The sequence below is a fragment of the Neoarius graeffei genome, chromosome 16 (assembly GCF_027579695.1).
Source record: "Neoarius graeffei isolate fNeoGra1 chromosome 16, fNeoGra1.pri, whole genome shotgun sequence".
In the NCBI taxonomy this organism is placed as follows: Eukaryota; Metazoa; Chordata; class Actinopteri; order Siluriformes; family Ariidae; genus Neoarius; species Neoarius graeffei.
The window spans coordinates 22,130,046-22,194,339 of record NC_083584.1 but is presented as its reverse complement, the minus strand read 5'-3'; the positions used below and the strand labels follow the sequence as shown (position 1 = coordinate 22,194,339).

The window sequence follows — 64,294 nt, the reverse complement described above, 5'->3', positions numbered from 1 at the left end:
CCAATGGGAATGCGTTCCTGGACAGCCCGCCCACACGTGAAGTTTGTGCCAAAACTGCAAGCAAAAAGTCAGGGAGCGCAAACGAGAAAGCTGGAATCGCAACCAAAATAAATTACGTCAAACAAAACTGAGAAAGACGCGGAACAAAAAAAGGTTTCTGAAGAGTAACAGATTGATATTTTGCACGATTACACGAATAATTTGTTTGCCAGTCTAAAAAAATTGACGGTTTTTTGTATTTTGATTTGTCGTTTTTGTTTGATATTTCAAAAGTATTTTATGAACATTTTGGCACAAAATTGATTCCATACAAAATAAACATTAAAAAAAAGAAATAAACATAATAAAGTAAGTCAGCCCAAAGGGGAGAACGCGAACGGGCGACCCATGCAAGGCGTTTCCCCGAAGGTATAAAAGAGAAAAATCATACAATTATGACAGGGCCTTTCTGTGCGGAGTTTGCATGTTCTCCCCGTGTCCGTGTGGGTTTCCTCCGGGTGCTCCGGTTTCCCCCACAGTCCAAAGACATGCAGGTTAGATTAACTGGTGACTCTAAATTGCCCGTAGGTGTGAATGTGAGTGTGAATGGTTGTCTGTGTCTATGTGTCAGCCCTGTGATGACCTGGCGACTTGTCCAGGGTGTACCCCGCCTTTCGCCCGTAGTCAGCTGGGATAGGCTCCAGCTTGCCTGCGACCCTGTAGAACAGGATAAAGCGGCTAGAGATAATGAGATGAGATGAGATGAGATGAGATGAGATGATCTGTGGCAACCACAGTCACAGTACACAGACCAAGTACATGAAAAGTCTGTATTATAGGTGGAGGTCAGTAATTCAAAGTACAGCTCTAACAGGGATGATTTGAAAACAGGGAGGCTACGGAATTTATCTAGGGAAAAATATTTACATACAACCCTGATTACAAAAAAGTTGGGACAAAGTACAAATTGTAAATAAAAACAGAATGCAATGACGTGGAAGTTTCAAAATTCCATATTTTATTCAGAATAGAACATAGATGACATATCAAATGTTTAAACTGAGAAAATGTATCATTTAAAGAGAAAAATTAGGTGATTTTAAATTTCATGACAACAACACATCTCAAAAAAGTTGGGACAAGGCCATGTTTACCACTGTGAGACATCCCCTTTTCTCTTTACAACAGTCTGTAAACGTCTGGGGACTGAGGAGACAAGTTGCTCAAGTTTAGGGATAGGAATGTTAACCCATTCTTGTCTAATGGAGGATTCTAGTTGCTCAACTGTCTTAGGTCTTGTTTGTCGTATCTTCCGTTTTATGATGCGCCAAATGTTTTCTGTGGGTGAAAGATCTGGACTGCAGGCTGGCCAGTTCAGTACCCGGACCCTTCTTCTACGCAGCCATGATGCTGTAATTGGTGCAGTATGTGGTTTGGCATTGTCATGTTGGAAAATGCAAGGTCTTCCCTGAAAGAGACTTCGTCTGGTTGGGAGCATATGTTGCTCTAGAACCTGGATATACCTTTCAGCATTGATGGCGTCTTTCCAGATGTGTAAGCTGCCCATGCCACACGCACTAATGCAACCCCATACCATCAGAGATGCAGGCTTCTGAACTGAGCGCTGATAACAACTTGGGTCGTCCTTCTCCTCTTTAGTCCGGATGACACGGCGTTCCTGATTTCCATAAAGAACTTCAAATTTTGATTCGTCTGACCACAGAACAGTTTTCCACTTTGCCACAGTCCATTTTAAATGAGCCTTGGCCCAGAGAAGATGTCTGCGCTTCTGGATCGTGTTTAGATACGGCTTCTTCTTTGAACTATAGAGTTTTAGCTGGCAACGGCGGATGGCACGGTGAATTGTGTTCACAGATAATGTTCTCTGGAAATATTCCTGAGCCCATTTTGTGATTTCCAATACAGAAGCATGCCTGTATGTGATGCAGTGCCGTCTAAGGGCCCGAAGATCACGGGCACCCAGTATGGTTTTCCGGCCTTGACCCCTTACGCACAGAGATTCTTCCAGATTCTCTGAATCTTTTGATGATATTATGCACTGTAGATGATGATATGTTCAAACTCTTTGCAATTTTACACTGTCGAACTCCTTTCTGATATTGCTCCACTATTTGTCGGTGCAGAATTAGGGGGATTGGTGATCCTCTTCCCATCTTTACTTCTGAGAGCCGCTGCCACTCCAAGATACTCTTTTTATACCCAGTCATGTTAATGACCTATTGCCAATTGACCTAATGAGTTGCAATTTGGTCCTCCAGCTGTTCCTTTTTTGTACCTTTAACTTTTCCAGCCTCTTATTGCCCCTGTCCCAACTTTTTTGAGATGTGTTGCTGCCATGAAATTTCAAATGAGCCAATATTTGGCATGAAATTTCAAAATGTCTCACTTTCGACATTTGATATGTTGTCTGTGTTCTACTGTGAATACAATATCAGTTTTTGAGATTTGTAAATTATTGCATTCCGTTTTTACAATTTGTACTTTGTCCCAACTTTTGTGGAATCGGGGTTGTACATAGTTCCATGGTTTAACTATTGAAGAATGAGGCCTGATAAGTTGAAGTTCTGCAGTGTGCAGGTTTTAAAATTAATTTCGGATTTTGGGCCCTAGACCGGTCATGAGTTACAGAAGACACGTAGTGGTATGTGTTCAAATCTGTTTGGCCATTAATGCATTTATATACAAAGACTAAGTCTCTAATCTCCCTATCATAAGTCAGAGGAAGCAAGTGCAGGCTTCTGTCTGTGTAAGTAGCATCCCCAATACGCTGTTGTAGTATCCAGTGCGTTGCATATATAAGATTACTGAAAGCTACACACAATTGGACAAGTTATTTATGTAGTTGGTGAGAAAAATGCCTACATGTGCAGCTCTGAACTGTACAAATTGTCAGGTTAAATGATACCTGTGAGTATCAATCTTCTTTTTCTTTGTCAACATCTTATTATTCCCCTGGTTGGGGGTCGGTGGCCATGATCCCCCTCCTCCATTTCTGCCTGTCCTCGGCGTCCTGTTCATTCAACCCTAGTTCTTTCACTCAGTCCATCTCTTCAACTGGTGCCCTCTGCTCCTTTTTCCCCTCACTGGCTCTTCCCATGCCTGTTTCACCACCTCGTCCTCCTATTTCCTTAAAATATGACCGTACCAGCGGGGTTTATTTTGTTCTATTACTGTTACTACTCTTGCCATCACTGTTGTTCTTCTCACTTCCTCGTTTCTTATCCTGTCATGCAGTGTCACTCCCAGCATCTTTCGGAGCATGCTCATCTCTGTTGTTAGTCGTTGATACCTGTAAGTATCGATAGACAACCTTTGTCATTCAGTATGCAGCAAGAAAGAAAGAAAGAAAGCGCAACTTTATTTATCACACACTTGTGAAATTTCCTCTCTGCATTTAACCCATCTGAAGCAGTGAACACACACATGAGCAATGAGCACACACACATACCCAGAGCAGTGGGCAGCCATGCTAACAGCGCCCGGGGAGCAGTTAGAAGTTAGGTGCCTCGCTCAAGGCCACCTCAGCCCAAGGCTGTCCCATACTAATCTAACCTGCATGTCTTTGGACTGTGGGGGAAACCGGAGCACCCGGAGGAAACCCACGCAGACACGGGGAGAACATGCAAACTCCACACAGAAAGGCCCTCGCCAACCGCTGGGCTCAAACCCAGGACCTTCTTGCTGTGAGGCGACAGTGCTAACCACTACACCACCGTGCCACCCTAAGTTCAAGATTCAAAGATATTTTTATTGTCAATTCACTATATATCCAGGACATATAGGAGAATCGAAATGCTGTTTCTCTCTCACCTTACTTGTAAAAACAGATAAAGATTACCCAAAAAAATTTATATTAAGAAAAACAATATATATAAATCAGAATCACTTTATTAATCCATCCATCATCTGTAGCCGCTTATCCTGTCCTACAGGGTCGCAGGCAAGCTGGAGCCTATCCCAGCTGACTATGGGCGAGAGGCGGGGTACACCCTGGACAAGTCGCCAGGTCATCACAGGGCTAACATATACGGTAGAGACAAACAAACAATCACACCTCGGAGCTGGCGAGGGCCTTTCTGTGTGGAGTTTGCATGTTCTCCCCGTGTCTGCGTGGGTTTCCTCCGGGACCTTCTTGCTGTGAGGTGACAGTGCTAACTACTACACCACCATGCCGCCTACTTTATTAATCCCCAGAGAGAAATTCAAATTTGCTACAAAGCTCAATATAAATATAAAAGTAGTCATAGTCAGCTGGGATAGGCTCCAGCTTGCCTGCAACCCTGTAGAAGGATAAAGCGGCTAGAGATGATGAGATGAGATGATGAACACAACATTAGAAACAAAGAACCTTTACTTTGTATAACGTCTAAAAGGGTTAAAGTTTTTAGGAAATAAGCTTTACAGAAGCAAAGATTTAAAAAGATATCTTCAATTTCTAGCTTAAAACAAAACATCTGCTTAACAGAATTGGAATAAAAAGTATACGAATACATTTATATTGCTACAAAGAATTTATAAATTTAATCAATTAATTATCAAACCTGTTTTTCTTTGGACCTGACCGTCGCCTACGATGAGGAAATTAGACACGATTCTAAATTAAAACCTTAGTTTATTAAAAGAACCCTTTTTTAAAATGGACTTATGATTTTCATCAGGGCGGCACGGTGGTGTAGTGGTTAGCGCTGTCGCCTCACAGCAAGAAGGTCCTGGGTTCGAGCCCCGGGGCCGGCAAGGGCCTTTCTGTGTGGAGTTTGCATGTTCTCCCCGTGTCCGCGTGGGTTTCCTCCGGGTGCTCCGGTTTCCCCCACAGTCCAAAGACATGCAGGTTAGGTTAACTGGTGACTCTAAATTGACCGTAGGTGTGAATGTGAGTGTGAATGGTTGTCTGTGTCTATGTGTCAGCCCTGTGATGACCTGGCGACTTGTCCAGGGTGTACCCCGCCTTTCGCCCGTAGTCAGCTGGGATAGGCTCCAGCTTGCCTGCGACCCTGTAGAAGGATAAAGCGGCTACAGATAATGAGATGAGATGTTCATCAGAAATCACACAGATGCAAGAATTTGGTGGAGGATTTCATTTATTTTGCCGAAGAAGCATAAGAACATTAATTAATAACATTTAAAAAAATCAATATTAAAAACATACATTGCATATGCGTATTTTCCTCATGCGTCACCGTCGTTGCGATAGCCATAACATCAGGAATGTAAGTACCAGATTTGTTGATGATTAGGGGAAAAACAATCCCGTTGATTTACTGCCTTTCAGAATCAGCTTTCAAATTTAAACAAACGTGTGCCACAAATTGCTAATTGTTGCAATTCTAACTAAGCAGGTAGAAACCTCCTCCTCCTCCTCCTCATAAACCAATGCATGGACTTCATGAATAAATGACTAATCGAGGCTCTTTAAACACTTTAGTGGAATATAGTACACAGACTCACACACAGATCATTCTCACCCGGGACACAGAAACATCACGATCTCCATCAGGACTTTCAACTAACTATCAAACCTTCTGTTCGTTTGGCACGGAAGTGACTTTTTTTTTTTTTTATATATAAACACTTTCATGAAATATCATACTTCTGCCTTCAGTGGAGCTTATTTTCCTCTCATTATCATTAGAGAAACGGTCCAATTTCATTAGTGACACTGGGGTCACAAGCAGGTCCAGTACGCATTAATAACAAGCTCCGATTTGATGAAGTGTGTGTTAATGAGCTAACTCTGCTCGATCCTGAGCAAAACCACAGATATTTTAGGCTCAACACCAAACCTGACGCAGTTAGCTCAATAACATCAATTCAGCTCATTCAGTAATCACTGAATGATCCAGTGGAATAGTCCATTTTCATGTGAGGAGAACAGGATACAAACACCAAGCTCCAAAGGGGACAGCAGATCCATTTACCCATTGTGTTAACCGAACCCTGTGTCCATGTCCTCGTCACGGTTTCCGAGTGGACGTCTCCTGCAGGTTGATTCGATCCCGTGGTCAGTTTAATTGCGTTTTTGCTTTGATTCCTCATCATAAGACACGCCGTACTCGTTCACCCTGGTCTTGTCCACGGGATACAGCCTGCGAGAGACAAAAGGAGGAGGAGTCTTTTTACCACGTGAATCTAAACTTCATTTACACTTCATTTGAAGCGGAAACATGGCTCACCATCTCTGATACAGGTAAATAATAAACACAGCGTCGTCCCTGAAGCAGGCCAGCCGATGAGACGTTGGCATGGTGATTATGAACGCAAAGACGTCGTCAATAAACGTGTTGAACGCCTGAGGATCAAAAACATGCATCAGGATGAATCAGAAAACACTCTAGAGACCTTTTAGTAGTCGAAGAAATCATTTAGAGGACAATTTTATAGCAGCTCACACATTAATGCTAGCTATAACTCAATCAGAGCTTTACTGGATAATAAATGTGTTTGTTCTAATATGGTATGTTTTCTAAGCCCTCCACAAAATATTATATTACAGGTATTTAGCAGACGCTCTTATCCAGAGCAACATAAAACATACCCAGAGCAGCCTGGGGAGCAGCTGGGGGTTAGGTGACTTGTAGAGCCCTGCACTCCCGCGGGAGTCCCGCGGGATCCGACGCAAAGCAGTGCGGCGCGGGACAAATTTTGAAAGCTCATTGAGGGCGGGAGTGGGAGTGCACAATTCGGGCGCGGACGGGAGAGGTGATAAGCTGCAGTCCCGCTAACTAAAAATGTGTTTAAAATAAAATTTATAAATTATTAATTTATGTCTATTGTATATAATTTGTGCTGGATATTTTATTTGGCATTAATAACAACATTTTAAGATGCCTAAATTTGCGGATGTGGTCTAATCTCGCGTACGTTTCCGATTCCTTTCCGCTCTTCCGTGTTTGAGATCTCTGATCATGGCAGAAGAGCAGAGCTCCTCTAGTGAAGCTCACAGTGCTTCAGAAGTAAGTGCTGCTTTAAAAAGAGGTACATTTACTGTTAAAAAGTCAAGTATTAGTCCTAAGTATTAAAAAGTATTAACTAGTATTAAAAAGGACTGTGTATCACACAGATTGTTCAATTTAAAGCGAGAAACAGACAGTGTATAATCTGAGGAGCTGGTTGTGGTTGCGCAGCACTTCATATGAGAGGAGAATGAAATCGCGGTTGGAATCATAACGCCACAGACTTGGGAGTGCGAGTGCGCAAAGCGAGAGCTGTCAATCATGAGCACATGCAGCGCTCAACTTGGAATGTGTCAGCAGAATGTCAGAGTCTAAACAATAAACTTACAATAAATGAAGGATCGGTCAGTGGAGAGCTCAGCTAAGCTCAGCATGTTTAATTCCCCAAGCCAATGACAAGAACTTTCGTGAGAAATAACGCGAACGTCTGCATCATGCGGGATTTGCGGGCGGGAGCGGGACAAAATATGGCAGGCACGGGTGGGAGCGGGACTGAAAATCATAATTCTTTGCGGGAGCGGGCGGGACTGCACAATGCAGGAGCGGGACTGAAAATTCTGTCCCGCGCAGACCTCTAGTGCCTTGTTCAAGGGCACTTCAGCCATTCCTGCTGGTCCAGGGAATTAAACCAGCAACCTTTTGGTCCCAAAGCTGCTTCTCTAACTATTAGGCCATGGCTTCCCATATATAAGGTGAATAAATTAAAATTTAACAAAAGGCAGATGTCTAATCATTAACATGCTGAAGCTTTTATTTGCACTTTCAGCTTTCTTAGGGACATGAAAAGCTGCCTTTTTTGTCTTATTACCTTTACATCGAGACAAAAACAGAGGCAGGTGAAGGAAAGACTGTTTGGAGTCGTTATAATGTAAGCGATACCACAAACTAGTTTCTCAGACGTTCTGCAACATTAAATGCAACTAAAAAAAAAAGGGCTAAAAGTACGATATGCTGTTCTTTAATAAATAAAAAATGTAAGTAGTGTTACGTTGCTATGACATAAGAGGAATAAAATACTGTTACGAGAAAACCTGAGGGTGGTGATACAGTAGTGAGTTTGCTTTATATCAGGCCACATCACAGCCTCTAGTTAATTATTTTCCTAGAACTGCATGCCCCGCATGAGCTTTATTCCATACTAGAGACATCATGGTCAACACCACTGGTGTGAAACTCTATTTACACATTCTTTCAAATAATTCTGTACCATCTTTCAGTCAGTCCTCGTATTCTTATATGTTGAGTGCAAAAGTTTGTATCCCACTTGATTTCTTGGTTAAAAGTTTTACAAATTCATCACTCGTCATAGTTTGCAAAGAACCAAAAGCAATAAGTTTTTCTGTGACGGATATAAAACAGGCAGTGTGTGTGTGTGTGTGTGTGTGTGTGTGACATCTGACTCATTTATAACAGCTACGCCAAGTACAAGGGGCAAAGATTGTATGAGGGTACAAATGCTGTTCAGAGGCTGTGAAGGAAAGTGAAAGCAGTTAGAAATGCCTTTATAGCATGCTAATATTAACCAGACACTATTTTGGCTCGGCCTTTGGCTGAAGTCTATAGAGGCGCCTGTCTGGATGTGTAAATTTAACCGGAGTTCGAGCATGTTTAAGAATGCAAGATGGTCATTGGCGTGCCAGCCTCAGATAATAATAAAAAAAAAAAACTCAATTTATATAGCGCCTTTCTCAAAACCCAAGGTTGCTTTACAATTATAGGGGGAAAAAGAAAAAAAAAAAAGTCCACCAAATAGAGATCAGGATGTCATTCCAATGGTGTAGCAGCCACAGTCCCACCAAAAGGTGCACGGAAACAAGTCCCACACCGCCAGCACAGCCGCCGCACTGCTGCCGGGCAACATCATTCAGAACACCGTGCCATGGAGCCACAAAGCGAGCACAGACGCACCGCCACGCAGAGTGCTGGAATGTCCCAAACCGCTTGCACAGCCGCCACAACGCCACCGAGCAACATCGCTCGGAACATCACGCCAAGTACTAAAGCACTGCTGCACAGAGCGCTGGACAACCACGATGTTAAAAGAGCAACGAGCTCACTGCAGTCCATAGCGAGGAGCACAGGCATCATCCACAGCGAACACAGCGCCCAAAACTGGGTCTGGAGCTACACCACAACCGGCAGACAAAACACTCAAACAAAAAATCAAACTACAAAAAAAAAAAGAGAGAAAATAAAAAGCTCCAGTGAGAAGCGGCAGCCAGAATGCACATGACGTACTCTCAACCGGAAACGTAGCGATTCCACAGTCGCGGTGTGGCACCACTGCGTACGGACTCTAAGCACCATGTTACATAACCTCAGTTCGCAATGTAATCCTCCATGGCCGAGTAGTCTAGAGCTTTGTCCAGGAAAGGAAGAGACTTTGTAATGTCGGTTCAAATCCTGGTGTCATCGTATTTCTGAGCAGGCAGGGTTTTTTTCTATTTATGTACCGTAGCTTCGATCTCAGGGTGGCATGGTGGCGTAATGGTTAGCACTGTTGCCTCACAGCAAGAAGGTTCTGGGTTCAAGCCCAGTAGCTGGCGAGGGCCTTTCTGTGTGGAGTTTGCATGTTCTCCCCGTGTCCGCGTGGGTTTCCTCCGGGTGCTCCGGTTTCCCCCACAGTCCAAAGACATGCAGGTTAGGTTAACTGGTGACTCTAAATTGACCGTAGGTGTGAATATGAATGGTTGAGAGGAGAAAAGCTCTATAATAATCCAGTAGAAGGCAACGGGAAACCACTACTGTAACGTTCCCGAGACACTTTGATGGCTGAAGCTGTCAAAGCGGCCACGTCACTATAGTGATTTGCCAAAATGGATGGATGGAGCTTCTATCTCCCAGTCAGACAAAGGCTGAGCTCAGACCTGCACAGGACTCTAGTTATTAATATATTTAATATGTTTTAGATATAATATTTGTTAGTTGTGATACTGAAGCAGCATCTTCGAAATGTACGCAGTAAATGTCTTGTTAGTTTAAATTACAGTACCAGTCAAAGTTTGTACACCCCTACTCTACTCATTCATAAATTCTGTATTTTGACTATTTTCTACATTGTAGAACAATAATGAAGGCATCAAAACTATGAAATAACATCCGGAACATATACAGAATCAAACATATGTGGTTTAAAAAAAAAAAAAAAACATGCTTGCTGTTTTAGATTCTTCAAAAGTATCCAGCGTTTTCCTTGATGACGCTTTGAACGCTACTGGCGTCATCTTAACCAGCTTCATGACGTAGTCACCTGAAATGCGTTCCAATTAACAGGTGTGACTCGTCAAAAGTTACTTAGTGGACAAGTTTCTTGCCGCCTTAATGTGTTTGAGATCAAACAGTAAATAGCCCTATTCCACAACTGTAGTAAAAAAAAAAAAGGCAAAGTCCTTCCCGCACCATACATGGCACAATCTCCGTTTTGTTGCCCTCGGCCTCTCGCCTATATTACATAGCTAGGGTTACAGTGGGGGGCTGGTCCTCTGGTAACCACGAGTTTGACTCCCCACTCACATCTGTATTGCAGCGTGCCTTGATGGCAGTAGGTACCATTTTTATGATGGTCTTTGGTATGACCTGACCGTAAGTAGAACTCGCAATCTCCCGATCGAGAGGCGGACACGCTAACCACACTAGGCGGACACTAGGCCACACGCCGGTCACAACTGTAGTAATCCATATTATATCAAAAACCGCTCAACTAAGTAAAGAGAAACGACATCCATCATTACTTTAAGACATGAAGTGATTTAATTAACAAGAGAGTGCTCTGAAAGCACAATATTCCCTGCTATAATACTGTATACTGCAAATGAATTTGGAAAATCCTCCAAAAATTGTAAGAGGAGTTGATTTCAGAAGGTGAGAACCCTTTCCAGGACGGACGGACAGACAGGACAGACTTCATCACGACATAATCCCCCTTTGGGCCTTTCAGCCAGTGGGAGATAATAAAAATAAAGAAAAATACCCCACTGAATTAGAAGGCATGTCCAAACTTTTAACTGGTACCGTTTATCCTTGCCTTAAGAGGATACAAACTTTTGCACTCAAGTGTAGGTGATGTGTTCACATACAAAGAACCAAGTGGTCCATTGTTATGGTAAACACTTTTCTCCTTTTTCACAAAAACGTGCTCTGTTTTAAACCCACGCTATTGAAATTTTTACTCAAAATTCAGTGGCGTGGGTTTAATGTATTCAGTGGTGTAGTAAAGGCTGGAGGCGTCGTTGCTCAATAGGAATGTGTTTCCTCCTTCATCCTGGACAGCATACGAACGTTAATGGCTGAGAAACCATTATAAATATTCCTTCACACAGTCCCACTGTCTCGACCATTCAGTACTTCTTAAACCTAAGGTGGTGTTTACATTAGACCGTATCCGTCTCGTTTTCGTCGTGGATGCACTGTCCGTTCACATTAAAACGCCGGGAAACGACTCCACAGGCGGAACAACTTGAATCCGCCAGGGCCCACGTATTCAACCCATTACGTATCTGATCCGGTGCTGTGTAAACATTGAGGAACGAGGATACGCTGTGCTGAGCTCTAGCTGACGTCATCATTGGACCACGTCACTGTGACATCCACCTTCCTGATTCGCTGGCGTTGGTCATGCCACGTTGGTCATGTGACGCGACTGCTGAAAAACGGCGCGGACTTTCACTTCCTGCTATTTGTCCCGAATTACTGCTCGTGCGCTTCATTCGCGCGCTCTGTGAGCTGCGCAGGGCCGGAGTGCGCACCCTCCAGAGGGCACTCGCTGTTCAGGGCGGAGTGATTTGGAGCGCAGGATGCCTGCGGAGCCGAGCGTATCCGTGTATTGGCGTTGCTGTGTGCACGCGAATCGTTTTAAAAACGTTAATCTGATGATCCGCTGATACGGTCTAATGTAAACCCCACCTAAATCTCTCACCTTGTACATAAAGGCCTTCCAGGGCAGATGAGCCACCGATTTTAACTGTGAAATAAAATGAAGAAAGACCATGAGATCAGATGAGTGACCGAGGTATAAAACACAGGTGCTACTGGAAAAAAAAACAAAAAAAAAACAAAACACTGATGCATCACTCAAACTCAGAATAGTATGCATGGGTTCAGTCGATGTTAACCTTGTAGTTCACGAAGAGCTGAGGTAGCATGAAGAGGAATCCAAACGCATATACTCCTGTTAGAAGAAAGAGAAATGTGTTCATTAGAACAGGGCTTCTTAAAAGTTTTGCAGACAGGAAACCTAAATACTGGAATAATCTGGCTATTTCTGGACGCCGTTGAGCTTTTTATTTCTGAACTTTCAACTCTCAGAAGAATTTTATCATTAGATTCAACTCTATTTAACAATTACTCACAGAAGGTAAAGTGAATATCGGTTAATAATAACGGAGACGAAGTCGAGGTTATTATTCACTGAGCCTGAAGCGGATAACCGTTTTAGTATAAACACACGTGATTATTTTAAAAAAAAAAAATTTATTTAAAACTTCAAAAGGGGCATGCAAATGTAACCTGCGTGGCGGAGACTTGTCACTCATCTACACCGTGTCAGATAAAATACTTTAAGAAATCGATAAAATAAATGACAATCCCACCTTACCCTTCAACAGTTTTAGACCAAACTCTGTAGCATCTTTAGTGCTTTTAGGAACAGCATTTTCTTTCACCATTTCTAATTCTTCCTCACTTGTGGTGACAAAGCGATCGGCCGCCACATAGTCCGAATTTCTCGACCAATCGGCATGCGCGGTTTTCTATAAATCACCTCAGTATTTATACTAAGCTGTATTATCTATAAACCTACTTGCTTTTTGTTATTTTTGGATTTAAACCCAGTCAATTCAAGTGATCAAACAGGATAATAACTATAAAGGTATTTAATAATAAATAATAACTTTATTAAAGATGGGTTGTGATTTCCCCTGCTGTAACAAAATTATGTTGTGCTTCACAGATCCCATTTAAGCCATGAAATATGCCTTCAAAATCTTTAAAAGTTGAAATGTTATGATTTACACCTGAAATGATAACTAATGAGACGCAGGACAATCATTAAAAACAAACAAACAAAAAAAAAACGTACCATTGACTAAACTGTTGATCAGCCAGGAGTACCAACTGTTAACAGAACAAAACATTCAGAATTAAACCCCAAGTGAAAGGAGAAACTGTTCAACATACTGAGGTGCCAATATCACTAACAAGCACACAGAGAGACCGACACGAGAGAGAGAGAGACACACACACAGAGGGAGAAAGACAAACACACACACAGACACAGAGAGAGAGAGAAAGAGACACACACACACACACACACACACACACACACACACACACACACACACACACACACACACACACACAGAGAGAAAGAGACACACAGAGAGAGAGAGAGAGAGAGAGAGAGAGAGAGAGAGACACACACACACACACAGAGAGGGAGAGAGAGACACACACACACACACACAAAGAGACACGCACACAGAGAGAGAGAGAGAGAGAGAGAGAGAGAAAGACACACACACACACACAGAGAAAGAGACACAGAGAGAGAGAGGGAGAGAGACAAAGACACACACACACAGACACAGAGAGAGAGAGAGACACACACACACACACACACACAGAGAGAAAGAGACACACAGAGAGAGAGAGAGAGAGACACACACACACACACACACACACACACAGAGAGAGGGAGAGAGAGACACACACACACACACACACACACACACACAAAGAGACACGCACACAGAGAGAGAGAGAGAGAGAGAGAGAGAGAGAGACAAAGACACACACACACACACACAGAGAGACAAAGACACACACACACACAGAGAAAGAGACACAGAGAGAGAGAGGGAGAGAGACAAAGACACACACAGAAAGAGACAAAGAGACACACAGAGAGAGAGAGAGAGAGAGAGAGAGAGAGACACAGAGAGAGAGAGACAAAGAGACAGAGAGAGAGACACACACACACACACAGACACACACAAAGAGAGAGACACACACACACAGAGACAAAGAGACACACACACAGAGAGGGACAAAGAGACACACAGAGAGAGAGAGACACACAAAGACACACACACACACACAGAGAGAGAGAGAGAGAGAGAGACACAGACAAAGAGAGACACACAGAGACAAAGACACATACAGAGACAGACAGACAGACAGAAACACACACACACACACAGAGACTTTTACGAGGGAAAAACCACACATTTTTCAACAAGCAAGGGAAAGAAGACATCAAGACAAAAGTCTGGTCTGGTCCAGGATCAAAAAAACACATGCGTTATCATATATATTGGCACCCCCAAGCATAATCAGCAGCAATGCTAAAGAAAGCACTGTACCTTTTATACTTCACAAATACAAGTGCATAAATGGCTCCGCCCACACACAGTGGATACAGGAGGTAGGACAGATATTTCATCGCCTGTGAAAAACAATCAGCACGCGCACACAGACACACCATGAGCTCAAAAAAAAACATTTAACGTCACGTCCAACACACCACCGCCTCACTTCAAGTAAAAATCACGTCTCACCAAACTGTCATATTCCTCCGTCCTCCTCTCGGATTCGTCCGATTTGCCGAACTGAAAGACAAATTGTGATAATTAAAATTTATTAAAAAAAACCAGATGATCAAATCTGAAAAGAAGCAGTGTGGATAAATATCATGCACGTGTACACGTCTCACCATGAAAGTTGGAGTAAGCCCCTTCCAGAAAATGTAGATTTTGAAGGCTTTCTTCACTTTCCACACCTGTAAAAGAAAACCAAAATACTTGAGATGAAACATTTACTGTATTAGAATCACTTCATGCTTGATCACACACATTTTAGTGTATTTAGTGCACATTATTAGCCTTTCTTCAGTAATAAAACATCAAAATGTATTCCAGTACATCATTAACACTCAGATGTAGGATTTAAGGGAAAATGTGTGGACATTTATTTATTTTTAACTTCATTTTTTTTCTTGTTATTAGTGTTCGCGTGCTGTTTCGACGTACCTCGATCAGAGATCCTATTCCAGCAGGGATGAGCACCAGCAGGCTCGTCTGTTCATCGAGCAGGTAGAGGAAAATCACTAGCGTGCTGAAACACCTCCACAGCACTGCGAAAGCACGCGATCATATTAACATCAGTGCTAATAAAGCTGCTAACGTGTGCTCGACACGACAGGAAAACTTCACTTCACAGGGATGGCAATTTTCTGCCGAACGGCGGAAATCCGCCATTTTGAATTTCAATTTTATCATTTTTGTGGAACGTCTAAATCCGTAGAGAAAAGTTTTAGGGGGGGTTAGGTACCTAACTTTTATTGCTGCTACCGAGATTAGTGTCAAATCGTATCGAAACCACATGTCTCACGAACAACGGAAGCTTCTATATCGAGTGTAACAATGAAAATAAGCAAACGAGTCTGTGATTGGTTGCGAAGTGAAGGATTCAACCAATGCGAAAGCATGTTTCATTTCACTGGCCGCCATTTTGCCTTTAGCTAAATGTCCTGCACGAGGTTTTGAGAGCATTGTTTTCCGCAGAAATATGAAGTTTTTATCACGAGATCAAGAAGCATCGGTGGCTGAAATTGACAAAAATGTCAAGAACAAATTTCGTTGGGATTGGCTACAGCGGACAGTTACTACGAAAGTGAAACTTGGAAAAAAGATCGAGGAGATCAGCGAGACGCTTGAACAGTTTATCAAGAAGTGCGATTTGCCTGGCAAAGCATTTTGCATTTATTGTAACGATGTGATCAACTACAGATCCTGTGGCTGTGTGGCATTAATTGACCATGCTTCTAAGGTCAAATATGCCTGGGGCAGTCAGAGTAAGTTGTCTTTTTTCTGTTAAACTTTAGATACTTACTTATTTTTATCATGTATTTTTCACACAATATACATGTAAAATGGCTAGAAAATAGGTAGAAGAGGCTAAAAAGGCTAAAGCTTCAGGGGGGCTCTGCCCCCCTGAACCCCCCGTTCAGAGTTTCAGCTGAAATAAAATTTTCCTGTTGCCATCCCTGACTTCAGAAATGGTTTATGACTCTTACCTGCTTTGCTGGACATTCCCACCATGCTCTTCTTCTGCTTCCAAAAGCTGATATCGTTTTTAAACGCCAGGAAGTCAAATAAGAGCTGAGAAGAACATCGATGTTTAAATGCGTTGCAGTAAAACAACTGCTCTCTACTTAAAACATAAGGCACGTTATAAACGTACTTACATGAAAGGCAGCAACAAAGAAGGTCAAGGCGAGGAAGTAGAGATTGGTGTCCACAAATATGCCCTTGATTTCATCTGCATCCTTTTCAGTGAAGCCTACAACAGCAAGAATGCTGAAATGAAATCACTGCAGCTGGGATTGTAACATTTGTTCTAACAGGACGATGGCGCAAATGAAGATCTCTAGCAAGTACCATGGGTGTACTTTTTTATACTCATTCATCTTCAGTAACCACTTTATCCTGATCAGGGTGGCGATGGATCTGGAGTCTATCCCGGGAACACTGAGTTTGAGGCAGGAAAACACCCTGGACATCACATCCCAGGGTACCGTGCACACACACATTCATACCGAGGGGCAGTTAGTGTAGCCAACCTGACTAACAGCATGGGTTCATTTCTGGGAAGAAATCAGAGAACCTGGAGGAAACCCATGGGAACACGACGACGGTATGCACAAGACCGTAAACTGAGCCGAGGCTCGAGCTGGAGACCCTGGAGCTGTGAGTTATAGAGGGCTTTCGCGTGACGTCACCGCGCCGCGAGATTTTGTTAGGGCGCCATATTGGAAGACCAAGTACACATCTATGCAAGTACATACATACATAAAACAAACTACACCTGAAATGTAGCAGCAAATTTTCTTTTATTAACATGTTAACAGTGTTTTCTTTACTACATTAACAGTTGTTCCGTTCTATGAAAGACCTGTTCAGAATTTGTTCATTTATACATTTCATATAATAATCAGTGCAGATTAAATGAAATTCTCCACTATCATGTTAAAAAAATTATAGCACTTGACCACTATTGCAATCTGTATTCATGCTGTTATGGATTTTTTTTATTTCATAATTTATTTTTAATTTACTACTTCTCTCTTTATTTATATATATTTGAATTATTTGGACATGGGGAAAAACTATATTTAAAATCCAAAGAGGGATGGAGGGAGGAAAATTAAAACAAAAGAAAGAAATGAAATACATAACATAAATGTGATAAAATTAAGGATGTTTTTATTCAGTAAACATTTAAAAAAAAATGTTCTACAACACTCTAGCCTAGTGACTTACCAGTAACAAAATGGTCTGAACATATTCTGTACTGTTGTAGACGAGAAGTATTCCGATCCGCTCTGCATAAAGCAGCTAAATGCTCTCTCTGTCTCCTGGCAGAAAGCTCCTTGGTTTGCTCCCCTTGTGTCTCAATCACAGCTGGTATTCTGTAGAAAGACTTCTTTTCACCTTTCCCATCAGCTTTGTTAGAGCACCCTAACACAGCACAAAAGTTTACCATTGTAGGTTTTTGATGATCCAAGTGCCTCGTGGGTTTAAATTCCGCGCGCTGCCGTTATTTCCCCCTAATCACGAGTTTGTTGGTCTTCCAATATGGCGCAGGGTTTGTTTACTTCCGGTTTCCGGTGACGTCAGTGAAAGGGGTCTATAGTGTATTTAACATTTCTAAACCTGACTGTGCTGAGTTTCCCCAAAAGCATCGCAGCACAAAGATCACTCTTTCCGAGTTAAGATGCTCTTAGTGTTAAGAGGCTTTTGGGAAACCCACCCCTGACTGGTCATTTGAAAGAGTTTTAAAAATCAAACACCAGCTACATTAAAATCAAACAAAACCCAAAAAGAAAACGCTGTTCGCCGATCATGGCAAGTGCCCTGATGTGCCCTCTGCATATTTAAATTAAAAATAAGAGCTTTATAACTATTTATCCATTTTAAATGTGGTGATATTGCTAAAAATAAGCTTACCTGGAAGCAACCATTTGCACTGAAACTAGATCTCCACCTGTGACGTTAACGGCAGCCGAGAACACCGTTTACCTTCATTACACAGAGCCTAAAGGCTTCGAATTCGAATTCTAATAATTCTAAAAAAAAATTTTTAATTTCAGACGGGTTGAATACAGAGAAAGAACTTCACTATGCTGTAATGTATACAGTATGTGACAAAGGCTTCTAATTCTAAACATCTAATCAGTAATTTTCTGTAACCATGCGATTTTTACTGGCAACAAAATCCGCCAATCAACAGACTTCACTTTTATGAAGTTTAAATCTCAATTTGATTGAATAAAAGGCCACGGCCACTAATGACAAGTATTCAGCCTTGATTTAAAAAAAAAAAAAAAACCTGAAAGACGCAGGTACCTTGTATTGATTAATGTGGGAAATACACTCAGTTTGTTTTTTGTTTTATCTGTAACCGCTTATCCTGTGTGGGGTCGCGGGAGGCAAGCTGGAGCCTATCCCAGCTGACCATAGGCGAGAAGCAGGGTACACCCTGGACAAGTCGCCACCTCATCGCAGGGCTGACACACAACCAGACAGACAAACAACCATTCACACTCGCGGTCAATTTAGAGCCACTAATTAACCTAACCTGCATACATCTTTGGACTGTGAGAGGAAACCCACACAGACACGGGGAGAACATGCAAACTCCACACAGAAAGGCCCTCGTCGACCGCTGGGTTCAAACCCAGAACCTTCTTGCTGTGAGGCGACAGTGCTAACCACTACGCCGCTCATACGCTCAGTATAATATGCATTTATCGCAAAAATACATGCATATATTTATTATTTTGAAAACCCACCAGCCGACTGATCTGGCACGCTTTAATTGTGCAACTAAATAACGGTGCGACGGAGTAGCATCCGAAAGTGTTTTTTCATTTTACCAATGAGCTCACGATATAGCCCTCTAGAATTCCCTATATAGGGAGTAGTGAACGAGTGAGTGATTTCAGACACAGGGAATGTGTTAATTCTACATTTAACTACAGTGCAACTCATCTTTTCTTGTTAAAGTGCATATCACGGGTAAATTCAGGAGCAAGATCAATGTAATTCTCCTATTTTATATTAAACTTTGGTCAAATATCTGTCACATTCTGCATTTTGTGCAATTATTTTTTACCTTGCGCAATACCAGAAATATTCAGTTGAAATCAAGCCATTTGAGGCGAATTGGTCCGCCTCTGAAAAAACTTGCCATTTGGATTTCCCGGGAAACATCGATTTTCGTGACGTCACGTGCGGGACGCCTCCCTCTGAATCCTATGCCAGCGCTGGTTTGTTTATGAGAAAACGACCTGGTGGTTTTCTGCAAATTTCTTCAATGTTATCGCATAATTATTAAAACGGTTAACAGATGTATCGTAGGAGGGTGTAGCAACACCAATCTTGATGGGATTAGTACTCATCGTTTCCCAAAAGACCGGACAATGAGAGAGAAATGGGAGCGCTTGGTCTACACAGGCTGTGCACTGAAACCGTGCAAAGCTCGTGCAGCCTGCTGGCGCTTCCGCAGGTAACGTCACGAATCTGGCTCCAGACTCCCTTGGGATTTTCCCAGACGCGTTTTGTTATTTTATTTTTTTCTGCTGTAGACAGATGGCCTTGTGCAAAATTACCCTTCTAGATGAGTGTGTAAAAGGGACATTCTTTCATATAAAAAAAACGAAATTGTCCAGAATATGCACTTTAATCTTTTTCTTATTTAAAAAGCTGGATTGATGGAATGTGTATGGAGATGCAGTCACAACATAACATTGTTATTGATGTACAGTATTTACACTTCAGTAACTTGTTTTTGCCAATAAAAAAAAAAAAAAAAAAAAAAAAGGTGCTTCCAGGCTCCTAAGTGGTGCAACAGAAACAGGCCCTGTGCCTGAAATCACTCACTCGTTCACTACTCCCTACTCACTATACAGGGAATTACTATAGAGGACTACATAGTGAGCTCATTGGTAAAATGAAAAACACTTCGACACTACAACATCGCGCTGTTATTTACGTCATTACTGTGACACAATTAAAACGTGCCAGATCAGTTGGCTGGTGGGTTTTCAAAATAATAAATACATACATGCATGTATTGTGATAAACCCATATTACACTGATCATATTGCCCACGTTAATAAATACAAAGTTCTTTGTGTCCACTGCATTTTTCAGTTCTTTTAAATCAAGGCTGAATACTTTCTTATAAAAGGCAGCGGCAAAGAAATCAAATTTGATGCTTTTTATTAATTCCTCACTCTGCACTAACATTTACTCTTGTATTTTAATGTTTTATTCTATTTTAGATTATTTTCTGCTCTCTTACTGTTTTTAATTGTACTTGAATGTTCGTTTATAACGTGTTTCTTCCAGGGTTTCCCATACATAGACCATTGTGTTGCGCAGTGCCACACAATGGATTCCTATCGCCACACAATCAGACTCGCGATTTTGGAAAAAAAAAAAAAAATTCCGTTGCGTATCGTTCCATTCATTCATAGTGCTCTTTCTTCTCGTTCGTGCGCACACACCCACACACACACACACACAGAGAGAGAGAGAGAGAGGGGCGTGTCCACAGGCCTGCCAGTGCGCATATACCCAGACTCGTGATGAGCTTTATCATAGCCTTCTTGGCTTACAGGAAACAGACATCCCTGAGTCAGGCTATTGAGGTTTTTCACCTGACGTCACAGGGTCACGTGACGCCCCGGTGTCCGCCATTTTGAAGGTCAAGCTAGCTAATGTCAACAACATAGTAGCTGGTATGTTACTGTAGCAATGTTTACATTCAGTCATTTGGATGACTGTTAAAACCTTTCAGTCTCAAGTTTTTCCTTTACTGTATTTACTAGTTTACTGTAATTATGATCCAGCAGCTATTTACACCGGATCCAGTGTAAATAGCTGCCGGAGCGCGCTCCGGCTTGCTCCCCCTCAAATTAAGCAGCGCGCTCCGGCTTGCTCCCGGAGTGCTCCGGCCGAGGTTCCGGAGCGCGCTCCAGCTTGCTCCCGGAGTGCTCCGGCAGAGGTTCCGGAGCGTGCTCCGGCAGCTATTTACACTGGATCCGGTGTAAATAGCTGCCGGATCATAATTACAGTAAACTAGTAAATACAGTAAAGGAAAAACTTGAGACTGAAAGGTTTTAACAGTCATCCAAATGACTGAACGTAAACATTGCTACAGTAACATACCAGCTATGATGTTGTTGACATTAGCTAGTGCTAACAGCTAGCTGCTAGTACACTGCTACAACACAGACACCAACCCTAATAATACAGTTCTTGGTCATTGCCTGGTAACAGCAAATTTATAACGGGCCATGTCTCAACAGACTAAGAAGTTATTTCAATGACATTTAATAACATTTTGTTTATCCTGAGGACCGAAAGTAAATGAAAATGTGAACAAACCTTAGCTGTAATAAGATGGCGACCACCGGCTCCAGGGACGACCCGCTGATGTAGGCATGTTACCCAGCCTGACACAAAATATTTGTAGGCATCCAAACTCTTATACGCTTTCAGATCAATACCTGTGTATGGTGATGGGTTTTTAACGACATAGGTATACAGATCATGTGGGCCGAGGTCAGGTAAAGACGAGGGCTTCGTGTACTTCCGTACGTCAGTGAACAATCCTGGTGGAAGCAGGTAAACGTCGTTCTCTAAGCCTGCTAACCTCAATTTTTGCAAATACCTCTCCCTCTGCTCACCCTGTAAATGCCCTACGTCGCTGGATAGTGAAGGTGTTTTCTGCATCTCGCTCCTTTTTCTTTTATGTTTTTCGTTTGTCGCCTTCCTCGCATTCAAACTGATTCGAGCCGTGACGTCCAAAACGGCAGCCTCACATGACTTGGTCACGTGGGTGAAAAACCTCAATAAACCAATTTTGATGCATACAGTAGCAGCTTGACGCGAGGAACCGGCCTTATTGCATTATCCCGTTTATCCCGCTTCAGCAATGACTTCCCTTACGATAGGGCACTGGAGTTTTTTTTTTTTTCAGGAAGCCACGCAGAATTAAATGTTCTGATAGGGCATGCAGGCTTTGCACCAATTAGGGTAATGCTTTTTCATTACTGTTAGTTGCCTTGGTGTTACCTTAAGTGGTTTCTTACATCTAATTATGATATTTTATTATTATTTTGTTACATTATACTATTTATTTCATTTTAGTATTGGTTGAGGTAAGTGTTGAGTTCAATATTTAAAATAAAAACCTCCAGCTTGTTTTTTGCAATTTATTCCTTGAATGTCAACTAAAGAATGATTGAAAGATTGCCACCAAAAAGGCAAAAAACTAAGGTCAAAACCAGAGATGCACCGATTGACCGGCTGCCGATCGGAATCGGCCGGTTTTCACGTGATCGGCCATGACCGGCGACCGGCCGGTCAAAATTAAAATATGCCGATTTTCTGCCGATCAAAACTTGTGTATCACATAGAGATGAAAGTGGAAATACTCGTAATTCGCAACTAAAAAGACTGCAGCTCCACTGGCAGCTTGAACATGCTTTCTAGTGCGATTGTGTTGCGCTTGCGCAGAACAGTGTCAGTCCTGCGCGCCTAACGAGCTCCGACGCGCGCGCGCCGTTAACAATTAAAAAATAATAATAATAATAATAATAATAATAATAATAATAATAATTCGCTATATTTGGATATCCAAATATAATGATTTTTGTTTTGTGCCAGATATTGGATGTGAAAAGAAGAAAACGTTTGTGGTTGTGTGAATTTCCCATTACAGGAATTAATACGTTAGCCTATTACCAAACATCTAGTTAGATTTGTACAAAGAGAGAAAGAAAAAAAAATGGTCTTTTTGTTTGTTTTACAACCTTGGTTGCACTTGATTCCATTGGAAATTACTCTACAAATACACATTTGACAAAGATGATAGAATGGCTATGGTATAAGTATGACTGGAAATTCTCATCTCATCTCATTATCTCTAGCCGCTTTATCCTTCTACAGGGTCGCAGGCAAGCTGGAGCCTATCCCAGCTGACTACGGGCAAAAGGCGGGGTACACCCTGGACAAGTTGCCAGGTCATCACAGGGCTGACACATAGACACAGACAACCATTCACACTCACATTCACACCTACGGTCAATTTAGAGTCACCAGTTAACCTAACCTGCATGTCTTTGGACTGTGGGGGAAACCGGAGCACCTGGAGGAAACCCACACGGACACGGGGAGAACATGCAAACTCCACACAGAAAGGCCCTCGCCGGCCCCGGGGCTCGAACCCAGGACCTTCTTGCTGTGAGGCGACAGCGCTAACCACTACACCACCGTGCCGCCCTGACTGGAAATTATTTTTGTATTTTGATACTGAATGAAGAAATGGGTTGTTCTATAAGGCATAAGTTTTCAGATCTAAATAGGCTTATGAAAATGTGTTCCATAGCAGTAGGCAAATAATATGAGGGGGAAGTTGTTTTTGTGCCAGATATTGGATGGGAAAAGAAAAAATGTTTGTGTGAATTTCCTATTTCAGGAATTAATATGTTAATACCAAACATGAAGAAAGATTTTACAAAGAACAATTGCTTTTTGTTTGTTTTCAACCTTTGAGGTGTTGAAAATTTATTACTGAAAATCTGGCAGAATGTTCTATTAAAGAAAAGATAAAAAGAAAATAGTTTGTGTGTGTGCTGTGAAGTGGTTTGAAAAAATGAAATTGGAATCGGCCAAAATCGGTATCGGCAGGTCACACTCCATGGAAAATCGGAATCGGCCCAAAAAATTGCAATCGGTGCATCTCTAGTAAAAACTAAACTTTAACTTCAATTTTGGTGAGTAATTTTCAAAAATTTAAAAGACAGGTTTTGCACCAACATCAAGCCCAGCAAACTAATGGCCTGCCCTGTAATGTAAAGTTGGGTCAAGGAATGAAACCAGGCAGGGTTCTGGTAAAAACTGTTTTAGCTGTCTTCTCTTAAAGAACTTAAAAGAATTTAGATTGAACTGAATAATCTCAAATGCTTCTTGTAGCTTTAAAATAGTCCCAGCAGGTGACTCTGAAGAAAAATACTGTGTGTTTGAACACCGCCCGCTGTAAACACTTTGCATACACCCCAATGACCGACTCCACCGACCGCCACGACACCACCGCGCATGATTCCCTCATCAGCACAGTGGAGCACCACAAATTGCTACCTGGTCTGTGGGAAACACTGTTCTTCCTCCATCCATTCATCCCAACACACTTTTTTTCTTTTCAGCATGACCACAATGCATGATGGGATATATTGCTTGGTTAGTGACTATCGGTTGTACACTACTTTTCATGGTGCATTGTGGGATACTTTGAGTGCACTATATCAGGTGTAATAATTCTCACTATTTGGGCAGTGGTTAGACCCAGCTTGGAGCTGGTCTGGAATGGAGAAGTAAGATGCCTCCTTCCCTCCACTAGTCTGGGTGCTCACCTTGGGCAAGTGTCAGCACATCCTAAGCCTCCCATTGCCGGGGTTACGGTGTGCATGTTTACTCTCTTGGTGAGACCCCTGGCAGGACTGTTTGTCATCGCAGCATCAGTCCTGGCACAACAGCTACAGGATCGCAACGTCCTCCGAGGGCAGTTGCATTAGTGAATCCCACCTCTCTTCTGGCCAGTTACTGCGACCATTTGAGATATTGAACTCGTCCTGGTCTCACCTTGCCAGTTCATATCATTCTCAACTGGTGGAGACGGCTGCTCTGGCAACCTGCAAACCCCAGAGTAGCCTTACAAATATTTTGCAAGCAAATAGTAGTAGTAGTAGCAGTCATCATCGAAATCAATGGACAGCACTACTACTACTACTACACATTCCGACAGCACTACAAAATGGCGAACTCACTTTATAGTCCACTATATAGTGAGTGAATTCGGAAACAGGGAGGGTTTCCTCTAAAGCATCATAGCGTAGTGGCCCCGCTATGCTTAATTTATCAACCGATACGCTTAATGACATGCCGCTACCCGTTAAACCACCACCATGATGCTTACAATTTAGGCCTACAGTATAAAGCTAGAATCAACATGCATGGGTTTTGTAGCCTTTGAGCAGGTAATCAACACAGTCCATGCAAGCCCATGGCCCTGAACCTGACCCAAGTTCACAGCTGATGTCAGAGAAGGGTAATCAGCACTGATTGGCTGAGCATGTGTGCAGTATCCCACGTTAATTGGATGAGCGATGCACAATTAATACTCATAGGTAACTTATGCAAAAATGGCAGAGCCTTCAAGCCAGGTACGAGTGATCGAAACACCGATGGGTTGCAGCTTAGTTACAGAGTTTTTCACAAAGAAAGCTGCGGAAAACACCTCAGCAACAGCGGCAGACCATAGTTGAGACACCGCGATGGCCAGTTCGCTGCGTCTTGCTGACCAGCTCGAGTCTGATAGTGAGAGGATTTAGTCATCCGCACTATTGCCAAAATTTAATGATCAGTATTTTGAATAACTCGTGCCATGTTGCATCACCATTCATGTTGTTTGATGTGAAAAACTGCAGTCTCCTTTAGAACAGGACACTGCTTGTGAGATACAAATGGGTATTGTATTTACTCCTCCCCCCATTTTTAGGGTGGGAATTCAGTAAAATGTCTGATTACCTCTAGCCGCTTTATCCTGTTCTACAGGGTCGCAGGCAAGCTGGACCCTATCCCAGCTGACTACGGGCGAAAGGCGGGGTACACCCTGGACAAGTCGCCAGGTCATCACAGGGCTGACACATAGACACAGACAACCATTCACACTCACATTCACACCTACGGTCAATTTAGAGTCACCAGTTAACCTAACCTGCATGTCTTTGGACTGTGGGGGAAACCGGAGCACCCAGAGGAAACCCACGCGGACACGGGAAGAACATGCAAACTCCACACAGAAAGGACCTCGCCGGCCACAGGGCTCGAACCCGGACCTTCTTGCTGTGAGGCGACAGCGCTAACCACTACACCACCGTGCCACCGGAATTCAGTAAAATATAGCCTCCCCCCAAAACATGTTGAACTGGTAAAAATCAGCTCTAGATGTCACCAGAAGCCATAAAATGAACCCTTATACATTTCAAAAATTTCCAGGGGAGAACATCTCCGGACCTCCTTAGCTTACACTCCGCCTATGGCAGTGTGCTCTTTGCACCTCGCTGCACTTGGGGAGCCACTACTCTTTCCAGTTTTTCTAGGGGAAACCCTGAGAAAGAAAAGGTGCTTGACCTTTTTATTGGGAGCTCAGCTCTCTCCTTTCATTCACACTGACCCTGGCCAAGCGTGGGTGTCTGTGAGCTCATGGATGCAGAAGTGGGTGGATAGCACTTTCCTTCAGATCTCTTTGCTGTGATGCAGCATGAACAGATGTGACTGGCTGGCTTCATGTGGCTTTCCGGGTTGATAAACGTATGATGGAGGAGAGACCTGGCTGGGGGTTGGGAATTGGATGGCGAGCAAGCTGGGAGGAAAACTCAACTGGAGAAAAATGTGTTTACACTATTTGAACTTATTATCTGTGTTTATGTTCAGGCGGTTTAATAAGCAGTATTTCTCATTATGTGCTCATAATCAGAATCGAAATGCACTTCAATACATGTTCTCTAATGTACATGGAGAAATTACAGCTTTGCAAACCGCTGCTCGTAAAACTGCACCATAAAACAGGAGCAGGTTGTACGTGGATGAGAACGTAAAGAGCTCTTTCTTCCCACACCAGGTACTAGGACACTGTATCCAAACCACTAAACACCATCATTGGCTTTATCTTTAAAGCATATATGTAGAACCATGGCCCCACTTTGGTTTATAAATGCCTTGAGACCTCAAGAATGGCACAGGAATAGTTTTAAGCGTTAACAATAAATCTAATACAGTAATTTTTATGATTAAAGTGATTTATATAGGTAGCGGTCTGAGTGAATGACCTTGACGTCACAGCGGGAAGTCTATCGGTCTCATCGCCATTTCCGCTATACTAAAACACAGAGCTGACTGCAACTCCGAGCCTCCATTTTGAACTAATTTATCACCATGCCACGTAGATGTGTTTTTGGCTGGTGCAGCAACATGACAGAAGGTGGATTTACGTTGCATTCATGACCCAAGAATGTTCAAACTGCAAAGATTTGGACGTGTTTTGCGACAAGTTCACGGACACATTGGGCGCCTATGAAGTGGTCTCTCCTCTGCTCTGCACATTTTACTGAGGACTCGTACGAGACCTCTGATCTGTTGAGGAGCGTTGGCTATAAGCCCGTATTGAAAGAGGGTGCAGTACCAACAATTAAATAAAACTACAAGAAAAGGAAAGTATTTATTTATTTATTTAAAAAGGAACGTGAGTTTAGTTGCACCAGTTTTCCCGAAGTGAGCCGAGGGTTGTTGGTAAAACCCGGGATGCGACATATCGCTCGGGCAGTGACCTCCCCGTGGTTGTTGCTAAAACCGGTGACATCCGGTCCCGGGTTTTAGTAATTGCCTGAGCTGAGTAGTAATGGCGGAGTACTCAGTATGGACAAAATGGAGAATGAGTAAACCAGCAGTCTTATTTCTAAACTGGATATCGCTGCCATCTCGCCCTTACTGTATGTGGAAGAAGCGAACGAACGGAGAACTGAACGAACAACTGAAAGTCAGATTGTTTCAAAACAAATCAGCCACAAGATCAGCCTTTAAGAAGCGAGAACACAGACGGGTAAGCTCCGACTCTCATTTGGATAAAAAATAACACGTTGTTTACCTGCATTTAGATTAATCCATGTAACTTGTATTGTGTGTTTAAGTTAGCGGTATCAGATTATTTAATTTGCTTCAGAATGTGATCGTCTCAGTTCATCTGATTATCTAATGAGCCTTTTATGTTTTATCAGTGAAAATGCATGCATGTACATGTATGTTGCATAAGTTATAGCACCCATCCTGTTTTAATGAGAGTCAACCCACAATCAATGAAGTCAAATCAGTCTTAGTTGAGCAAGTTAGTAACGGTATTTCTTACCTTCACCATAAATTTTTATTTATATGACTTTGGTCTATAGCTGTAAAAGGTCTCAGCCTTAAAACCGGTTCCTGCTGTGACGTCACGCACTCAGGGCTGGCTGGCTCAGTGGGGCAGCTCGAATGCCAACTTTGTGGTCGATTTTAACACTCAAAAATATATATTTTTTAATTCCCATTTATGCAGCATACAAGAGTTAAGGATGGAGATACTACCCACTCAGAAATGTATTTTTAAAAAAAGGCTCTGCGTATCTACTTTAAAATGCACAAAGCCGTGCTTGTAAGCATAAACTAAAACCAAATCAGTCAAACTGAAACCAACACTGAGCACACCGGAGGTGACAATGCAAACTTGATCATATCTCATGACACACAGGTAAGAACCTGTTTTACTGCTCACCGAACTGCTGCAGCGAGTACACAGCGTCCTGCATGTGGATCCAGAAGCGCAGCTTTCCCAGAGTGATGGTGTCGTATGAAATAGTGAGCGGCAGCTCAGTGGTGCTGCTGTTGATCTCCTGAAAGACACGTTAAATGTGACATGCTACACGTCTACAAAACCCACACTGAGATTAATCTCACACTGGAATCAGCCAATCACCACATACCACTAAATCTTTCACTCGGTTACTCAGCTCATCGATAAACAGCAGAGGCAGGTACACAAACTTCTTCCCACTCTGATATCTAAAAACCAGACAGGAAAGAAAGAAAAGTTCTGTAAAAACATCAGTAAGGCAAGGTGTGTACGTCTGCTGACAATGGCTTTCATTTACGATCTTCATATGTTCTTATATTAAAAAAAAAAAAAATCTCGTGGAACAAAAAATATATTTAACGTTTTACTGTTTTTTCTGTATTGAAGCATTTTCCCAATTAAAATATATTTAACAACAACAGTGGGCCTCATTTATGAAACTGCGTATTAAGAGTTTTGCGTTAATTGTTTGTATGGATGTTTACACAAGACATTTGGGATTCGTGAAAATCCTGTAATTTCGGAAAAACGTTCATATTACATGCGTAAATTTACGTACAAGATGACTAACTAATGTAGTGCTGGTCCCAAGCCCGGAGAGATTAAGGAGGGTTGCGTCAGGAAGGGCATCTGGTGTAAAAACCTTCACCAAATCAAATATGTGGATAATGATGACCTGCTATGGCGACCCCCAAGGGGAGCAGCCAGAAGACGACAATGATGATGACGATGATGACTAACTGATGATATTATTATTATTATTTCGGCTGGTCCCATTAGAGGTCGCCACAGCAGATCATCATGATCCACATATTTGATTTGACATAGGTTTTACACCAGATGCCCTTCCTGACGCAACCCTCCCCAATCTTTCTGGGCTTGGGACCAGCACCAAGTATGCACTGGCTTGTGCAACCCCAGTCAAAAAACTCAAAGTTCCTCCTGTGCCAGGACCTGGTCTTCCCAGGCAGTCTCCCATTCCAGTACTAACCAGCCCCTTAAGGTGAACTCGGCCTCTCGACCCATTATACAGCTAGGGTTACAGTGAGGGGCCAGTCCTCTGGTAACTCCGAGAGTTTGATTCCCCACTCGCATCTGTATTGCAGCGTGCCTTGCCAGACAGCAGTACGTACCAAATTTTATGATGGTCTTTGGTATGACCTGACCATGAGTAGAACTCATGACTTCCTGGTCGAGAAGCAGACACACTAACCACAAAGCCAGCTCACTGCAACCCCAGTGGCTGGGTATTTAACATAACCTGCATGTCTTTGGACTGTAGAGGAAACCTACACGGACACGGGAAGAACATGCAAACTCCACACAGAAAGGCCGCATTTGGCCATGAGGTTCGAACCCGGAACCTTTTTGCTGTGAGGCGACAGTGCTAACCACTGCATCATGATACTGCCAAAATGATATAATGTGCAAACAGTTACTACATTTTAATCCACGGATTATGCTGTCAAGTTTAAGTGAAATAAATACGCAATTTGAACACACAATATTTTTTTTTAAACAGCGAGCCAATCCAAATGCATTTTAAGACAAATAAGACTCGTCATTCAATTAAGAAGAAGCACTGCTGTATAAAAGAAGGACGAGCCGGTCTGTGCAGATGTTTGTGGTAAGCCGAGCTACTGCAAACTGCAGAAATGACCACAATACCCTACGCCGTTTCCGTCCAAGTTTTGTCCATGTTTGGATTGCTTGTTACTGGCACATTTCAAACGGAGATAAGGAACTGAGTAACCGATCCAGTCCGTCTAAGCCTGTAATGAGACGTAGACTTCCTAGAGTGCTGCATGCCAACATCAGGCGTGTCCCCGCAAACATCGGAGCACATTCCTCCTATAATCCTCAATCGAAACCCTAGCTAGCACACGTCAGCTCTTCATTGTACGTCTATAAAACAAAGGTTTATGGTGTAAACTGGAGCTATCCATTTAATGTCCATAGCAAGCTTTATTTTCACAGTGACCGGCGTATGAAGAAAATTGGCATTTTTCAAAACTTGTAAATCCAACGGAAATTTTTTTTTTTTTTTTAAGATATTTTTTTGGGCTTTTTGCACCTTTATTGGATAGGACAGTGCAGAGACAGGAAATGAGCGGGAGAGAGAGAGAGACGGGAAGGGATCGGGAAATGACCCCGGGCCGGAATCGAACCCGGGTCGCCCGCATTCATGGCACGGCGCCTTAACCACCTGAGCCACGACGCCCCCTGACGGAAATTTTTAATTGAGTTTGGCTTACACACACACACACACCTTTACTCAAAGACTGGTAAATGAGGCCCAGTGTACAAGTCACATAGTTTGAGTATAGAGAAAGCGAGACAGAAAGAAAGCAAAACACAAGCAAAAGAGAAAGAAAGCTGTGCTTCAGCATCCCTGGAGCAGAGAGGGTGGATCGCTCAAGACTCCGACAGTTGTAGCTTGGCAGTGGTGTTGTTTGAATTCAGGACCTTCTGATCAAGAACACACAGCCTTTAACCACAGAGCCACCACTACACTAACACAGTGCTGAAGTATCAGAACTTAAACACAATGGTCAGAATAAGCTCACATCTCATCTAAGGATCAATGTGTATTTGAGGAAGCTCACACTCTCATATAGCGATGCACGTCACTTGGTATGGCCTCTCGGTCGAACAGGAAGTTTTCAGCCACGATGTTGACTGTGAGACGGGAGCGCCAATGAGACACGGGCCGGTCCACCTCTGCGTCAGCCCCTGGCGCTCTCTTCTCCTGCTGCTGGGTGACAAGATTCATAGTCACAATTTAACGTCTACACAAAAAGTCTCTGCTAAATATCTGATAAATACAAACAAACAAACATTAAGTTAAAGGAAGAAGAATAAGACAGAAAAAAAAAGAAAGAAAGAAAGAAAGAAAGAAAGAAAGAAAGAAAGAAAGAAAGAAAAAGATCGAGTGTCTCACCCGGGGCAGCTCCTGTCCAGTGATCAGGCTGACCTCCGGGGGTTTGGGCACCATGTACGTGGTGAGCTGTGTGACCAGATGCACTTGGCGTGGGTCCTGCCACGGAGACACTCCCGCCTGATGGACAAACACCATGCTGTATAGCGTCCCATTCTTCCGTGTCTTCTTCGGCAGGGACACGTTTATTAACCTTTAGAGAGAGAAACACAAAAAACACCTCATCACACATTGCAAGTCTTGAGATATTTGTCCAATACGGAGATCCGCAAAATGGTGGGGGTTAGGGCTGTGCGATATATCAAATATACTCGATATATCACCGAAAATTCTGTGTGCGATACATAAAATTATTATATCGTAACTATCGAGTATTTTATGGTCATCTTCCGACTTGCGTTCGTTTCGTGTTTGTTTAAAACATCTCTCTGTCCCTCAGGCAGTAACGTGAGAGGCTGCCTAAGGGTAAAGAAAACAATAACGTCACGCACTCGCCAACCAATCCCGGGCGACATCTCGGTGCTGAAAGGAACTTCCAGGAAGATTTTCTAGTTTCGGTTGTGTTGCCAGATTGGGCGGTTTTAAGTGCATTTTGGCGGGTTTTGAACATATTTTGGGCTGGAAAACGTCAGCAGTATCTGGCAACACTGCCGGCGGGAAGATTTCCTGGTTACGGTTTACAGCGCTGACTCAGTTCGTGCAATCGCTCGTGTTGCGTAGGCTACCGTGTAAGCTCTGTCAATTTCAGCGACAAATTAAAAATGGAAGCGGACGAATTGGTTCCTAAAAGAACTAGTAAGGGGTCAGTCATCTGGCATTTTTTTGGATATCGCGAGGAGGACGTGGAACAGCAAATGCCAGTTTGTAAAGTGTGCAAAAAAAACCTGTCATCACGAAAGGCAGCAGCCGGAATTATACACATCTGAGAGGCAGAGCCAGAAAACATTCAGTTCAAAAGTGTGCAAAGAGAAAAATGATGTTTTGCAGATCTCTCTCTTCTCTCCCTCAATCTCTCTCTCTATTGTGAATGTTCCAGTGGTTCTCAGTAGTCAGGTTAATAGCTTGGAGATCTATTTTTTTAAATAATTTAATGAAAGAGCACTTTTCTTATTTAGGCTAAATGTCTCTCTCAGTGTTGAGCTTGCACTTTATTGGTTTGAGCTCTGAGCAGCTCTGTATTGTTTTGCCCCTTTGTTGCAATTTTCAAGATTGTGTTTGCAGTTTGTGCCACATCTTTGTTGAATAAAAATAGTCTTATTTCAATTCAATTGTGATTAATCACTAACATGAAAATTTAAAATGTGTTGTTGAAAACCACCTGTAAAGTTAACCAAGAATGTTATTTAATCTGCAGGGATTGTAGTGAAAACAGTAAAGAGTAAAAGTTAGATTTCATGGGGTCCTTTAGAGGAGATTTCAATATATCGAGATATATATCGTATATCGTGAAATGGAGAAAATGTATCGGGATATTCATTTTTTCCCATATCGCACAGCCCTAGTGGGGATGTTACTGAAACAATTAGTTATTTATGATTACCTCTGCTTTTGGTCGCTTCACACAGCTGTTATAAGTGTTTTTTTGTAATGTCCTGTACCTGTATGTTGTTTACGGTAACTACTGTGCTGCCTTCTTAGAAAGGCTTGTAAAAAAATGACCATCATGGTAAAATAACAAAAAATATAAACTACATTCATGAGACTTTACACAAGTTACACTTTCAATAACATCAATCTGTGGGTTTTTTTGTTTGCTTTTTTTGTCTTATTCGTTTCAGAAAAGAGGAAATGAAGCTCCTGTGATGGCACAACTGTTTGTAGATTGTATAAAAGTGATAACGGGAACTTTTGTAGATGCTCAACAGCATTAAAAGCAACTATAAAGGGATAAAAAGTAACAATTGACAAACTGCTGTGGTACAAGACGAATAAAACGCTTGTTTTCATAGAAAATACATGCAAGAATTTTGAGAATAAGTCAGGATACACAGTACAAAGACAAAACATGTGTCTGATTGTTCGTGAAACACAGCACACCCGCTCACCCCACTTATTAATAATTAAACTGGTATAAACTTTAAACATGGTGGGCTGTGTAGCACGAGCAGTGCATTTCCAGCCATTTGCTATGGCGTTTATCTTATGCGGGTCGTTGGTGAACTAGTGCCAATCTCAGCTGATATCAGGCAAGAGCTGGGTTTCACCCCAGACAGATCACCAATCTATCACAAGGCTAACATATGCCCCTTTTCCACCAAAGCGGTTCCAGGGCTGGTTCGGGGCCAGTGCTTAGTTTGGAACCGGGTTTTCTGTTTCCACTGACAAAGAACTGGCTCTGGGGCCAGAAAAACCGGTTCCAGGCTAGCACCAACTCTCTGCTGGGCCAGAGGAAAGAACCGCTTATGCCAGCGGGGGGGTTGTTAAGACCAACAACAATAACAAGACCGCGAAAGATCGCCATTTTTAAGCGACGAGAAGCAGCAGCTGTACAAACGCGAAGTCATCCATTATTATTATTATTATTATTATTATTATTATTGTTGTTGCTGCTGCTGCTTCTTCCATGTTGTTTTTGCTTTGATATTCACGCCAAGGTTTATGTAAACGTAGCGCCGTAACTGACGTATACAGCGATGTAATGACGTATACAGCGACGTAATGACGTGGCTCCGCGAGCTATGGAAAAGCAAACTGGTTCTCAGCTGGCTCGCAAGTTGAACGAGTTGTGAACCAGCACCAGCACTGGCCCCAAACCACCCCGGAACTGATTTGGTGGAAAAGGGGTAATAGAGACACAGACAGCCATTCACACCTATGGGCAACTTATGCCGCTTTTCCACTACAAACGCGGCTGAGTCGGGCTGAGCCGTGCCGTGCCGAGTTGGGCTGAGTCGAGCTGAGCGGGGCTATTGAAGTTGCATTTCGACTACAACCGCGCTGAACCGTGCTGGCTGGAAGTGGGTGGACACATTGGGTGGAGTTAGCGAAAGTGGGGGGACGTCAGGTGATGTCGTTAAGCGGCGCAAACAGTGACATCAGTGAGCTTTTAAGCGGTAGTCTCACGACCCGGATAGTAAACAATAAACATGGAGGACATGGAGTCGTTAGTGTTGCTGGTCTTGGTGCTGTGGCTTGTTGTCACCGACAACGCCAACAGATACTGGCAAGAGCGTATAGATGAGGCGAGGCGCATAAGGCTTCAGAAATTCTCGTAATTCGTAATTCTCCTTCTTCCGGGTTTACGGTGTTTACAGATCCCAGCGTGCTCGCGGGGCGTGTGTGGGCATGTGAGGACACTCCTCCTCATCAATCAGTGCACAGGGGAGTGTCTGCTCATGCCCCCAGCCTCACTCGGCTCGGTTTGGCTCGCTTCAGCCCCACTCCAAAACCGTGCGAGTTTTAGGGGCTAAGCAGGGCTGAAGCGAGCTGAGTCGTGCTGTTCTTTGGTAGTCGAAACGCGAGCTGTGTCAGGCTGAAGTGAGCTGAAGCGAGCTGAAAAATGGTAGTGGAAAAGGGCCATTAGAGTAGCCAGTTGACAGAATCTTCATGTCTTTGGATTGTGGGAGGAAATCTAAACACCCAGAAGAAACCCACGCAGGCAAGAGAACATTCAGCATGTTTCCTGAAATAAAATGAAGCTTACAGCACTGACATTGCATGCTTAGTGAACCACTTTACCTCTCAAACCTGGTGTTCACATCAAAATCCTCCTCCTTGTGGATGAGTGTGTGTCCTCCTTCAGCGTTGGGGCGCAGAGCTGTGTAGATGCTCATCTGTGTAGATCAGCAGCATGAAAGCATGTGGAAGAAGAACAGGACGGCTTTAATTGTCACATGTACACTCAAGCACAGCGAAATTCCTCCTCTGAAGCAGTGAGCAAACACATGCACACACAAGTGAGCAATGAGCACACACACATACCCAGAGCAGTGGGCAGCTATGCTACAGAGCCCAGGGAGCAGTTGGGGGTTAGGTGCCTCACTCAAGGGCACTTCAGCCATGATATACACAGAGAGAGAGACAGAGATAGGGGGAAAGATGGCAAGGGAGAGAGCGAGATATACCAAGATAGAGAGAGCGATAGAGGGAGAGATGACAAGAGACACAGACGAGACAGAGAGAGAGAAAGCAAGCAAGAAAGACAGCGCAAGAGAGAGCAACAGAGCTTTACTTTATTGATCCCAAGCTGGGAAATTATGTTACAGCAGCAAGTTATGAGACATGCGAAAAGGAAAAAAGACACACTGTACAACATAAAATGGAACTTAGGGGAAAAAAAATCCCAAGAACAAGCCGACTATACAAGATACAGATAAAAATCTAACGATTAAATGTGTGCTTTGTACATATGATTGTGCATTAATAGTACTAAAAACAAGAACTGTGATTAAATGAAGATAAAAACTGTGCAAAAGTGGCAGTACTGAACCATAGATAGATAGATAGATAGATAGATACTAATGGTGCAAGGTGACGAAAGACAGTAACCAAAAGCTCTGAAGGTACAGAGTTACAGGAGGACCAGGGTTAGAAACAGGAGAGAGGTTGGAGTTCTCTCGGTCAGACAGAAGTGAGGTATTGGACAGGATGATGGCTTGGGAGCAGGAAATATTTCCTCTATCGGTCTGCTGCAGAAGGTGCTCTGCTCCACTGTCTGGTGTAGAGGGAGGTCAGGATTATCCATGATGTTTGTTCAGAGCCCTCCTCTCTACCACAGCGGAGGGAAAGTGCTGTTCATTCATTCAACTCCCTTCACATTTTTCTTGCTGGTCCTGGGAATCGAACCAGCGACCCTTTGGGCCCAAGGCTGCTTCTCTAACCTTCAGGGTCCATCCTGACCGCAACAACTACTTCTTCCAGTACTAGACACTGTCAATCTTGACCATTATTACCCCTTTTCCACCAAATCAGTTCCAGGGCTGGTTCAGAGCCAGTGCTGGTGCACAACTCGTTCAACTTGCGAGTCAGCTGAGAACCAGTTTGCTTTTCCATCGCTCGCGGTGCCACGTCATTACGTTGTTGTATACGTCAGTTACGTCGCTACGTTTGCTTAAACCTTGGCGCGAATATCGAAGCAAAAACAACACGGAAGAAGCAGCAGCAACAACAATAATAATAATAATGGATGACTTCACGTTTGTACAGCTGCGGCTTCTCGTCGCTTAAAAATGGCGATCTTTCACGGTCTTGTTATTGTTGTTGGTCTTAACAACTCCGCCCCCCCCCCGCTGATGTAAGCGGTTCTTTCCTCTGGCCCAGCAAAGAGCTGGTGCTAGCCTGGAACCGTTTTTTTCTGGCCCCAGAGCCAGTTCTTTGTCAGTGGAAACAGAAAACCCGGTTCCAAACTAAGCACTGGCCCCGAACCAGCCCTGGAACTGCTTTGGTGGAAAAGGGGCATATATGTCTAGGCGTGCATAATAGTTAAAAATATCATTGCGCAGGATAAAAATTCATTGAGTTAAAAACAAGTTTATGCAGATAAAATCGATAAAAACGTGGCAGCCTAATGGATGGAGTTCAGTGCCTCTCGGAAAGCCTCGACAGATGGTGCTGTGACAACGGCCTCTGGCAGCTGGCTCCACTCAACAACTGTTCTTGGAAGGAAAGAGAATTTGTGGGCATCAGATGTAACTTGAATTTGCCCGAATGATCTTGAGTTAGTTGTTCTGGATTGGCGTTTTAGTGGCTCTGGGTGAATATCGACCACAGCACTATTGCTTAAGATTTTGTACAGAAGAATTAGCCTGACATGTTTTCTTCTGGTCTGCAGGGTTTGCCATTCAAGGGATTCGATCATCTCAGATACACTGGAAATGTTATGGTAACGTGAGATTACTCATCTGGCTGCCCTTCTCTGAACCATCTCAATGCGATGGTGAGGGTCCCAGACTGAGCTGTGGGTGGACAAGGGTATGAAACGCCTGTATTTCGATGGCAGTGTTTGAGGTCCTGATATTCCTGTGTAGGAAGGCCAAGGTGGAGTTTGCAGACTTTGTGATACGATTTATGTGTCCATTCCATTTGAAGCCTCTGCTGATATCGACCCCAACATATTTAGCTGATGTCACAGTGGTTAAGGTCTGCCAGAGGTGGACAGTAACGAAGTACATTTACTCGAGTACTGTACTTAAGTACACTTTGAGTATCTGTACTTTACTTGAGTATTTTTTTGGAAACTTATGACTAACTTCACTACATTTGAAAGGCAAATATCGTACTTTTCACTCCACTACATTTCTATCAAGGTTCTCATTACTCGTTACCATGAAGCAGATTTGAAAGTGGACGTTTTTTTCTTTTCTAAAATGTGATTGGTTTTTTCGCAGGCGACACTGAGACAGCCCATCAGTAAATCACTAGGGTCATGTCACATCCACAGACTGTATAAAATCAAGTTCAATTATTTCTCAGCAGCATTATTTGAACATGATCAGTTGATGGCAGAATGGAAGGAGGCGGTTCTTCTGGAGAATGCACACACCCATGGCCATACCTAGAACCCGTGTTTCAATTTTCTGAAAGGAATAAAGATTCATTTCGTTTTAAGTGTTTGCTTTGTTTGCCAAAATGAACCACATCACGGCCTACAAAAACTCACCGTTTGACCTGCGGAAGCATATTGAGGTATGTAAACATTTTATTCCAAGGGAAAGCTTGCAACAAAGCTGTCTGTGCTTTTAGAGCTAGCAATAAAGTTGCAATAGCTATGCAGTCTGGTTAGTCAAATGACTTTCTATGGATTTTCCTGCCAAGTTGCCATCGCCTTACGTTTACACATAGCTAGTTAACTTGGACACTGTTAGTTAGCATGTAAAAACGGGAGTTACGTCAACATGAATAACGTTAACTTATCTGAAGTCCTTTCAGATAAGTTAAGTTTTGTTTTAGTGTAATCTTGCCAAATAAACAGAATGTAGAAATATTTCTTTTCTAGTAGCATTAGCTACCTAATATGATTTCAAGTTTGAAGCGTTTGCTAGCATGTCAGGTGGGGTTTCAGTGACTAGCTAGCTTAATGTTAAACCACCATGATGGCACAGCATGCGTTCATTTTGTGAATTCACATTTCTTTCTTTGCTAACAGCGTTAGGTTTTGTAAGTGTTGTGGCAATAATACAACGATGCGTTGACGGAAAATATACTTTTAATACTTAAGTATTTTTAAAAGCAAGTACTTCAGTACTTTAACTTAAGTAAAAATTTGACTGGACAACTTTCACTTGTATCAAAGCAACATTTGACCAGTGGGATCTGTACTTTGACTTAAAGTGCATATTCTGGACCAATTTCATGTTTTGTTTTTAATATGAAAGAATGTCCCTTTACACACTCATCTAGAAGGGTAATTTTGCGCAAGGCCATCTGTCTACAGCAGAAAAAAATAAAATAACAAAACGCGTCTGGAAAAATCCCAAGGGAGTCTGGAGCCAGATTCGTGACGTTACCTGCGGAAGCGTCAGCAGGCTGCACGAGCTTTGCACGGTTTCAGTGCACAGCCTGCGTAGACCAAGCGCTCCCATTTCTCTCTCATTGTCCGGTCTTTTGGGAAACGATGAGTACTAATCCCATCAAGATTGGTGCTGCTACACCCTCCTACGATACATCTGTTAACCGTTTTAATAATTATGTGATAACGTTGAAGAAATTTACAGAAAACCACCAGGTCGTTTTCTCATAAACAAACCAGCGCTAGGGTTGGGCGGTATTACGGTAAGAAGGTATCCCGAGGTATCCAAAAGTACCAACGGTATCGGTCTCATTACCGTCATTTAAAAAAATATATATAATATCTAAATAAATATGGAGTACATGAGGTCATAATATAAAATAATAAATTGAAGATCATCCCGAATAACTGAGATCGTATTTTCACTAATTCTATCAATTTCCTAAAGAAGTTCTCATCGCGTGCAGGGTTGTTTATGTCGTTACCATGGCAACCCTGCGTGACATTTGGAGTCTGACAGAAAGCTTCGCAAGAGACTGAGACCGCGGTTGAAAGATGGCAAGTCAAGATAACGAGTTAGTGGCAAAAAAAAAATACAACATCAGCAGTGTGGCAGTATTTTGGTTTCAAACCAAACGAAAAGGAAGAGCCAGCAATAATGTAAATGACCGCGCAAAATTGAAAAAAATCTAATATGTCCCCTAAGGCACACCATAGCCTGGGGTACTCCACTTCCACGAGATCTCTCCAATGAGTTGTGTTTTGAGTAGGTTACATGAGTAACAACAAAGTAAAATAATATAACGTATGACATTTGGGATGTGGGTAATAAACGTTTGAAATGTCATCTACTGAAGAAACGGAAGAAAACATCGTAGCGTAAACTGTTAGGTTTCTGGTGGGAATTAGCAATGCGCTTGCTATCTTTGTTGGGTGTGTTAAACCGTATGGATTTAAGTGGAATAATTGTAAGGAGTTATGTGATCAAAACAACGTTTTAAGCAAGGTAAGGCCATTTGATTATTAATTTCCCCGCCATGGCATGACGTGGGCCCATATGATTTTGCCTTGTGCAGCTATCGCGCATTTGAATTAGGTTCGCCTCATTTGCGCTGAAGAATATGGTTTATCGCGCAGTCTAAACGGACTTGGGTGTTGGTTGATTCTTTTTCTTTTCTTTTTTTTTATTTCCCATGCTTGAAAGGGTATGATCCTGCTCATCGTGTACTTTTTTTGATGGAGTAGGTGAAATAGTGCTGCAAATGGCGTTTCAACGCAGACGTGTAAACGACAGTTGAATGCTATTTTCAAGATGAAGGAAGAGTTGCGTGATGCTTTGAAATATCTCTTAATCCATTCATCAATGCACAAAATTCGCTTTGCTGCTTTTAAATAGTACATTTGAGGCATAGGCGCAGGTCTGGACAAGGTGCGCCTATACCGGCGGACGTTACACAGTAGGCCGAAACAAAATAATATTTTTTTCTCGGTAATACCGTATACCCCGGGAAAACACAGAGACAGTTTAAAGGTATCAAAATTTGGATACTGCCCAACCCTAACCAGCGCTGACGTAGGATTCAGAAGGAGGCGTCCTGCAGATGACGTCACGAAAATCAATGTTTCCCGGGAAATCCAAATGGCAAGTTTTTTCAGAGGCGGACCAATTCGCCTCAAATGGCTTGATTTCAGCTGAATTTTTCAGGTATTGTGCAAGGTAAAAAAAAAATTGCAGAGAATGCAGAATGTGACAGATATTTGACCAAAGTTTAATATAAAATAGGAGAATTACATTGATCTTGCTCCTGAATTTACCCGTGATATGCACTTTAAGTAATGAAGTCGGGTACTTTGTCCACCTCTGAGGTCTGCTTCATTTCATTTTAAGTGTTTGCTTTGTTTGCCAAAAACGAAGCACATCACAGCCTACAAAAACTCGCCGTCTGACCTGCGGAAGCATATTGAGGTATGTAAACATTTTATTCTAAGAGAAAGCTTGCAATGAAGCTGTCTGTGCTTTTAGAGCTAGCGATAACGTTGCAACACCTATGCAGTCTGGTTAGTCAAATGACTTTCTATGGATTTTCCTGCCAAGTTGCCGTTAGCTAGTTAACTTGGATGCTGTTAGTTAGGATGTAAAAACGGAGTTACGCTAACGTGAATAATGTTAACTTATCTGAAATCCTTTCAGAAATGTTTTAGCACATTAGAAATGTTACAGATATTTGACCAAAATTTAATATAAAATAGGAGAATTACATTGATCTTGCTCCTGAATTTACCCGTGATATGCACTTTAAGTAACGAAGTCGGGTACTTTGTCCACCTCTGAGGTCTGCTCATGTAGTTGGTATACTGGGGGGGTTATCTTGTCTTGATCTTGAGAAGACTAGGACCTGGCATTTCTGCAGATGAAACTCCATCTGCCAATCTCTTTCCCACTGTTCTAGGTGTTTGAAATTTTCTTGAAGAGATTGCGCATCACTGATGGTTCTGTATCGTCTGCAAACAGGCGTACTTCGAAGGAGACATAGTCAGGTAGATTGTTTATATTATAAAACCAAGAAGAAGGCTGGACCAATGACTGAACCTTGGGGCACTCCACTTGTGACTGGTGTTGGTTCTGTCATGACTCTTCCATATGTACAGGAAATATAGCAAAGGGGAGAGCATGGAAAGCTCTCACCTTTGGTATACTGGGGGGGGGGGGGTCATCTTGTCTTGATCTTGAGAAGACTAGGACCTGGCATTTCTGCAGATGAAACTCCATCTGCCAATCTCTTTCCCACTGTTCTAGGTGTCTGAAATTTTCTTGAAGAGATTGCGCATCACTGATGGGTCTGTATCGTCTGCAAACAGGCGTACTTCGGAGGAGACGTAGTCAGGTAGATTGTTTATATAATAAAACCAAGAAGAAGGCTGGACCAATGACTGAACCTTAGGGCACTCCACTTGTGACTGGTGTTGGTTCTGTCATGACTCTTCCATATGTACAGGAAATATAGCAAAGGGGAGAGCATGGAAAGCATGGAAAGCTCTCACCTTTGGTATACTGGGGAGGGTCATCTTGTCTTGATCTTGAGAAGACTAGGACCTGGCATTTCTGCAGATGAAACTCCATCTGCCAATCTCTTTCCCACTGTTCTAGGTGTTTGAAATTTTCTTGAAGAGATTGCGCATCACTGATGGGTCTGTATCATCTGCAAACAGGCGTACTTCGGAGGAGACGTAGTCAGGTAGGTTGTTTATATTATAAAACCAAGAAGAAGGCTGGGCAAATGACTGAACCTTGGGGCACTCCGCTTGTGACTGGTGTTGGTTCTGTCATGACTCTTCCATATGTACAGGAAATATAGCAAAGGGGAGAGCATGGAAAGCTCTCACCTTTGGTATACTGGGGGGGGTCATCTTGTTAACCCCGCCGACAGTAGTCGGAGGGGTTATTATTTTCACCTGCGTCAGTCTGTGTGTGTGTGTGTGTGTATCTGTCTGTCTGTCTGTCTGTCTGTGTGTCTGCAAGATATCTCAAGAACCAATGGATCGATTTGGACCAAATTTTGTACGTGTTGCCAATCACCCAGGAAGGAAACCATTAAATTTTGGAGGTCAAAGGTCAAAGGTCAAGGTCATGGCAGAACTTCAAAATTTTCGCCCAATGTATTTTAATAGGGAAAAGGCGGGGTTTGCACTCGTTAGAGTGTCCCTGTCTAGTCTTGATCTTGAGAAGACTAGGACCTGGCATTTCTGCAGATGAAACTCCATCTGCCAATCTCTTTCCCACTGTTCTAGGTGTCTGAAATTTTCTTGAAGAGACTGCGCATCACTGATGGGTCTGTATCATCTGCAAACAGGCGTACTTCGGAGGAGACGTAGTCAGGTAGATTGTTTATATTATAAAACCAAGAAGAAGGCTGGACCAATGACTGAACCTTGGGGCACTCCACTTGTGACTGGTGTTGGTTCTGTCATGACTCTTCCATATGTACAGGAAATATAGCAAAGGGGAGAGCATGGAAAGTGAAATGGTGCATGATGCTCACTCACCTGGAGGCGAGGTTTTCCTGCAAGATAAGGACTGACGCAGTTGTCACCTCTGGGTTTTTCACAGGGTTTTGTGTACACGATGCCGTACATCACCCAGCACGTGTGCAGCACGTACACGATGAAGACTCCCACTATGATGGTGGTCAGAGAGGTTTTCTGAAACATGCTGCTCTCTTTCACTCTGTCAAGATCTGCCTGGATTAACAATACTGATGTGTTCACCTACACACACGTGATGTGAGACAGCCGAGCTGTGTTATTACCCAACATGCCTGTGTTGCTGCACGCGCAGCTCGTGACACGTAGGGTTTAAGTTCCGACCCTTCAGCCAGCAGCTCTCCGACATCCCCGGCTAATCCCCGGACATCACCCGAACCGAACTCACCCTCCTCACAGTCCCCTGCGCTCGCCTTACACACTCAACTACAGCAGAAACCAACGAGATTCACAATTACAAACAGCCTCTGAGAATAACTGAAGCGTTTCTTGGTCCGGGTTGACAGTCAGAAGCAGATTTTAACTTCCGTGTTGAATTTTTTTTCCGTGTTGCCAGATTGACACTCTACAAATCCCCCAAAATATAAAATCGTCCTTGCTGACTTGCAGTTTTTTGGTTTTTACTCATCTCTCATCTCATCTCATTATCTGTAGCCGCTTTATCCTTCTACAGGGTTGCAGGCAAGCTGGAGCCTATCCCAGCTGACTACGGGCGAAAGGCGGGGTACACCCTGGACAAGTCGCCAGGTCATCACAGGGCTGACACATAGACACAGACAACCATTCACACTCACATTCACACCTACGGGCAATTTAGAGTCACCAGTTAACCTAACCTGCATGTCTTTGGACTGTGGGGGAAACCGGAGCACCCGGAGGAAACCCACGCAGACACGGGGAGAACATGCAAACTCCGCACAGAAAGGCCCTCGCCGGCCACGGGGCTCGAACCCGGACCTTCTTGCTGTGAGGCGACAGCGCTAACCACTACACCACCGTGCTACCTGAAGTTGACTTGTCCGAAGAAATATTTGAGAAAAAAACACAAATAAACTATTTTTAACCCAGCAATCTTTATTGCATTTGTTTCCAAAATCACAATATATGCATGATAGCTCATCTCATTAACTCTAGCCGCTTTATCCTGTTCTACAGGCAAGCTGGAGCCTATCCCAGCTGACTGCAGGCAAAAGGCAGGGTACACCCTGGACAAGTCGCCAGGTCATCACAGGGCTGACACATAGACAACCATTCACACTCAATTTAGAGTCACCAGTTAACCTAACCTGCATGTCTTTGGACTGTGGGGGAAACCAGAGCAAACCCACATGGAGAACATGCAAACTCCACACAGAAAGGCCCTCGCCGGCCACAGGGCTCGAACCCGGACCTTCTTGCTGTGAGGCGACAGCGCTAACCACTACACCACCGTGCCGCCTGAAGTTGACTTGTCCGAAGAAATATTTGAGAAAAAAACCCACAAATAAACTATTTGTAACCCAGCAATCTTTATTGCATTTGTTTCCGAAATCACAACATATGCATAATATCTATGAATCAAAAGTAATCAATACTTGATATACTGAGGCAAAAGTTCAAAAATATAGTAAAACAGACTGATTGATACCATAATTCACCAATTATTATGCTGAAGTTCAGAAACAATATATTCCAATAGAGTAGAAATTATGAACATAAAGTTTTAAGAACAAAATAACTATACTATGAGATCCAGAAACACTAACCATTATATATACACAGATCAGTACTCTGCAGTTCAGTAACAAATATCACAGAAAGTAACGTTATCATAAAATTTATGACTTGATGAGATCACTAGTTTGGACAAGAGAAACAAATAACAACAATGCTACAAATAAAAACAACTGATAACAAAATTGACTGATTAATACTGTAAATCACTGATTATTATACACTGAAATCTAGTTATCAAATGACAAGATAATATATCTTGTTATGAAAATCTCCACACCTCTATTGACTCACAGATGAATGGATACAAATAAATTTTCTATTCATCTTCATTATCAACCCTTGAGTTCTGCGTGTTCTGACCCCACCCTGAAGCCAACTTCAGGAGGGACATTTTCTAGTATTTTCTGGTATTTCATAAATAACTTTTCCCACTCCTACCTCACTCCCTGTCAATCCACACGCATGCAGGTGCACATTCCCCGCCAGCACACGCTCGGCTATATAATGAACACCATCAACAACAATTCAAAGATTTGGAAATCGCCACATACTCAACGTAAATATACAGTTGAATAATGATCCCACCAACAGAAATGTCAACAAATCCACGTGTATGACACGATTAAAACCAATCATAAATGACCGTTTACTTTTCAGCTCAAATACACGAAGTGGTATTGGCCAGTTTCGCAAGTGGAATATTGCGGATGCGCACATCGCTCTTTCCGAATAGAAACATCCAGCGATTCATCAAAACAATATGTCGAGTGAGATGCTTCGGAAATCATGTGAATAAACTGATAAATTTGATATTTAACCCGAATATCGGCGTATTTTGGCACTTGTCCGATCAGACGAGTAACTGAGACGATGAACTTGTCCGACATAAAGTATCACTTGTCCCGGACAAGCGGACAAGCGTTAATGTTGAACCCTGGTGGTTAGCACGGTCGCCTCACAGCAAGAAGGTTCTGGGTTCAAGGCCGACGAGGGCCTTTCTGTGTGGAGTTTGTATGTTCTCCGGGTGCTCTGGTTTCCCCCACAGTCCAAAGACATGCAGGTTAGGTTAATTGGTGACTCTTAATTGACCGTAGGTGTGAATGTGAGTGTGAATGGTTGTTTGTCTCTATGTGTCGGCCCTGCGATGATCTGGTGACTTGTCCAGGGTGTACCCCACCTCTTGCCAATAGTCAGCTGGGATAGGCTCCAGCTTGCCTGCAACCCTGTACAACAAGATAAGTGGCTACAGATAATGGATGGATGGATGGTGGTGTAAGTGGTTAGCACGGTCGCATCACAGCAAGAAGGTTCTGGATTCAAGGCCGATGAAGGCCTTTCTATGTGGAGTTTGTATGTTCTTCCCGTGTCCACGTGGGTTTCCTCCGGGTGCTCCAGTGTCCCCCACAGTCCAAAGACATGCGGTTAGGTTAACATGAGACAGCCTTGGGCTGAGGTGGCCTTGAGTGAGGCACCTAACTCCCAAATGCTCCCCAGGCGCTGTTAGCATGGCTGCCCACTGCTCTGGGTATGTGTATGTGCTCATTGCTAACGTGTGTGTTCACTGCTTCAGATGGGTTAAATGCAGACAGGAATTTCACAAGTGTGTGATGAATAAAGTTGTGCTTTCTTTCTTAAACCAGAAATAAAACTCTAATTTTATTGAGTGGGTGGCACGGTGGTGTAAGTGGTTAGCATGGTCACCTCACAGCAAGAAGGTTCTGGGTTCGAGCCCAGCGGCTGGCGGGGGCCTTTCTGTGTGGAGTTTGCATGTTGTCTGCGTGGGTTTCCTCTGGGTGCTCCGGTTTCCCCCACAGTCCAAAGACATGCAGTTAGGTTAATACGGGACGGCCTTGGGCTGAGGTGCCCTTGAGCGAGGCACCTAACCCCCAACTGCTCCCCGGGTGCTGTTAGCATGGCTGCCCACTGCTTTCAAGTCAAGTCAACTTTATTGTCAAATATGCTATACATGCTCAACATACAGCACAGATGAAATTTCAGTCCTCTCTGACCCACAGTGCAAACAGGCAATGCAATAAATAAAAATAAAAATAGAATAATTGAAAAAACAAACAAACAATATAAACAGTATAAACACTACCGGTAGATAAGAACTAGACATAGACTAAACACTCATATATATATACATACATACATACATTATATATATATATATATATATATATATATAATATTACACACACGTAAATTGGTGCAAATAAACAAACGGTCAAGGGCACTTGAGGTATAGCAGGTAAACATGAAATAAGCAGTATAAACAAACTAGCAGCTGTTAAGGTGAGGTAGTGCGGAATAGTGCAAATGAGCGAGGTAAAGTGAGATGTGCGGTCCCTGAGTTCAGTGTGTTAATGAACGATGAGATGTGTGTGTTTGGGGGGGGAGAACTGTGAGGATGACATATCAGATGCTGAAGGGGGGGCAGGGGGGTGTGCGAGCAGAATCTGTGGCAGGGGGCAGAGGGGGGAGGAGGGGCAGAACAGGGAGGGAGTTGAGTCTCCTGACCGCCTGGTGAAAGAAACTGTTCTTGAGCCTGCTGGTTTTGGCCCGGAGACTCCGCAGTCTCCTCCCCGACGGCAGCAGGCTGAAGAGGCTGTGAGATGGGTGGGTGGGGTCACCTGCAATCCTGATGGCTTTGCGGGTGAGGCGGGAGTTATAGATATCCATTAGAGAAGGGAGAGAGACACCAATGATCCTCTCAGCTGCTCTCACGATGCGCTGCAGAGTCTTGCAGCAGGACACGGTGCAGGCGCCGTACCACACGGTGATGCAGCTGGTCAGGATGTTCTCGATGGTGCCTCTGTAGAAAGTGTGCATGATGGGGGCCGGGGCTCTTGCTCTCCTCAGTTTGCGGAGGAAGTACAGACGCTGTTGGGCTTTTTTGGCCAGTGATGCGGTGTTGTTGCTCCAGGACAGGTCTTCAGAGATGTGTACACCCAGAAACTTGGTGCTGCTCACCCTCTCCACTGCAGCACCGTCGATAGATAGTGGAGCATGCTGGGTGTGCTCTCTTCTGAAGTCCACAACAATCTCCTTCGTCTTCTCCACGTTCAGACGGAGATTGTTGTCCTTGCACCACATGGCCAAGCGGCTCACCTCACTCCTGTAGATTGTCTCATCGCCATTGTTGATGAGACCCACCACAGTCGTGTCATCCGCAAACTTAATGAAGAGATTAGAATTGGATGTTGGTGTGCAGTCGTGGGTCAGCAGAGTGAAGAGGAGGGGGCTTAGCACACATCCTTTGGGGGCACCCGTGTTCAGTGTGATGGATATGTGTGTGTGCTCATTGCTCATGTGTGTGCATGTGTGTGTTCACTGCTTCAGATGGGTTAAATGCAGAGAGGAATTTCACAAGTGTGTGATGAATAAAGTTGTGCTTTCTTTCTTTCTTTCTTTCTTTCTTTCTTAAATTTCAATCATTAAACCATCCAGGACACACAGGATGCTTCTCTAATCTTAGCATTTGGTTCCCTCCACCTGTTTTGTTTGGTTTCTTTCTTGTCTTCCTTCTTTAGTGTTCTGCCTGGTGGCAGGCCCAAGTTACCAGGGAAGAATTACAGTACATGCCTTCTACTGTATAGAGGTTTACTCCTCTCAACCATTCACAGACATTCACACCTACAGGCAATTTAGAGTAACCAGTTTTAACCTAACCGCATGTCTTTGGACCTTGGAGGAAACCCATGCAGACACAGGGAGAACATACAAACTCCACAAAGAAAGGTCCCCGTCGGCCGCTGGGTTCAAACCCAGAACCACTGCACCACCGTGCCATCCTTGGTTTCTTTGTGCTGCTTTAATTTTTTTTTTTTTTATCTGAGAACCATTTCACAATGTTCTGACAATATTTAATTTTGGTAAACAATACCAGCTCTGCTCCTGCATAGTTTGAAAACACAACACTCTCTTATGGTTACATGACAACTGACAAGGAACTGTCACTAAATGTTGTGTATGTTGTTAAAGTTTTGGTGGGTTTTTGTTTGTTTGTTTTTTATGAAAACTAATCTTTAATAAATGTCCATATTTTCCATATTGTTTTCTTTTGGAAAGTTCTTAAAGTGGTGGTACGGTGGTGTAATGGTTAGCGCTGTCGCCTCACAGCAAGAAGGTCCGGGTTCGAGCCCTGTGGCTGGCGAGGGTCTTTCTGTGTGGAGTTTGCATGTTCTCCCCGTGTCCGCGTGGGTTTCCTCCGGGTGCTCCGGTTTCCCCCACAGTCCAAAGACATGCAGGTTAGGTTAACTGGTGACTCTAAATTGACCGTAGGTGTGAATGTGAGTGTGAATGGTTGTCTGTGTCTATGTGTCAGCCCTGTGATGACCTGGCGACTTGTCCAGGGTGTACCCCGCCTTTCGCCCGTAGTCAGCTGGGATAGGCTCCAGCTTGCCTGCGACCCTGTAGAACAGGATAGAGCAGCTAGAGATAATGAGATGAGATACAGACACTAAAAACAATACACATACCAACATATACAGACACACCCTAATAAATATCACATACAGACATGTACAAACACACACCTGCAGGTAAACATAAAAACATATACAACACATGCACCCACGCACACAGAACCATGAGTATAAATACACAACCAAAAACCACCATGATGAACCATCCTCATGAACTCAAAAAGTAGTGAATGGATTTTGATGAACTTTTGAAGAAAGGTGGGCCATGGGCCAAGGAACAATTGATCAGATTTTGATGCAAATCCAGATATGTACATATGTATCAAAACCTTTCAGTTTTGCACTCAAGTTTCCATCAATGAACAGTTTATAACTTCAAGAAGACAGACTTCATGTTAAAACTACTGCATAATGAACTTCCTGGCTACACAATTGTACTTTGTGACTATAGGACACAGTTAGAAGCAAGTTATTTATAATCATACTATCTGTTATCACCCAAATGAGGATGGGTTCCCTTTTGAGTCTGGTTCCTCTCGAGGTTTCTTCCTCATGTCGTCTGAGGGAGTTTTTCCTTGCCACCGTTACCACAGGCTTGCTCACTGGGGATAAATTAGAAATAAAATTAGCTCATGCTTAAAGTCTTTAATTTTCTGTAAAGCTGCTTTGCAACAATGTCTGTTGTTAAAAGCGCTACACAAATAAACTTGACTTGGGCCACCCATTTTTTATCTTTAGGTTCACGGATTTTTTCAACATATTTTTGATGATGTCAGTCGAAATAAAAATAAGTGTCCTTGGCCAATTTTTTTTTTCTTGGCAAAATTTCAATATCGGGTTAAGATGATAAAATAATTTAAATTCAAGAGACACACTTTACATACATACACACATTATATATATATATATATATATATATATATATATATATATATATATATATGTGTGTGTGTGTGTATGTATATGTGTGTGTTCTTGTGTATAAGTTTATAACACGGACTAGCATTCCAGTACTTACTTCTCTGAAGGTATATGTGGTCATATGACCATTGAGCTCTCATGAGCACATCGAAGGCTGATACGTTCGTGTTACTTGATTCGATAGGACTCTCTGCGGCACCATCCTCTTCTAATTCCACAGTCAGATACTTGCAGCCAAAATCGCGAACTAACGTTATGGCAGGCATATTCGGCATCGCGCTTGTTACATCACCACCTTCTTTCTGAGAACCAAAGATCGTTTTGATCTTTTCATTGTTTACTTTCAACGCCTGAGAGACGAAATCGCCCACGTTTTGGTTAGTGAGACAGTGAAAAGACTTTTCTTTACCACACTTTATGCTTGCGTACAGTTGAGGCGATAGCTCGGAATCCATGCTGTCAGCGTCAGCCATGGTCAGCACGAGGTTGACACTGTCGTAAAGCAGTCGTCTCATCTCATTATCTCTAGCCGCTTTATCCTTCTACAGGGTCGCAGGCAAGCTGGAGCCTATCCCAGCTGACTACAGGCAAAAGGCGGGGTACACCCTGGACAAGTCGCCAGGTCATCACAGGGCTGACGCATAGACAACCATTCACACTCACATTCACACCTACGGTCAATTTAGAGTCACCAGTTAACCTAACCTGCATGTCCTTGGACTGTGGGGGAAACCGGAGCACCCGGAGGAAACCCACGCGGACACGGTGAGAACATGCAAACTCCACACAGAAAGGCCCTCGCCAGCCCCGGGGCTCGAACCCAGGACCTTCTTGCTGTGAGGCGACAGCGCTAACCACTACACCACCGTGCCGCCCTAAAGCAGTCGTAAATACCATAAAAACATTCAAGTGAATACTCAATGTCGTAAATAGTTTCGTTTTCGGACTCGGCTGAAGTGGATATATACAACACACATTGTCATTTGTATTTGCGATTCTAATACTGTTTACTTAAAGAAATATGACCTAGTACCAGGGATACAGTGCTGTTACAAGAAAAATTTGACTTTTTTTTTTTTACATTTCTTTTTGTACATTTCGGCGGTTAAAATAAAAATACAAATACACACAGACTTTTTATTTTTCTAGCGGTAGTGTTTAACTGCCGTCGGCGGATCTGTGATCCGAAAAATCTAAAGTGAGTCGCCTTGACTATGTAAACATAGTAAACATCTGGATATTGCCCCTTGCGAAAATTGCTAAGTGTCATAGTTCTTTTTGCTTAAATGGAGCTAAAGTGTGGAACACACTTCTGAATAGTGGTGGTGTAGTGGTTAGCGCTGTCGCCTCACAGCAAGAAGGTCCTGGGTTCAAGCCCAGCGGCTGACAAGAGCCTTTCTGTGTGGAGTTTGCATGTTCTCCCTGTGTCTGTGTGGGTTTGGTTTCCCTGACAGTGCAAAGACATGCAGGTTAGGCTAATTGGTGGCTCTAAATTTGCTGTGAATGGTTGTTTGTCTCTGTGTCAGCCCTGCGATGACCTGGCGACTTGTCCAGGGTGTACCCCGCCTCTCGCCCATAGTCAGCTGGGATAGGCTCCAGCTTGCCCGTGACCCTGTAGGACAGGATAAGCGGCTACAGATAATGGATGGATGAAATGTTCAGGGTTTGACAGCTGAGTTAACAAAGTTTTCATTCAGTTTTGTGTAAAGTTTTCATTTTGTTTTGTTTTTTTAATTAAAAAATTATGATTGATGACTGTTGTGCAATTATTATTGCACAACAGATGACTGTTGTGCAATTATTATTCATGATATTTACTGGTATAGTAAATATCATGAACAATCTGATCCTGAACGTGGACAAAACTAAACCCGGCCATGCTCCACTTCTCGTCAACAACACGGCCGTGGAGGTGGTCAATAGTACCAAGTTCCTGGGGGTGCACATCACAGACAACTTCACCTGGTCTGTGAACACTGCGTCACTGGTCAAGAAGGCACAGCAACATCTGCACTTCCTGCGTAGTATGAGGAGAGCCCACCTGCCCCCGCCCATTCTCACTACATTCTACAGAAGCACCATAGAGAGCGTTCTAACCAGCTGCATCTCTGTGTGGTGTGGAGGCTGCAGTGGCTCTGACTGGAAGAATGTGAGGAGAGTGGTGAGGACAGCAGAGAAAATCATTGGGACTTCTCTTCCCTCCATTCAGGACATTACACCAAGGCGTTGCATGTCTCGAGCCAGAAACATCATCAGTGACCCCTCACACCCTCACAATGGACTGTTCTCCCCTCTGGCCTCTGGAAAGAGGTTCCACAGCATTCGGTGCAGGACCACCAGGTTCTGTAACAGCTTTTCCCCCCCAGGTCACCAGACTGCTGAACTCCAAACCCAAACTTCTATTTATAACTTGAACATTTCCAAATCCCACAGGTCACTTTATACAATTGCACTTTATAATATTTTTGCTGCTGCATAATTTAATTTAATACACTTCACATTTAATTCTGTGCTGAGCCAAATTGCAACAAAATTTAGTTTGGTGTACACTTGCTGCATACTGAATGACAATAAAGGTTGTCTAAGTCTATAGTGCTTTGTAAGCAATGCACACTGTAAACAAGCCCTTAGTTGTTGTGTATATTTGTTCTGACAGTGTGAATGCAAATACAGAGATTCTGCTCCCAACTTGGCCCAACATTGCAATATTACAACATTTCTATACAAACTTACTAAAACGTAAAAAATTTAAAAACCCTTCAATTTCTGCATCAGGGGCCTCCTTCAACAATATCTGACAGGTGAAAAAAAAATTCGCATTTTTTTTCTATTTTTGGGTTTCAAATTATAATTAAATAAAACCCGTCCATAAATATTTACATTTACAACCAACACCTATATTTAGATAGAAAATAATATGTGAAAATGTTTTATTTAATTTCATTTTTATTTTAAATTACACATATTTTATTGGGGCGGCACGGTGGTGTAGTGGTTAGCGCTGTTGCCTCACAGCAAGAAGGTCCTGGGTTCGAGCCCCGTGGCCGGCGAGGGCCTTTCTGTGTGGAGTTTGCATGTTCTCCCCGTGTCCGCGTGGGTTTCCTCCGGGTGCTCCGGTTTCCCCCACAGTCCAAAGACATGCAGGTTAGGTTAACTGGTGACTCTAAATTGACCGTAGGTGTGAATATGAGTGTGAATGGTTGTCTGTGTCTATGTGTCAGCCCTGTGATGACCTGGCGACTTGTCCAGGGTGTACCCCGCCTTTCGCCCGTAGTCAGCTGGGATAGGCTCCAGCTTGCCTGCGACCCTGTAGAAGGATAAAGCGGCTAGAGATGATGAGATGAGATATTTTATTGGATCTTAGTGCTGCCTTCGACACTGTGGATCACAACATTCTTCTCTTTTGCCTAGAACAGCGGGTAGGCATTAAGGGGACAGCACTATACTGGTTCAGCTCCTATCTTAAACATAGGACATTTTCTGTGTCCATTGATCAGTTCTCCTCATCCACCGCTCCTGTCTCCTATGGGGTCCCTCAGAGGTCCATCTTGGGCCCAGTGCTCTTTTGCCTATACATGCTCCCCCTTGGTGACATCATTAGAAAATACAATATCTCTTTTCATTTATATGCAGATGACTCACAATTGTATCTCCCACTAAAATCCACTGACTCTGTACAGTCTCTCGGACTGTCTTGAAGATATTAAAGTTTGGATGTCTAATAACTATCTCCAGTTAAACAGTGATAAAACAGAAGTCATCATCTTTGGTCCTCCCAAATCCATAAGCACTGTTGCGAGCAAATTAGCTCACCTCACCCCGCATGTTAAATCCCATGCCAGAAATCTGGGGCTCTGTCTTGACAGACAGATAAGCTCTGTTGTTAAAAACAGTTTTTATCAGTTACGAATCATCTCCCACCTCAAATCGTTTTTATCTTATAATGATCTGGAAAAAGTAATCCATGCCTTCATTACATCACGCCTGGACTACTGCAATTCCCTCTACCTCAGCCTCCCCTGTCTTCACTAACGCGTCTGCAGTTGGTTCAAAATGCAGCAGCGAGACTGTTGACTGGTACAAGGAAGCATGAACATATCACCCCTGTCTTGGCTTCCCTGCATTGGCTCCCCATTCATTTTAGAGTTCAGTTTAAAGTTTTACTTATTGTTTTTAAGGCTCTAAATGGGCAGGCCCCTGCTTACTGAACTTCTCCAGCCCCATTCAGTCACCAAGTCCCTTAGGTCCTCTAGCAAAGGACAACTACATGTGCCATGGTCACGACTGAAACAGAAAGGTGATAGAGCCTTTGCTGTGGCTGCTCCCCGACTGTGGAACGGTGGTGTAGTGGTTAGCGCTATCACCTCACAGCAAGAAGGTCTGAGTTCGAGCCCCGTGGTTGGCGAGGGCCTTTCTGTACAGAGTTTGCATGTTGTGCCCATGTGGGTTTGCTCCGGTTTCCCCCACAGTCCAAAGACATGCACACTAAAAAATGATTTGTTGTTTTAACTTAAAGTTAGTACCCGGGCTGCCTTAAAATTTCGAGTTCATTGAAATTCATATAGTAAGTTAAATTGTTCACCTTGTTGTGTTAACTTACTATATGAATTTCAATGAAAAAATTTTAAGGCAGCCCAGGTACTAACTTCATCTCATCTCATTATCTCTAGCCGCTTTATCCTTCTACAGGGTCGCAGGCAAGCTGGAGCCTATCCCAGCTGACTACGGGCGAAAGGCGGGGTACACCCTGGACAAGTTGCCAGGTCATCACAGGGCTGACACATAGACACAGACAACCATTCACACTCACATTCACACCTACGGTCAATTTAGAGTCACCAGTTAACCTAACCTGCATGTCTTTGGACTGTGGGGGAAACCGGAGCACCCGGAGGAAACCCACGCGGACACGGGGAGAACATGCAAACTCCACACAGAAAGGCCATCGCCGGCTCCGGGGCTCGAACCCAGGACCTTCTTGCTGTGAGGCGACAGCACTAACCACTACACCACCGTGCCGCCCATAGGTACTAACTTTTTTAAGTTAAAACAACAAATCATTTTTTACAGTGCAGGTTAGGTTAACTGGTGATTCTAAATTGGCCGTAGGTGTGAATGTGAGTGTGAATGGTTGTCTGTGTCTATGTGTCAGCCCTGTGATGACCTGGATGTCCAGGGTGTACCCCGCCTTTCGCCCGTAGTCAGCTGGGATAGGCTCCAGCTTGCCTGCGACCCTGTAGGACAGGACAAAGCGGCTAGAGATAATGAGATGAGATGAGATGTCCGAAAAGGAGTGGGCTGAAGTAAAAACTTATTTAATCCCACTCCTCTTCTTTAGATGAGAATAGATTAGATAAAACTTTATTGATCCCTTTGGGCGGGTTCCCTCAGGGAAATTAAGATTCCAACAGCATCATTACAGATAAACAGAGAAAAGAAATAGAGAAAACTTCTAGATAAATTAAAATAAATTAAGTTTTTACATATACAAATATATAAAAAGAATAAGATATGGGGAAGAGAGGAGGGGGAAGGGGGGGCAGTAGGACAGATATTGCACTTTATATTGCACATTGTCCGGTATTGCTTATTGTTAGGCTAGGCTACTGCTCCTTCCCGTCCTCTGTCCTCCTGTTACCCCTCCTCCCCCCCAGAGAGGAGTTGTACAGTCTGATGGCATGAGGGACAAAGGAGTTTTTGAGTCTGTTCGTCCTGCACTTGGGAAGGAGCATTCTGTCACTGAACAGGCTCCTCTGGTTGCTGATGACGGTATGCAGAGGGTGACTGGCATAGTCCATGATGTTCAGTAGTTTGTCCATAGACCTCTTCTCTGCCACCGTCACCAGAGAGTCCAGCTTCATGCCGACCACAGAGCCGGCCCGCCTGATCAGTTTGTCCAGCCTGGATGTGTCCTTCTTGGATGTGCTGCCCCCCCCCCCCCCCAGCACACCACGGTGTAAAACAGGACACTGGCGACCACAGACTGATAGAACATCCACAGGAGTTTCCTGCAGATGTTAAAGGACCGCAGCCTCCTAAGGAAGTATAGCCTGCTCTGTCCTTTCCTGTATAAGTGATTGGTGTTGCAAGTCCAGTCCAGCTTCCTGTCCAGCCACAGCCCGAGGTACTTGTAGGAATCCACAGCCTCCACCTCGACTCCCTCGATCAGAACTGGTCGTGACCTTGGTCTGGACCTCCCAAAGTCAATGACCAGCTCCTTGGTCTTCGAGGTGTTGAGCTGCAGATGGTTCCTGTTGCACCACACACCAAAGTCCCTCACCAGGCTCCTATACTCCTCCTCTCTGTCGTCATTGATACACCCAATGATGGCTGTCTCATCGGCAAACTTCTGAATGTGACACACCTCCGAGTTGTAGCAGAAGTCCGCGGTGTACAGGGTGAAGAGAAGAGGGGCCAGCACCATGCCCTGGGGTGCTAGTCAATATAAATATAAATAGATATCAATTCTCTATGACTACATCATGTAATTAATTATATATGTATATCCATATGTCTACACATAAGTTTACTACTAAAGGCCAATTTATGCTGACAACCCAGTCCTCGCAGATGGTGTCGCAGACAGCGTCTGCGTAGCCCCCCCACCTTCGCAGACGCTCTGCGCGCACCTCCCAAAAATTGTGACCACCGCAGAAGCCTCGCAGACAGCGTCGCAGACACTGTCGCAGACAAGAGGGCTCTGATTGCTCCACTCTACATCCGCTGTACACGCACTTCCGCTTCCCTACTTTCCCGGTTTGGTTTGTTTTCACGACCGCCATTTTTAAAAACACGAGCGAAGATGGAGCAGCACGAAGAGCGGTTGATTGAGGAAGTGAGGAAGTACGGACATCTATACGACTCCAGTTCTAGTCATTATAAGTAACCGGAGGATAAACACTCCACTAACCACACCCACCAACTACTCCTAGCGATTTCGCGACTTCGTGCCCCCTTGCGTTGTGGCGATGAATAACATCGCGCACGCCTATTACTCCTCGCTCAACGATAAATTACAACTGTCTGCGAAAAGCTATCTGCGAAAGCCTTGTCGCAAGAGCATGCAGAGGCCCTCATACCACGCTCACAATGGAGAGCTCTGTTTGGTTTAACATTCATTTATTTTTCACATTTGTTTATTTTCCAAATTTGTCTTTTATTTATTATTACTGAATGCTCATTTATTTATTTATTTTATTCTGTACAGCACTTTGGTCAGTGGTAGCTGTGTTTAAATGTGCTTTATAAATACATTTTACTTACTTACTTCTTTACTATATGTGGATTGTCACAAGCTGGCAACAAACCAATGACGCAAACGTGAAGGAAGTCATTCCGTTTCACACCGGAAGCAGTTCTCTGTATTTCCGTAGCGACTGACGACCTTCTGTCGTTTGTGCGACAATTTTTTCTTCACTTCGGTAGAGGGTTTTGTTTCGAAATCCACTGCCATCATGAAACTCGTTCGGTAAGATGAATGTTGGCTTTTATTTTAATAATATGCAGAGATTAAATGTATGAAAAACATGAATTAGTGTGATGGATGGCGGTAGATTTTAATTAGCGGCTAAGAGGCTAAAGCTAGCAGATTTTGTATTGAAGGCGGGAAGCTGTGGGTGGAATGAATGAAAACAACGCAAATATTTTATACACGTGTATATAAAGTGTATTTAAGGATTAGGTGGAAGAAAATGTTGAAGTTACTTTGTGCCTATTAAGTAAATTAAAAAAAAAAAATAGACTATGGCTAATGATTCAGCTGGGTGGAGAGGTAACTATGGCGCCTTTGCTCGTTTGTAATTCAGATAAACGTTTTATTTTGGGTCAGTGACCCTGTGGTAAGAGCTCAGGACTCACTGTTCCACCACAGTAATTCATACTGGGGAGGATAATAGAAATCATACCACTACTACTACTTTAAAAATCCACACTGTATTACTTTAAGTAGACATGTGACAATAAAGATCAAAGTTATTAGCTTAGGAATATTTCTACTACACTAGAAAGCACTAGAAAAGACCTTTAAAATGATGCATGAACCAACTATCTATGACCAGTATTAAGAAAGTTATGATTTTTTTTAAATTTAGAAAAATCGAGGGGATTTTCAGCCCTTAATTACACACTAAAACAATAGAACTGTGCCCAATATCAACAACTTCCACCTGTAAATAACCATAACTTGCTTAATTTTTGTCCTACTTCAAAAAGGTATCAGCTGAAAGCTTATAATAAAGGGAACAAGAAAATAAAATATTCAAACTACAATGTCATATACTATTATTTTTATTTTAATTACCATGGTAATTAACATCTTTAAAAACAATTACGGCGTGAGCGTGACACATAACTGTATACTGCCGCCAGAGGAGAAAGCCGCACTCAGTTCTTGCACAAAATTCACTTGGGCCTACCCTAAAATCGACATTTTATATGGAATACATACAGTATAACTGCAAGTAAACCTTATTTATTTATTCATTCATTCAAGATACTGTCAAAGATGAATTAGGAGTTGTTTTATTGTGAATTATAAATGAAACAATAGATTTATAAAGCCCTCATCCTCCCAAGTTAGCGGTAGAAATCAATCCTGGCTGCCCGTCCGCCGACAGCACTTGGACACATTGGTTTTGCTAACGTTAGAAAACTATGTGCTAGTCTTTTGATTACGATGAAACTTGGCAGTAATCAAGAAAAATACTTAACCTATCACTTCTATATGTTTAGAAAATACAACCTACTCACCATTGATGGTAGAAGTCGTCGAAAGATGAGGGTCTACTTCATAAACAAATTTTTTTCCACTTCCCGTAGTCACATCGCGAAAATTTGAGAACCATGAGGTTACAGAGAATACTGACTACGTCATCAGTATTTGTGTACTGGGGAAATCCGCACGGGAATTGTTAACGTAGAAAGCAAAGACCAAAACGCAACTCATGAGTAGCCACTGCAGGCCGCTAGCGGTAGGCAGAAACAATACAAGTGCTCTGCAGGTCATTGTAGCGTAACTACTGTAAGTGCAGTGGTGGTGCCTTACAGTAAGAAGGTTCTGGGTTCGAGCCCAGTTGCCAAAGGGGGTCTTTCTGTGTGGAGTTTGCATGTTCTCCCTGTGTCTGTGGGTTTCCTCTGGGTGCTTCGGTTTCCTCTGCAGTCCAAAGACATGCAGTTGGGTTAACTGGCTACTTGAAATTACCCATAGGAGTGTGTGCGCGCGCGCAGAAAGGAACTGGCCACCCTACTGCTGCAATTCTAGCCAAGTCAACCAAACGGTTCGCTTCAAGCCCGGCTGGGGTTCAGCAGTGATTGTGACTATTCACAGAAGTAAAAAGGGGGGAGTCTTATTTAAAGAATAAAATAGAGCCTAATACATTAGTATAACAGATCCATCATTTATACGTTAAACAATGCAATTGCCAACAATTTTATAAGCCACATTGGGTTTACGCTTACAACAGCATGGGAGGATTGAGCTTTGTGGTGCACTGCAGTATGTCAAAGTCTAAAGTTCAGAAGTAGCCATTTCACCTCAACTACTGTCCAGACGAGTTCATTGCTCTGATTTGATGCACACAAAGACTGAACCCGAAAGCGTTTCACTACTATTCACTTTCACTGTTCACCGTGGTGGTGGATTCAAGACATGTCCTGTGACCCTGTCTGCATCTCACATGCCTTCGCTATTGAGAAACTCTAGTGTAAGGCTCCTGGATAGTTTATTTATTTAAGTCTAAGCTCTGGTTTGTTTCCAGAGTCTTTTGTGCAGGTTCTCACCCCTGGTCCTGGAGAACTTCATGTTCTGGACATTTTAGTGTTTCGGTGCTTTAACACCATTCAGGAAGGGCTGTTACTGGGCTGTGCTGAGTTTCCTAAAAACATCGTAGTACAAAAATAATCGTTAAAGGGTAGCGCGAGCACCCCAGTGAACACTCTCTGTCCTAGTTGAGATGCTCTTGGCGTTAAGAGGCTTTTGCGAAACCCACCACTGATTAGTTGAATCAGGAGTGTTGGAGTGCACTAACGCACGTTAAAGGGGTACCAAATATAATATATACAGTTGCTGATGTGGCAAAGTAACGTATTCTATCAAATTTATATACTAGAAAACAACGAAATATCTTGGTAATTGTAAATATAATAGTCGGTACGCTAAACGGCACAAGAGTCGCTATTTTTAAAAGACCGTGACGTCAGCCCTACCCACTGCACTAGGAGAGAAGCGTGTAATCATGGCGTCGGGTGCATCAAGTGAAAGCGACAGCTCTGTCGAATCATACGAAGAGATCCCGCAAGACACTGCAAGCAGGCTATGGCTTAGAAGGGTACCAGTTTGAACCAGTTTGTGTAGCCGATCACTTACAATTCATCCTACTTTCCGATTCACACGTGCTAGTCCCAACCTCAATGAGCCAACGCAACTGGGCACATACATACGTCATGAGTGTTACGCAGAGAAAATGAACGTGCATTCTGATTGGATAAAATTAATATCATGGCGGGCTGTTCAAACTGCGGAAATAGTTTGCTCGAGCTACTTTCAAAACACTATAACTTTCCAACCTTAGAACAAAAAACTTTTGTAAGTCTTGAATAAGGTTCGTTAATGTGTGTTTTATTGTTATATTTACTCTATATATTGCCCTCTGTTCCCCTTTAAAATGTGTTGGGAATCTGTGGGGTGTGAGAGAATAACTCTGGTTCTGTTCATTGTTTCCATGCTGCAGGTTTTTGATGAAATTGAGCCATGAAACAGTTACCATTGAGCTGAAGAATGGTACCCAGGTGCACGGCACTATCACAGGTAATACATGTATTAACTTCGGTGCTTTAATGCTGTAAGACTGTAAAGGTATGGCTTAAATATAAATGGATCCGTCTCAGAAACTGGTCTCTCATTTGGGACATTATGGTCAAAAAATAAATTTTCTAATTTTACTTATTTTTTTCTTTTGCATTTACCTAACACTCAGTGTTTCTTTTGTCATGTTTAGATATTTTTTAGATTTTTTTGGCGGGGGCTTTTTTCACCTTTATTGGATAGGACAGTGTAGAGACAGGAAATGAGTGAGAGAGAGAGAGAGAGACGGGGAGGGATCGGGAAATGACCTTGGGTCAGAATTGAACCCGGGTCCCTGGATTTATGGTATGACGCCTTATCCACCTGAGCCATGACGCCCCCCTTTTGTCATGTTTAATAAGAATAAAGATAGTATCTTGCTTTATCTGGCCTCCACTGTGGAAATTTTTTTTCAATTCAAATGCTTTTGTAAAATTGATTTCCATATAAAATAACTCCATCATGAAGAATTAAAGCCCCTCCTTCACAGATGAGTGAAAATATTGAATAAATTTCCTCTTTTTGATTGCTTGGGTTAAAAATGCCAAGTTATGATGACTGAATTGATTATTCACTTAAATATGAATAATATGATACATTTTGGGTATTTGATATGGCGAAATAGGACACAATGGAAAAATCAAGAACACACCGGAAAGATGAGAATAACGGCGGTGGTAAAAGAACAGCGACTGTACTGGCTGAAGGTCACGTGGGTCTCTGCTGTGGCGCGCGAGCAACGGGACATCACTACCGCACCGGACAGAGCGGGGGCGGGGCAAAATGACTGGCCGGAGATTCTATCAAAAGTTCGATCTAAATTGACCATGGTTGCAAAATATTGGCCAAAAATGCGCAAACACTAAAATATGAAAGTAAGATGAAAAAGAAACATTCTATTGCCTTATACTGCAAGACTAAAACAAAATAAAACTCTAAAAACTCACCTTTTCAGTGATAACGTCCGAACAGATCACCCGCGTAACAGGCCGCAAATGGAAGCACGATCAACTTCTAACTGTTGGAGTGGAAAATTCCATTCTACACATGCAAATTGTTAATGTGTGTCCTTCCCCGCACACAAATAACACGCTACGGTAAAAAATAGACCACAACTCATTTTATAGCTCAGAAATTCATACAAGACCAGCTACCATCGTAACATATTCTGTAAGAAACGTATTCTATACCTAACTTTCAGCTTTCGTTTTAAAAACCAAAATCGCAGATTTATAGCTAAATGTTTATATGGCATAGTGATTTTAAGTTACTACTTTTGGTGAGGTAGTGACCTTGACCCTGAGGCTTTCCGTTTAGATCAAAACACACGATCGTATTGGTTTTGGGTATGCGAAAACGGAGTTACGACGGTGATCAAATACTTTGCATGATGTTTTATTACGGTTATGATTATTCTGTGAGCGCACCAATCCTTAGGTGTATAAAGTTACAACTTAAAATTCAATTAGTGATAACTGTAGATTTTTCAGTGGACTACAACCTTTTTAAGGGAATGTGATGTAGTCAACCATTTATCATGTCCCAGATCAAGCTGCCATTTTTCCACAAATTTGCAGAATTTTTGCCAAATTCTGAATAGAGTATTCACATCAAAGATTTAGTTTTATCTGTATTTCTTTCATCATTTTATTTCAAATTAAAACCAACATCACCATTCAAAACCGTATAGTTTATTGACTGAGTATATTTAGTGGGCTACTCCCACAGTACCCAGTTTCTGAGACAGACCCATATACTCTTGAAAGAAATATTTATTATAAAGCATAAACACTGTTTTGTAAATAATCTGGAAAATCTGCACAGGAGAACCTAGAAAATTCATTAATGGTGTTTTCATGTGCCTGCCCCCCCCAAAAAAAAAAAAATTAGGTGTGGATGTGAGTATGAACACTCACCTGAAAGCGGTGAAGATGACCCTGAAAAACAGAGAGCCCACCCAGCTTGAGTCACTGAGCATCCGGGGCAACAACATCCGCTACTTCATCCTGCCCGACAGCCTTCCCCTTGACACTCTGCTGGTGGACATTGAGCCCAAAATCAAGTCGAAGAAGAGGGAGGCGGGTAAGTGCAGAGGCTCAGGGTTTGGAGCCAAAAGTGAAAATGAGACTGGAGTGCAAACCTTCTTGCCAAAAGGCCCCTTTCTGAATAAATGCAAACCATTTATGGCATTTCTTTAGTTATTTACTTTATGTATGCACTCATATTTCCTAATGAAATATTTGAAAAGGAAACTTTATGAAGCTCTATCTATCCCATAAGGGAGCTTGGATTAATTGTCTATTCCCAACAGGCACTGGGAACATGTTTGGGCGGGTAATATGACAAAAATATCACGTCATGATTCTTGAAGACGTTTCTATGATACACGATGTATAGGTTGGCTTACAAATCTTTTAATAAGAAAATATTTTCAGTGGTTTTAAAAAAAATTTAGCACTGAGGTTTCTTTAAAAGCTGTCAATGTAATGTAGATGTATAAAATTTTAACATTAGCCATTTCCTTGTATTTAAAAAAAAAAAAAGTTTAAAAAATGAATAATTAGAACATCACAATACAGTGTGTCCCACAGACCAGGTAGCAATTTGTGGTGCTCCACTGTGCCGATGAAGGAATTGTGCGCGGTGGTGTCGTGGCGGTAGGTGGAGTCGGTCATTGGGGTGTATGCAAAGTGTTTACAGCGGGCGGTGTTCAAACACACAGTATTTTTCTTCAGAGTCACCTGCTGGGACTATTTTAAAGCTACAAGAAGCATTTGAGATTATTCAGTTCAATCTAAATTCTTTTAAGTTCTTTAAGAGAAGACAGCTAAAACAATTTTTACCAGAACCCTGCCTGGTTTCATTCCTCGACCCAACTTTACATTACAGGGCAGGCCATTAGTTTGCTGGGTTTGATGTTGGTGGAAAACCTGTCTTTTATGAAAATTACTCACCAAAATTGAAGTTAAAGTTTAGTTTGTACTAGAGATGCACCGATTGCAATTTTTTGGGCCGATTCCGATTTTCCATGGAGTGTGACCTGCCGATACCGATTTTGGCCGATTCCAATTTCATTTTTTCAAACCACTTCACAGCACACACAGACTATTTTCTTTTTATCTTTTCTTTAATAGAACATTCTGCCAGATTTTCAGTAATAAATTTTCAACACCTCAAAGGTTGAAAACAAACAAAAAGACATTGTTCTTTGTAAAATCTTTCATGTTTGGTATTAACATATTAATTCCTGAAATAGGAAATTCACACAAACATTTTTTCTTTTCCCATCCAATATCTGGCACAAAAACAACTTCCCCCTCATATATTATTTGCCTACTGCTATGGAACACACTTTCATAAGCCTACCGTATTTTCTGGACTATAAGCCGCTACTTTTTTCCTAGGTTTTGAACCATGCGGCTTATACAAAGGTGCGGCTATTCTGTGGATTTTTCTTCCACCGCTAGGGGCGCTCTAACCGGAAGTAGAATCAAAAATAAGATA

At 42.8% G+C, this 64,294-nt stretch overlaps 2 protein-coding genes across 3 annotated transcripts in view; one reads left to right on the top strand and one right to left on the bottom strand.

Annotated features, from left to right (window-relative positions):
* Positions 1–5,060: 5,060 nt before the first annotated feature.
* clptm1l (CLPTM1 like) lies at positions 5,061–43,428 on the bottom strand. Of its 2 annotated transcripts, none has more exons than XM_060942638.1 (17): positions 42,890–43,428; positions 35,077–35,171; positions 31,402–31,591; positions 31,067–31,215; positions 28,591–28,669; positions 28,383–28,500; positions 16,192–16,286; positions 16,021–16,105; positions 14,975–15,078; positions 14,659–14,724; positions 14,504–14,554; positions 14,309–14,391; positions 13,027–13,061; positions 12,062–12,117; positions 11,866–11,910; positions 6,171–6,286; positions 5,061–6,083 (listed from the first exon to the last, which is right to left on the bottom strand). In XM_060942638.1, exons 1-17 carry the CDS (start codon positions 43,052–43,054, stop codon positions 6,005–6,007), a joined length of 1,611 nt encoding a protein of 536 aa, XP_060798621.1. In that variant the 5' UTR covers positions 43,055–43,428; the 3' UTR covers positions 5,061–6,004. The 2 variants fall into 2 exon arrangements, with proteins under 2 accessions (XP_060798621.1, XP_060798622.1); XM_060942639.1 differs by having other exon boundaries at positions 31,067–31,212.
* A 13,872-nt stretch (positions 43,429–57,300) lies between these two features.
* Positions 57,301–64,294, top strand: part of snrpd1 (small nuclear ribonucleoprotein D1 polypeptide) — a 15,672-nt gene continuing 8,678 nt past the window's right edge. The window contains exons 1-3 of the mRNA XM_060942015.1: positions 57,301–57,418; positions 60,678–60,754; positions 62,681–62,872. Of these exons, the coding sequence (XP_060797998.1) occupies positions 57,405–57,418; positions 60,678–60,754; positions 62,681–62,872 (283 nt within the window). The 5' untranslated portion in view covers positions 57,301–57,404. The remainder of the gene's footprint in view (positions 57,419–60,677; positions 60,755–62,680; positions 62,873–64,294) is intronic.

Bases quoted from the DNA above. Each gene is read 5' to 3' on its own strand.
- clptm1l (XM_060942638.1), bottom strand. From the start codon at position 43,054: ATGTTTCAGAAAACCTCTCTGACCACCATCATAGTGGGAGTCTTCATC. The intron at 28,670-31,066 runs GTGAGCTTCCTC...TCTGGTTTTTAG, and splicing joins GTGCATCGCTATATGAGAGT to ATATCAGAGTGGGAAGAAGT. The intron at 16,106-16,191 runs GTAAGTACGTTT...TGTTCTTCTCAG, and splicing joins TCTTTGTTGCTGCCTTTCAT to CTCTTATTTGACTTCCTGGC.